This window comes from Papaver somniferum, chromosome 3 (genome assembly GCF_003573695.1).
Source record: "Papaver somniferum cultivar HN1 chromosome 3, ASM357369v1, whole genome shotgun sequence".
In the NCBI taxonomy this organism is placed as follows: Eukaryota; Viridiplantae; Streptophyta; class Magnoliopsida; order Ranunculales; family Papaveraceae; genus Papaver; species Papaver somniferum.
The window spans coordinates 48,658,894-48,730,982 of record NC_039360.1 but is presented as its reverse complement, the minus strand read 5'-3'; the positions used below and the strand labels follow the sequence as shown (position 1 = coordinate 48,730,982).

Sequence of the window (72,089 nt, the reverse complement as noted above, 5' to 3'; positions counted from 1 at the left end):
GAATCGACTCTAGGGAGCGCACTAGTATCACACAGACGTGTGGGGATTAGTTTTACCCAATGCTAGATGTCTCCTATACATAGTCTTCAAATCAAGGTTTTGCCTTAGTTACAAAGCAATCCATATTCACCGTTAGATGAAACCCTGATTTAGATTCAAGCTAATATTTCTCAACCGTTAGATCGAAAACTTAGCTTGTCACACACACTTGAGATATACGTTTACTGGGTTTGTGAAAACCGTGCCCAAACGTGTACGTGTATGTTGGTTCAACATAGTAACCCAAAAGGTTAACCATATGAGCATTTCATATTAACCTTGTTCTTCTTCACCATAACTAGTTCAATTGACTCAAATGAACTAGTTAGAGAGTTGTTCAATTGCTATGAGATATTATGTAACTACACAAGACACAATTGAAACAAAGATGATTCGATTCGATTTGAATCGTCTCATGAACTTTATAGCCACGGTTTGCATACTGCATTCCTTAGTAATTTAAGTTTCATGTTCAGAGCACATCTTTAGATCATAACCCACTCAAGTACGCAAGCAAGTTCGCGGACTTAAGGAAACCGGCAGAGTTTTCCAAACTCAGCAGAAAATCTCGGCAAGGAGACTTCCGCCAGTTCGCGGACTGAACACGCAAACGAGTTTTTGGAAAATCCCAGCAGAAATTCTTGGGAAGAGAACTTCCGTCATTTCACGGACTGAGTTCACAAACTGAGTTCGCGGACTTGGCAAAGCCAATTCCTCCGGTTTCTCTCAATCAACAAAGTTCGCAAACTTCGTATTAAGGAATAGGACTTATGCACATATGTGTTACCACACAATGCTTATATACATCATTGGTTATATTGACCTAAACTCTTATTCCAACCATTGAAACATTCTTAGAGGACGTTATATAGTTGTTACACTATTTCTCGTCAAAGCGATTTTCAAAGTGATTGAAACAATATGACTTTCGTCATTGGGTGAAGATAAACCCGATCAAAGCGAAACACTTTACCAACACATGATTTCGAGATATAGATAGGCGAGATATACTCGGCTCGAAATATCAAATGTGTATGATCCAGTCTATATAGCATACGACTTTTGTCTCATAAGAAGTAGGAGATAAAAAAGATAGACTTTTGAGTGATAGAGAAGTTCAAGTCTCCACATACCTTTTTTTTGATGAAGTTTCACGGTTCCTTGAGTAGATCTTCGTCGTTATATGATGAATCGCCATGAAGTCCTTGAGCTCAACTACACTTTTCTATCCTAGTCCGAGACTTAGCTATGTAGACTATAAATCAAGACTCATAGTTTTGATTACTAACATTGAAAAACATGCTTGAGATAGCAACGCATGCGAGGTCGACCGAGCTATGGTCTAACAGAATTGTATGGATAATAGATGTCCACATGTCCTCTTATCTCTATGGTCTTATATTGACCATTTGTAGAGAGAGAAATGATGATGGAGAGAGATTAATCAGAAAGAAAAACAGAGTGAGTAGAAACTATTAGTTTCCCACTTCTTCATGATCAAAATTATCTTAATCTTCAAACTAAACCAACCAAAAATCCAACAATTGGTATCATGAGCTTACATCTATTAGATTTGGTCTTGGTGAGTGAAACAATCAATACCCCTTATATCAAAAAATCAGCAACAAATAAACTTTTTAAAATCTAGATCTAGAAAAGAAAAAACCCAATTTTTCAATCAATCTTCAATTAATCTTCAATCAAATCAATGGAAAGTAGTAGCTACTCAAACCAATACATTCAACAACCTTCAATACCACTTTTTCATAGAGAAAATTATGACTTTGGGCAATTAAAATGAAAACCTTGTTCATGTCTCAAGAAGTGTGGGATATTGTTCAAGATGGGTGTGATGAAATTGAAGATTCATCAAATTTAAAGCAACCCCAAAGGGATTTACTTTAGGAGAGTAGGAGGAAGAATGCAAAAGCATCCATGTACATCCAACAAGGAGTTGGAGACACTATTATACCAACGATAATCCATTCACCTAAAGCTAAAGAAGATTGGGATCTTCTGCAACAAGAGTTTGGAGGCAATAAGAAGGTAAGAGAATTAAAATTACATTCATATAGTAGAGATTTTAAGAATCTTAGAATGAATGTTTAAATGATTTTTCATCTAGAGTTGTTGAAGTTGTTAATAATATGATGATGTATGGTGAGAATATGGAAGAAAAAAGAATTTGTGAAAAGATTTTGATATGCTTGCCAGAAAATTTTGAACCCATTGTGGCGGTTTTGGAAGAGACTAAAGATTTCTCTACATTAAAGTCACAAGAATTATGGGCTTCCTTGAAGGTGTATGAGCAAAGATTGTTAAGACACTACGAAAAGATAATTGAGAGTGCATTTAAATTAAAACTCAATTTGGACTCAAAAAAACCAGCAATGAAGAAGATTGAGTACAAGAGTGAATCAACATCAAATTTCAAGGGAAAGGGAAAATGGAATAAAGGAGGAGCTAACTCCAATAAATACACAAAAAGTGATTCTCAACAAGTACCAAGATGCAATTTTTGCAAGAAGAATGGTTACTTGGAGAAGAATTGTTGGAATAAAGGAAAACCCCAATACTATCATTGTAAAAACTATGGACATTTGTAGAAAGATAGTAGATACAAAGGAGATGGAGAACAATCCGGTAGAGCGGAAGGAAAAGAAGAAAAACAAAAAATGTTTTGTGCTTGTCAAAGTGCAATGGAGACTTCCAAAAGTAAAGTGTGGTTTGTGGATAGTGATTGTATAAATCATATGTCCGATGAGAAAATCTTGTTTCTTGGTATGGATATTTCCATAAATTCTCTAGTGAAGATGGGGGATGGAAACATGGTTCAAGCTAACGGAAGAGGTACAATTCGCATGAAAACTATCAATGGAGCAAAATACGTTAGAGATGTGTGTTATATGTTCCAAACTTGGCACAAAATTTGCTTAGTGTTGGGTAACTTGTGTAGCTTGAGTATACGGTCCATTTTGAAGATGGATATTGCACCATTTATAACAAGAAAGACAAGGACAAGAGACAAGTAATGGAGAGTATCAAGATAGAGAAGAATAAAAGTTTTCCAATTGTGTTTGAAAAAGAGAAGAATGTTGCAATGAGGATGGAAACCATTGATGAAACATGGTTATGGCATAAAAGACTTGGGCATTTGAATTTCAATAGTCTCAAGGTGCTTTCCAAAAATAACATGGTGCAAGAACTTCCACAACATATCAACCACAAGGATAGAGTGTGTGAAGGTTGTGCACTTGGGAGCAACATTTCCAACCATTCCCAAAAGGTGTAGCATGGGGAGAAAAAAAACTTCTTGATTTGGTACATACCGAAGTGTGTGGACCAATGAAGACACCTGATCGAATTTTTATAGTGGTAAATAGAGTTGTAGTTCACTCGGACTTAATGAGATTGTTTTTAAGAATTAATAAACTAAAATAAAAGAAAAATATATATACAAAATATTGTCACAAGATGAAGAGAGTTGCTGGGACTCGAGATTCCACCAATTCTCACATACATGCGGTTCAACTATTAATTCCGAACAATTAAAGCTCATAAAATAACAAACATTGACTCTAAATCTTTGCCAACTTAGATTTTATAAAGAATTATGTGTAAATCACAAGCATGACGCATCAAAAGTACCTAAGACTAAGCATGAGACATCAAACGAAATCACAAATAATCAAGAAAAATCATAAATCAATTATAATAGTGCAAACAGTCATAAAAGAATTAAATAGAATTACCACATGGGTCAAAAACAGCTTCCTCCGTCGTCCCAGTGATGGGTTCTAGCTCTACATGGTGAAAACACGCTCAAAATAGTTTTTCATTGCTCAAGGGGTGTTTACAATGGCAAATATGGAAAAAATAATAAAAGAACCGAGTTTGCAACTGTATAAGGGCGTTACAACTCGCTGTTACAAATCTGTGTTACAAGTAAACTATAGCTCAGAACTGTTGCAGTGCAACAGTCGCAAGTAGTGAGAATAGATCACACTTTATAAACGACAGACTACTAGTGTAGCTTGTTCTTCTTCTTCACTTCTCTGCTAAAAATGAACACGACTCTGCAACATGATTTTTACGCTCAGTTTCTCACCCTAACTCTCTATTTCTTCTCATGTGACACCAACAACCTATTTATAGATCACCAACACCCTCAACCACTCGATTAAATGCAATATATCTCATCTTTACTCCCTCTGCCAAATCACAGAGATTTCTTTCTCTCTTTAACTTTTCCACGCATCTCTGGGTTGTCAAAATCTCTCTCAATTATTAGAATAAAATCCAGAGAATATTACTTCCTTAAACTGCACAAAATAACTTCAACAGAGTGAAGTCGATAATATTTCTTCCCTGTTTTAGCTCATCACGTCTCTGTAGTATTCAACCATCCTCCAAATACGTGAAAACCCATTGCTAAAAGATTCACTCACACTGACTACACAAGCCAGCCCGAGAAAATCCCATGAAATCCTGTGAATGTCTCAACCAACTATCTGTTCCCTGTTCTCTTTCATTCCACGTAAACTGGACCAAGTTTTTCAATTCTAACAACATTACCATTCCTGTTTAGTCAAAATAGGATATTCTGTGCCAATTCCAGCTACTTAATCTCCTTCAAACTCGTCAAAATCTTCTCTGCAAAACTTCGGGTTTTCAAATAAATTTTCCCGCCAAAATTGTTCTTCACGGGGAAGAAAATGGTTGCCCCTTAACCAGCGATGGGGTGCGGTTAGCATGTGGGTACCCCTTAGTAATTTGGATACCCCTTATCCAGATTTAGGAGTCCGAATAACACGTGTCCTCCGGGTGCCAAAATCAACTTTTCGAGACGAATTTTCCAAAAATGTTTATTTCCCCAAAATGCCTACAAACACATAAAACACCAAAATTAGTACAAAATCGAGTGCCAACAATATATAATATTGAGATCAAATTAGACAAAAAAATGTGTCTATCAAATACCCCCAAACTTATTATTTGCTAGTCCTCGAGCAAAACTAATCTTGAAAATAAAATCCTAACTCACTAGGTGGCCCTAGTGACCGAGTTAATCTCGGGAGAGTTTACCAGAGGTGTACCCACAAAACCTTTACTCCAGATCCTAACTGTCTACGCTAAACCTTGGAAGGCACTAAAGAATCTCCTTGGTTGGCATACTTATTGACTACAGGAGGAAGTACCCTGATGCGAAATTTCAATTGTTGTACACGAGTTTGCACTCAAGCATACTAAAATTCATATAAAGTGACAGAGCTCTACTCAGATAGTTTCTGGACATCATAAACCGGAGTCAATCAATCACATGGATAGATTAAGAAGATGGATGTAGAGAAAAACGTAGATGATGTTAACTAAGGTGAACCTATCCTAATGGACTGAGATACTGGTCTGGACTAATATCAACACACCGGCATATACAAGGGAACCAGTGGTCGATAATCCTAACTCTAGGTCAACTCAGCTGGCATATACAAGGGTACCAGTGGTCGACTTTATTGTATTTATTCCGGTTGGTCTGGTCTCATTTTTTTTTTTTTTGATCTCAGTCACTCTGTTTCACTCTAGCAATCGTAAAAAGAAAAAAAAAGAACTGATCAGGATTCTTTCGATGTTTCCATCACGAGGATATGGCGAAACTACCATGTTTTCTTTTTTTTTTCTAACACCTGAGTTCTGTGATTTTATGAATAGACTCTTTAGATGTTTCCATCTAATCAGATTGGTTACTCAACTCCTATAACCAAGATGCTTCCATCCACTTAGATTGGTTAGTGCCATCCTTAATAAGCATAAATTTCTAGGCTCTGGAGTTTATTTAATGCAACTAAAAAGTTTCTCCCATACCCCCAAACTTAAATCTAACATTGTCCTCAATGTTCTAAAGATAAAATTAAAAGCATGAACAAGGAGAAACTGTAACCACTTGAAGCAAAAGATATAAGGAAAGATATTACCGTATCGCATGAATATTGGGTTACCTCCCAAGAAGTGCTAATTTTAAAGTCTTCAGCCAGACTAAGAAAGGATTAGTCACCACGAAGAATCATATAGCAGCAGTCGGAATAATTGCGGGTCATCTGAATCAAAAAGTGTTACCCAAAAGAAGAGAAAATCGTAACAGACCATGAAGATACCGAACATACCCTTATTTAACTTAAAGACGACAATATCTAGTTTTGGTTTAGGTTCAGGCTCTATAAAAGGGTCTAGATAAAAGGTTTTCATTGGCTGGACTTCCTCAAAGGAAGGATCCTGAAGGTCAGGTTGTAGAGTCTGGAAATACTCAACTAAGAATTTAGAAGCACAAAAAAGTAACCTGAATAACTGGGGATCCTCTAAGTCAATCAAATTTGACTTACACAGCTGACCATAATGAACGTGGTGGTCTTCCTTAAACAAATGTGTCGACCCTAATCTCTTAAAGTAATTAGGTTTAGTCTCAAAACTCAATAACCGATACATCTAAAATTCAAACGTTCCCACAATTGGAATAAAAGTTTTTGGTGGGAAAACAAAATCAATCTGGGTATCATAGCCTGGGTAAACCACATCAACCAGAGGATGTGTTTCTAACAACTGAACTTCATCCTGGACATTATTAGGTTCGGGAGAGCTAGTATGAAGGTAATCTGGCACAATGGTTGAGGCACATAAATCAAGTCCCAAGTGAGGGATCTCTGTAAGAGCTAAAGTTAAGGCACAAATAGAATGATAATCACCCCCAAAATTAGAGTTTTGGGTGTCTCTAGATAGACTAGCTACAATTTTCCTAATTTCTAGATCATCGGAATCCTGAAAATTGTCAATTGCTTCATGTAGATTATACTAAGGTGATGCATCCTCACTCATATTTAAAAGCTCTACGAGTTCATCTTCTTCGTCTAAGGCTAATGTTTCTAAATCGCTAGACTCTAAAACAATATTCTCAGAATAAACTCGTTCATCTAAACTATCGATGGCTTCGTAATCATAAGGAAATATTACATCTTCTAAAATGGGAGTATCTCTAGTCAAATCCTCGTCCTTTTGAATAGGTGAAAAATTATTATTAAAATTATTTGGATTTGAACAAGAAAAATTATCATTATTAAATTCAATTGGAGTAACAAATTCCTGATCACTATGCCTACTTATTTCAAATTCTTCATCTACACTATCCTCATCATAATCATCATTATAATAACATGAAAATGGTTGGACCTTATCTAAACAAGTAGTATTACCAATTTTATCCTCTTCATCTTGATTATGTGAATAACTATGTTCATTCTCAAAGGTATTATTGGATACACTATATTGGAAATTCAAGTTATTTCGAGAAATACTTTCATTCGTCTCTAACTCAAGTCTACGTGTCGACTCAGCTATCCTCTCAAGGGTATCCTCCAAAGAAAGTTCCCTTAGTGTTGGATCTAAGTTTTGAGTTAATCTTTTGAGGATATCTTCTAAAGATTCAGTCGTTGTTGCAGTCCTTTCGTCCATAACTACGTTATTCACCTCAACTAACTTACATGTCGATTCAGCTAACTTTCGTGTCGACTCAGCTAAACCCCTGAGGGACTCTTCTAGAGAAGGAATAGGAACAGAAGGATCATAAAAAGGACTACTTTTCAAAAGTTTTATTGTATCCTCTAGAGACGAAGAACTATTACTATAATCTTCTTGCTCGTATAACTGATGCACGTGTGGATAGTAATTGGGCTCACCATGGTATGACCCATAACCTTCAAAAGGTTGGCGTTCCCAACCACTATTCACACTATGGTCATAAAAAGAATAATGTTCATATTGTTTAGTTGGATAATCATATTCATTATGATGGCTATTATAATACCAATTTGACATCTTAACTGCAAGGGAATCCTAAACAAGCACAAAGAAGGCTGACTCCACCACAGCAAACCTACTGATTTCTAGCAAACAAAAAGCATGATGGCTCCACTTAGATTGTTTCTAGACCATCTTCTAATCCTTAGAAAGGGAATTCGTTACAATTTGAAAAAACCCCTCTGGAATCAATCCGAGTTAAAGTAAGTTGAATTGAGGCGAGGGAAGCTCAGTGGAGCTTTGATACCCAAGGCCTCACCGGAATTACAAGGCGGCGCAGTCACGCATTCAACTCACATAAACCATCATGAACTTCGAAGTATGCTTAAAAGAGTAACCAATATTTTTCGAATGACTTTCCTATTAAACTCGTTACCCTATCGGTCTCGTTCAAGTCAGTATTTTAAGGCTTAGGTTCGCGTAGGTTACGTATTCCTAAGGCGGGAAAGAAGGAAACGGTGATGAAATCCGAGTCCTTATCTTGATTTGTCCAGGCCTTGCCCTTTACTAGAAAATTAAATCCGATTTCAGGTCCTCAACATATATGCATACAAAATCATCCAGTAAACCCGCTGACAGGGGATTCGCGGGTGTTTAGAATTCTTACCTCCCGTTCCATACGGGGGATGAACCGTTGAGTTCGACTCGGGCCACCGACTCCAATGTCTGTGTACGAACCCGAGGGGCCGAGACAGTATTGTAACTGTCGTCCTTCCCTGTGCAGTTTATATTTAAACCAACCCTTCCTTAGGGTTTTAAAAATAAAGTCCAATGTTCAATGTCCGGAAAAAAATGTCCAAAAATAAAAGATTACAAAAATAAAAACCTTAATTACAATTTCTAAAAAAATAAAAATAAAATAATATACAAAATCTTCTTCTTCACTCCTTTTGGATTCCTCTTTTCTTTCCTTCTTTGGCTTCGCTTTTGTTTTCAGCACTTTCTCCCTTTTTCTTTAGCTCAGCTCCAAATCTGAAAACAAATAAGAAATACCAAAAGGCGTAAAAAAGAACAAAAATAATAAAAATAAAAATAAAACCTAAAAACAAATCTATACACAAGTCCGCGTCGGCGGCGCCAAAAATTGATCGAATTTTTATAGTGGTAAATAGAGTTGTCGTTCACTCGGACTTAATGAGATTGTTTTTAATAATTAATAAACTAAAATAAAATAAAAATATATATACAAAATATTGTCACAAGATGAAGAGAGTTATCGGGACTCGGGATTCCACCAATTCTCACATTCATGCGGTTCAACTATTAATTCCGGACAATTAAAGCTCATAAAATAACAAACATCGAATCTAAATCTTTGCCAAGTTAGATTCTATAAAGAATTATGTGTAAATCACAAGCATGACGCATCAAAAGTACCTAAGACTAAGCATGCGACATCAAACGAAATCACAAATAATCAAGAAAAATCATAAATCAATTATAATAGTGCAAACAGTCATAAAAGAATTAAATAGAATTACCACATTGGTCAAAAACAGCTTCTTCCGTCATCCCAGTGATGGGTTCTATCTCCACATGGTGAAAACAGGCTCAGAATAGTTTTTCATTGCTCAAGGGGTGTTTACAATGGCAAATATGGAGAAAATAATAAAAGAACCGGGTTTGCAACTGTATAAGGGGGTTACAACTCGCTGTTACAAATCTGTGTTACAAGTAAACTATAGCTCATAACTATTGCAGTGCAACAGTCGCAAGTAGTGAGAATAGATCACACTTTATAAACGACAGACTACTAGTGTAGCTTGTTCTTCTTCTTCACTTCTATGCTAAAAATGAACACGACTCTGCAACATGATTTTTACGTTCAGTTTTTCACCCTAACTCTCCAATTCTTCTCATGTGACACCAACAACCTATTTATACATCACCAACACCCTAAACCACTCGATTAAATGCAATATATCTCGTCTTTACTCCCTCTGCCAAATCACAAAGATTTCTTTCTCTCTTTAACTTTTCCACGCATCTCTGGGTTGTCAAAATCTCTCTCAATTATTAGAATAAAATCCAGAGAATATTACTTCCTTAAACTGCACAAAATAACTTCAACAGAGTGAAGTCGAGAATATTTCTTCCCTGTTTTAGCTCATCACGTCTCTGTAGTATTCAACCATCCTCCAAATACGTGAAAACCCATTGCTAAAATATTCACTCACACTGACTACACAAGCCAGCCCGAGAAAATCCCATGAAATCCCGTGAATGTCTCAACCAACTATTCGTTCCCTGTTCTCTTTCATTCCACGTAAATTGGCCCAAGTTTTTCAATTCTAACAGCATTACCATTCCTGTTTAGTCAAAATAGGATATTATGTGCCAATTCCAGCTATTTAATCTCCTTCAAACTCGTCAAAATCTTCTCTGCAAAACTTCGGGTTTTCAAATAAATTTTCCCGCCAAAATTGTTCTTCACGAGGAAGAAAATGGTTGCCCCTTAACCAGCGATGGGGTGCGGTTAGCAGGTGGGTACCCCTTAGTAATTTGGATACCCCTTATCCAGAATTGGGAGTCCGAATAACATGTGTCCTCCGGGTGCTAAAATCAACTTTTCGAGACGAATTTTCCAAAAATGTTTATTTCCCGAAAATGCCTACAAACACATAAAACACCAAAATTAGTACAAAATTGAGTGCCAACAATATAATATTGAGATCAAATTAGACACAAAAATGTGTCTATCAACACCTACTCATGGAGTTAGTAAATACTTCATTTTATTCATTGATGATTTTACTCGTATCACTTAGGTGTACTTCATGAAACAAAAGTCCGAAGTTTTTAGCATCTTCAAGAAGTTTAAAAGCCTTTTTGAAAGGCAAAGTGGTCACTACATTAAAGTTTTGAGAAATAATAGAGGCAAAGAGTATAACAAAAAGAGTTTGATAAATTCTGTGAAGATGAAGGCTTGGAAAGGCAACTAACCGTGGGTTATATTCCTCAACAAAATGGTTTTTCCGAGAGAAGGAACCAAACCGTGATGGATATGGTGAAGTCCATGCTTCGTGAGAAGGGTATGCCTAAAGATTTTTGGGCCGAAGCCGTTAAAACCGCCGTCTACTTGATGAATAAGTGTCCAACAAAAGTCGTATGGGACAAAACTCCTTTTGAAGCATGGAGTGGGAGAAGACCATCGGTAAGGCATCTCAAAGTTTTTGGTAGTGTGTGTTATTCTCAAATTCCAAAGGAGAATAAAGCTTGATGAATCAAGTGAGAAATGAGTATTTCTTGGCTATAGCCTCCAAGCAAAAGGTTATAGGTTGTTTAGCTTGAAAAACAACACAATGATCACAAGTCGTGATGTCTTGTTCGATGAAGGTGCTTCATGGAATTGGGAAGAAGGTAAAATTGAGAAGAGAACCGTTATTGTTGATGATGAACAAGAAAATTCAGCAATAAATGAAGTTGGAGAAGGTTAAGAACTACCTCAAACACCCCCAAATGCAAGGTTTAGAGCATCTCCAAGTATGTCTCCAAGTACTAGTGCATCAACATCACCATCATCGGCACCAAAGAAGATGTATAGGTTGAGTGAAGTGTATGAAATATGTAACTATTGTAGGGTTGAACCGGAAAATTTTGAAGGAGCATCAAAAGAACCGGTATGGATAAAATCCATGGAAAAATAAGTTGTTGTCATTAATGATAACGACACATGTGAGAAAGTAACAAAGCCAAGTGATAAAGAAGTTATTGGTGTGAAGTGGATCTACAAGGTGAAGTACAATGCGGATGGATCGGTTCAAAGTCACAAAGCAAGGTTGGTGGCAAAAGGATACTCTCAACAACCCGACATCGACTACAATGAGACTTTTGCACCGGTTGCTCGTCTTGACACTATTGGAGCCGTAACTGCTATGATTTCTCAAAAAGGTTGGTTACTTTATCAACTTGATGTCAAATCGTTATTTTTGAATGGAGAACTTCATGAAGAGGTCTATGTAGAACAACCACAAGGTTTTGTGATTGAAAGAGAAGAGGACAAAGTATACAAGTTGAAGAAACCTTTGTATGGCCTCAAGAAAGCACCAAAAGCTTAGTATAGTGAGATAGATGGATACTTGAAAAGGCAAAACTTCAACAAAAGCAAGAGTGAGCCTACATTATATGTGAAAACACAAGGTACATCTGTTCTCATCGTTGTTTTATATGTTGATGATCTCATTTTTACGGGTAATGATGCTCATATGGTTGAGAATTTTCAAGAGAGAAATGATGATGAAATATGAGATGGGTGACATGGGTTTCATCAAGTAGTTCCTTGGTATTGAAGTTCATCAAAGTGAAGATGGAGTGTTCATTTCTCAAAGAAAGTATACCGAAAAGATGTTGAAGAAATTTGGTATGCTTGGTTGTAACCCTACATCAACACCACTTGTAGTGAGTGAGAAACTCAAGAAAGGTGATAGAGGAAGAAAAGTTGATGAGACTTACTATAGAGGTCTTATTGGAAATTTGTCGTACCTTACACATACAAGACCCGATATCATGTTTGCTTCAACTATGCTTTCTAGGTTCATGAGTTCACCTATTCATCTACATCTTGGCGCGGCAAAGAGGTTGCTAAGGTATATTCAAGGAACAATGAATTTTGTGAAATCTACCTAGAAAGCAACCTATAGTGTAAAAGCACAATTAAGTTTAACTCCCTAAGAGCAATAAGTTCTATGAAATAAGACTAATCAATGCAAACAAACGTGTAAAAGCACTAATTCGTTTTAACAAAGGTGATGATTCATATGCTATTATAAAGATGTATCACTACAAGTAATAGTGACACTATGCTACTTAGAATCAGGGATAAACAACTATTTTGTATTGAAAACCCTAATCTAGCAATACAAATGAATGTAAATCGGATTGATTTCGGACTCAACCAAAATAGCAATCAAATCATATGACAATATTAACAATGAAACATAAACAATAAAGTTTTGAGACAAAACTAATTCATTGATTTAAATATCATGCTTGAAAATCAACTTTATCCCGTAACCAATAATTAAGTTTATTTACTCATAATAATAAAGTTAATCATAATCATAATCAATAATAAATTAAGAAGATGAAAATATGCGAAAGAAAATCCTAGTTGCGGCTATCTCCAAAGCTCCAAGAAAAAAAAAAATACGTCATCCAAAGGAAGTAGAAAACTTTCCTTTTTGTAGCTCTTCTTAGGTCAAGTCTTCAAAAGCCCATCACCAAGAAATCCACCAAGCCCATGTGTGAAAATAACCATGTAGAAAATATGTCCAAAAATTGTCGCCAAAAATTGGCCGGAAGTCGGGCGGAAACTCGCCGACAAACATCTCAGGTGACCGGGAAAGTCAAACCGGTCTCCGGTCAAACATAACAGTCTACTGTTAAAGTTAACGGCTGACTAACGGTCAAACTCAGTGAGTCAGACCTGAGTCAGGGTCTGAGTAGCCTGACTGAGCTGAATCAACTGAGAAAGCTTTGGCCCGAGTCATTGCACTGGCTTGAGTTTGTGCTGCACCATCATTGTGCTTCACCAGTGCAAATCCATCCACTATGACTGTTCATCCTGCAACTGCAACTGCATCACAACTCTAACATATAGCTGCATCTGCACTAGCTCACCAACAGACATCCTGCAATATCTTGCTCAATCTCAGCTTTCTTTCAGCACTAACACTGCTGTTGCAGCCATCAGAACCCATTAAGCTCATTATTCCTAGCCAACACCTGCCACAACTCCTATTCCTTGTATCTGCTCAACATCTCATGCTCTAAAACAGCTATAAGCTCAACAAGTCTCAATGCCACTGCCATTGTAGTAACGTCAGTTCATCCACACCTACCCAGCACACTGACATCTTAACCTGCAACTGCATCTTCTCAGTCTAGTCTTGATTCAGCTTCAACTCTGTTGCAGCACAACAACTCCAATACCTCGACACAAAGCCAACCACCATTATATTACCTTTGCACCTGCAATTACTTGCAACAACAGCAACTTCATTCTGCCAATGCAATAATCCTACACATTCATCAACACATTATACAGTTCAACTTGCAGCTCAACTCAAAACCAACAATCCCATTTCAGCTCATTTCCTGTGATTCTCCTACAATTGTTTCAACTCCAGTTGCACTTCTTTATCATTATCACAGTCAACAGTTCCAACTCCCAACTGCAGCACACCCATGGCAGCAACAACTCCTCCTAAAACCAACACATACACTCCATTACCACCTTCAATTGCAAACAACCAACACCAGTTCATAGTTCAAACACCATTCTGCTCTAATGCAAGTCCTCCATGACCACAGTTATGCCATCATAACCCACATCATCAGTTGCAATCATCCATCAAAATGAAACCAGACTAGAGCGTAATTGTATTTCCTTCTCAGCTCCCAACAGCACCTGTAGCTTTATAATTCCACCAGAACCCATGACCTGACTTCAACTCAGCTGCAGTCATCCTCCAGAGCTCATGTCCCAGCTGCACAACAATTCCATGTCTTCACTGCAGCATCAATCAACTCATTACAGATTCATGATCAAATTCCTTTCACAGATCCATCAGAGCCTAATACACAGCCATCATCATCTCAATTAACTAAAACCCATTTCGGGTTCAGCCTCAATCACCATCTCCGTAGTTTCATCATCTTCTCTCCTTGTGAGATCAACAGTAAACACATAAATCCACAACTTCAGGCATTCAATTAAAACACCTGCAATTGTTCTTGACAAGCATAAAACATCAATTTTTCTTTGTTTCTCAAGACCCCATCTCTCAGTTCACTAACATCCATTTTTCATTCACCTGAGCAACATTACAATCTTGTACAACAGTATTTTATTAACTCAACAAACCCTAGCTTCAGAAACTCATGTTCTTCTCTACTCAGGCTCAAATGCAATTCCAAAACCCAAATATAAAATCAACCCAGATTCATCATCTACTAACCTTAAATCATTATCAGTTGCTCCATCATCGTTCTGAACCAAACCCATGTCAGATTTCTTCCTCTTGTACTCAACAGCAGCACTAGCAAACCCAATCTCTGAAATCCATCACACTCATCACCAAATTCCTCAACCGATCTTCAACACCCTGAATTTTTCCTTGTAAATATCAACAACGACCCATTCTTCATAATCCCATGAATTTCTTCTTGTTCTTTCTTTGAGGATCGAATTCAGAAACCCTTATATTTCAGATCCCCAAATCAACAGCAACAATGGCTTCAAACCCCAATTTCCTTCTTAATTTCTGCTTCATACCCTAACTCTGCTGTTGTTCAACTACGAATCTGAAAAACAGATCCATCTCTTCTTCGTTCGCTGACCTATATTGAACAACATCATCTTCTCAATTTCTCCCTGAATTCTTCACAAATTCTTCCTCTGATAAACAGTGGAGCCGCCATCGGGTTTACTCTCATCTGACTTTGAGAAGTAAAGTAAATGATTGAGAGATATCTCAATTTTAGGGTCACGTAGGAAATAGAACTGCTAGCGGCACCCAGAAATAGGATAAGGGCTGCCCAGTTAGTTTGTGGCTTGCCGGTTTCAGAGAACCGACTGCTTAACCTCCTTCTTGCTCATCCTAGCCTGCTCCAAATATCGCCGGTGAACTCCCTTTTTGTCTTTTACGCTCTAAATGAATGGTTTCATTTTTGTTTTTTCTTCCAAGTGACTCCATGCACCTAATAACTCAAAACTAAACATAAGAGATGCAATTCACAAGGATAATAGCAAAGAAAGCATAAATACTGGATATAAAATTAGGTGTTCTACAACACCTATCAGATTCCCCCACACTTAGACTTTGCTAGTCCTCGAGCAAATCAAACGAAACTTATTCTAAAGGATACATACAACTCCCGTGAGGGTTTACTAGAGATATACCCACAAAACCTACTTTTCCAACTTACTAGTTCTCCGTAATGATAGCATCCAACGCGCTAAGAAAACATAGAAATTCTTCGCACTAGTCATAAGAAGTTAGACACATATATGAACACAATCTCATCCTTAAAAGTTGAGAGAGAAATAACCATCCCTTATCGAAAGAAATTCGGGTCCAGAGTGATCAAGAGTCTCGACTCTGCCTCACAAGAAAGGGTTTTATGATATTTCTCTCAATAATAAACAACTTTTTATGGGTCACACATGTGTCGAGGTAGGAATGAAGAGATAATCCTACGACACGTTGAATGGTAGGAAGGAAAAAACCCTTCGAATCGTTTTGAAAACCCACATCTTTTATTCATTTTGAAAACCCTTTTTTCTGACGATATCTAAGAAAGGAAATCAACCACTTAATGAAGGTGGGAATATGCTTACTTACCTCGTTATCCGTTCGACGTGCAGTTAGCACCACTCTCACAGCATCCATAGAAACGTATTCGGTCTTCAATCCTTGTCTTCATCTTCGTCTTCGGTCTTCAACTCTTGATGATGAAATCTTGAACTTCGTAGAATCTTGACAATGTAACTCTTTCCTCTAATTCCTTGTTGCTTGAAACCTCATTATGGATATTTCTTCTTCCATTGGCTTTATTGAATGAATACAAAACCAAAAACGAACTAAACAAACCAAATATGATACAATGATTTTTTTTCTTTTTCTTTTTCTTTTTTTTTTCTTTTTTTTTTTTTTGATAATGCAAGATAGTAAATACAAAATAAAAATAAACAAAAAAAACTAATGATGAACCTAATAAAAATTTCTCTTGTTTTCTTTTTTTTTTTTTTTCAAGGGACCTAGCATAATGATGACCATGTCCCAATTTTTTTTTTTTTTTTTGAGACAAGAGAAAATCAAATACAAAAAAGATAAAAATAAAAATGCAAGTACAAAGGCCATGGTGTAAGTACTTTACCGCTCGATTCTTCACAACTTGTATGTCTCGATATCACAAACTTCTTGAATTCTCATCTTAATAATTTCATCTTGTACAATAGTCTTCAACTTGTAAAAATTCTGCTCCTTGTCTTGTTGCTATACTTGAATCTGAAATCTGCTCATTTCTGTACTGTTGCTTGTAAACCTTAACGTCTTCAACTTTCCTTCGAATTTGTGATGCTCCTCTTGTTGATGATGATGGTTTTCTATGGACCTGTTGGTGTAGAGAGAGATAAAGTGGATGGTGCTAACTGCGAACAAGATTACAAGTGGTATGTAAGTTAGCAATTCGATGTCACCATTCATGATTGATAAAATAACTCAAGAGATCAAAATAGTGCTTCTATTGGTGGGAGGTTGGGTAGCTCACCATTCTACCCGGAGTTTACGTACGGTGACACACACTCTAAAAGCACATATTTAGACAGGTACAAAAATGAAGGTCGGTGCCTCTCATGATGTAACATGGGTAGTCTCCACTATAGGGGATCACAAATCTAATACCGAATTCAGTCTGCACCTCATTTTCCACTGGGATGGTTAAATCCAACTTTAACTCTCATACAAGTAAGAAACCCGATCATGTTCTCTGTCATCTCTAAGTTCAGTCACTCTTATGAGAATCTCGATGTAATCTTAGCGACATGTATACTATGTGACTCTAAACTAACCAAGTTGGAGTTTTCTTATTCACTATTTTACACAAAAGTTGAAAATTTTGAAAATTTTACAATGCAAATGCTTAACCACTCCCCCACACTTAAACTTTACATTGTCCTCAATGTAAATTGAGTCATCCAAAGTAAGTCAAGGTGGGAAATTCTAACATGATAATGACAAGAAATCAGAACAAATAAATGCAAAACAAGACGAGAAAAACTAAAAACAAGACAAGAAAATAAAAATAAGACAAGAAATACTCATCCTATGGGTTGCCTCCCATTTAGCACTTGGTTTAAAGTCGCCAGGCCGACTATCTCCTTGCTTTCTATGCCTCCTCCAGAGGGAGTACATCCACAAAGTTAGCTCCTTCCACCACTTCGGAAGTGAAATTCTCATAATATGGTTTCAACCGATGCCCATTAACTTTTAGTTCTTTGCCTGTAGCTATGCTACGAATTTCCACTGCACCATGAGAAAACACATTAGTAACAATGAAAGGTCCAATCCAAAATGCAAGCGATAATTAAACAAAAGCACTTTCTGCCCAATGCAAAATTGTTTCCTAGAAATCATGTTATCATGAAATGCTTTCGTCTTTTCCTTATAAATGCGCGAGCTTTCAAATGCATGATTGCGGAGCTCCTCTAGATCTTGGAGTTGTAACATCCTTTGCTTTCCAGCCCCATCCATCTCCATATTGCATTGCTTAATATCCCAAAACGCCTTATGCTCAATTTTAACGGGTAAATGACAAGGTTTACCATACACAAGCCTAAAGGGAGACATCCTGATAGGTGTCTTGTATGCGGTTCTATAAGCCCACAAAGCATCATTAAGTCGCATGCTCCAATCTTTCCTTGTTGGGTTCACCGTCTTCTCTAGAATGGATTTCACCTCCCGGTTAGAAACCTCGGCTTGTCCATTTGTTTGGGGATGATAAGGTGTTGCAATCTTGTGCGACACATTGTACTTCTTCAACAAGGTTTGTAAGATCCTGTTTTTGAAGTGAGAACCCCCATCGCTAATTATGGCTCTTGGAATTCCAAACCTTGCAAAGATATTAGCTTGCACAAAATCTGAAACCACTTTAGAATCATTAGTCGGGGTGGCCTTAGCTTCCACCCATTTGGAGACATAATCAACGCAAGTAAGATATAAAAATTCCCATGAGAGTTGACAAAAGGACCCATAAAATCAATACCCCATACATCGAAAACTTCAATAAATTGAATAAAAGTTTGTGGCATTTGATTTCGGGCACCTAGATTGCCTGTTCTTTGGCACCTATCACAAGTTGTACAAAATATATGCATCTTTAAACAGGTTGGCCAATAGAAACCGCTTTCAAGTACCTTGTGAGCGGTTCTCTTACTCCCAAAATGTCCTCCGCAAGCATAGGAGTGACAAAAAGACAAGATAGAATTAAACTCGGATTCGGGAACGCACCTTCGTAATACTTGGTCACTACCTTGTTTCCATAAGTATGGATCATCCCATATGTATTGGTTCCCTAACCTCTTAAGTTTGTCCCTCTCAGCACGAGACAAGTTCTTTGGGATTTGTTTAGACACCAAGTAGTTCACAATGTCACATACCATGGTTCTCCAAAGGCAATTGAGAATAGTTGCTCATCCGGGAAACTTTCACGCAATGGGATAGCTTCCTTGTCCACAGCAAGACGGCTCAAATGATCCGCAACGGTGTTCTCAATTCCTTTCTTGTCCTTGATTTCAATATCAAACTCTTGCAAGAGAAATCCATCGTATGAGCCTCGGTTTCGCTTCTTCTTCATTAGCAAGTACCTAAGTGTGCATGATCAGAAAAGACAACAACTTTTGTACCAATTAGATAAGAGCGAAACTTTTCCAAAGCAAAAACAATAGCTAATAACTCTTTTTCAGTGGTTGTGTAGTTTTGTTGGGCCTCATTTAACGTTCTAGAAGCATAATAAATAGCATGAGGTATCTTCCCCACACGTTTCCCAAGCACCGCACCAACCGCATAGTCACTTGCATCACACATGAGCTCAAAAGGCTTGCTCCAATCCGGTGGTTTAATGATAGGGGCTGAAATCAAAAGTTCTTTCAAACGATTGAATGCCGCCATAACTTTTCATCAAAGTTAAAAACCACATCTTTTTGCAATAAGTTGCAAAGTGGTGATGCTATCTTGGAAAAATCCTTGATAAATCTACGATAAAAACCTGCATGACCAAGAAAAGAGCGTATCTCCCTCACCGTAGTGGGAGGGGTTAAAGCACGAATAAGGTCTATTTTAGATTTATCGACTTCCAAGCCTTTAGAAGATATTATATGGCCTAAAACTATGCCATGAGTTACCATGAAATGGCACTTCTCCCAATTTAGCACAAGATTTGTTTCAACACATCGTTCAAGGATTAATGACAAGTTGTGCAAGCAAAGGTCAAATGAATCACCAAAGACACTAAAGTCATCCATAAACACTTCGATTATGTTTTCAACATATTCTGAGAAGATACTTACCATACACCTTTGAAAGGTAGCTGGAGCATTGCACAAGCCAAAAGGCATCCTTCTATAAGCAAAAGTACCGAAAGGACAAGTGAAAGTGGTTTTCTCTTGATCCTCCGGTGCTATCATAATCTGATTGTAACCTGAATAGCCATCAAGGAAGCAATAATAAGAATGTCCAGCTAAACGTTCAAGCATTTGATCAATAAAAGGCAATGGAAAATGATCCTTCTTATTGGTATCATTCAATTTTCTATAATCTATACAAACCCTCCAACCGGTTTGCACACGAGTTGGGACAAGTTCGTTCTTATCATTCTCCACCGCCGTCACACCTGATTTCTTTGGTACTACTTGTACCGGGCTTACACACTTTCTATCGGATATGGGGTAGATAACACCCATGTCCAAAAGCTTTAATATCTCCTTTTTCACAACTTCCATCATGGGAGGGTTCAAACGACGTTGCGCTTCCCTTGTAGGCTTTGCATCGTCCTCCAAACGGATTTTGTGCATACATACGGCAGGGCTTATACCCTTGATATCGGCAATTGTCCATCCTATGGCCGTCTTGTACTTCCTTAGCACCCTTAGAAGTTTTTGCTCCTGTAATTCACTAAGCTTGTTAGAAACAATCACAAGTAAATATTCCTTGTCACCCAAGTACAAGTACTTTAGGTGATCGGGAAGAGGTTTCAATTCTAGCTTTGGAGATTTACCAATTGAAGGTACAATATTTTCATCACTGCATGGTAAAGAAATAAAAGAGATATTATGAGTTTCCGGGAATCCTTGTAGTGAATTAAGATCACCAAGGGCTTCATTGACTTCATTACCACACTCTACACCATTATCCATGGATGTAGTCAAAACAGTTTCCAAAGCATCATCACCATTCAATTCAAACATTTGTTGTGCCAATGTATCCATAACATCAATGGAGAAACAAGAGTGGACATCGCTAGGATATCTCATCATCTCGAAAATGTTGAAACGTATTGTTTCTCCATCAAACTCCATAGTTAGCGTTCCCTTTTCCACATCAATAATGGTTTTCACCGTTTTCATGAAGGGACGCCCAAGTAGCAATGGAAGAGACGAGTCCGGTGAACCTTCATTCATCTCTAACACGCAAAAGTCAGCTAGAAATACTAATTGATTAACCTGCACAAGAACATCCTCAACAATACCCAGTGGGTAGACATTAGAACGATCGGCTAATTGCAATACTATTCCAGCCTTTTTAAGAGGACCTAACTCAAGTGAATTGTACATAGATGCAGGCATAACATTAACAGATGCACCTAAATGCAACATAGATTTGTTAAATTTGGTGTTACCAATTGTGACTGGAATGTCAAAGCTGTCGGGATCCTTACACTTCAATGGGAGTTTGTGTTGTAAGATTGCCGAAGCATTCTCCCCCACACTTAGCACTTCATTACCTTTTAGCCTTTGCTTATTGGTACACAAGTCCTTCAACACTTTCGCATACTTGGGAACTTGCTTGATAACATCAATGAGTGGTATGTTCACATGAATCTTCTTTAAAACGTCTAAAATCTCCTTTTCTAGTTCTGCCTTCTTAGAACTTGCAAATCTGCGAGGAAAAGGTAAAGGAGGAACATAAGTAGAAACCGGAGTTTTAGAGTTAGGAATAGGTACCTCGGGTTTTTGGGGAATTTCATCCATTTTTTCCTCCAAAACCGGCTCCTTTGTTGTTTCCACCTTCGCCGAATCAGTAACCTCGGGTTGCACAAGTTGTGTACCACTTCTCAACGTAATAGCATTGACACCCTCTTTTGGGTTAATGGGTTGAGAAGGGAGTCTGCCACTATTTTGTGCCTTCAATTTGTTTATGTCCATCGCCATGGAGCCCATTTGTGTATGCAACTCCTTGATAGCACTCTTAGTTTCTTGATGACTTTCCTTAAACATGGTAGAAATGCCTTGCATAAAAGTTTGAAGCTTTGCATCGATATCGAAACCTTGATTTTTCATTGATTGTTGTGGTTGCTGAAATTGTTGTTGTTGCGGCTGGAATTGTTGTTGTTGTGGTTGAAATCCACCCGAACGGTTGAATGTAGGTTGTTGAACCGCGCCTTGCTTGTTTGCATAGCTAAAGTTGGGGTGATCTCTCCATCCCGGATTGTAAGTGTTGGAGTAGGGATCATACCGTCTTTGTTGATTTGGAAAGAACGCACTAGCTTTCTCCAACTCTTCACCATATGAAGGTAAAATAACCGCAGCCATCTTTTCCATCATTTGCTCCATATTATCAATCCTTTGATCACGGTGTGATGATGAATCCGTAACTTCATGCACTCGCCTAACCATTGGTTCACCTCTTGTGTATAATTTTTGCGAGTTTGCAGCCATTCTTTCAATCAACTCGGTAGCTTGGGCCACCGTCTTGTTCACTAGAGCTCCACCACCATTGCATCAAGAAGATATCTATCACTTGGTTGGAGACCTTCGTAGAAGTATTCTATTATCATACCGTCACTGAATTGGTGGTGTGGACAGCTTGCCACCAATATCTTGTATCGCTCCCAACATTCATACAAAGATTCTCCTACGTGTTGCTTTATCCCACAAATGTCTTTGCGAATTTGAGTAGCCTTTGACGCAGGAAAATACCTCTCTAGAAAGAGTATCTTCAACCCGTTCCATGTAGTGACATTTCCGGATGGTAAATAATACAACCACTCCTTAGCATTGTCCGCCAAAGAAAACGGAAAAGCTTTCAACATTGCTCCATCCGCATTAGTCTCCGGTGGAAGCATATCCATGATAACGTTGTGGAAATCCATGAGATGCTTGTTTGGATCTTCATTCTCCATGCCATGAAACTTCGGTAACTCTCTAATCAACCCCGGATTGATCTCGAAGGTTGAGTTTGTCTCAATACACCACCGTTGTGCATCAAGCCTATGAGAAGCCAATTCCTTGAGTGTACGATTTGCATCACCCATTGCTTCTTCTTCTTCAACTAGTGGTTCTTCAACAAATGGAACCTCTTGTTCTTCTTCTAGTTGTAATTATTCTTCCACTTCTAACTCTTGTTCTTCCGTCGTGTCTTGACTTGGTTGGAGTATTGTGCCTCTTCGAGTAGCTATCCCGCACCTTGGATAGTTCCAATCCTTAGAAGCCAGGGATTAGGTACCTGAAAAAAATTCTCGCAAACAAGTGAGAAACAAGACAAGAAAACAAAAGGCAAATATGAAAGCAGAAATGATGATAAGAAACTAAAAACTTAATAACAAGCCGTATGTCTCCTCGTCAATGGCGTCAAAATTTGACCGCTTGTCAGCCGAGCAAATATAATTTCACTTTCTCACTCAACTAAATATAAATATAGTATGTGATAAGAAAGAGTCTGTTCCCACAGAGAGGCTTTTGTTGTTATCAAATTTTCAGATTCTTAAGTAACCAAGGGGGTTGTTTTATCTAAATAAACAAAGCAATAAAATTAATTGAAAGCAATAAAGTAATTGTAATAATCAATAAGGAGAAGATATTGATCACGGGATCGTATCATTCACAAACATGTATTTTCATCAATGACTAGAATTGAAATTTTAATCTCTCATTTACTAAAAGTCCTAGGATATCTTGATCGCAAGAGTATCCCGTTTATTTCCCGATTTTATCACAAACAACATTAAAAGATACTATTGTGAAATCTACCTAGAAAGCAACCTAAAGTGTAAAAGCACAATTAAGTTTAACTCCCTAAGAGCAATAAGTTCTATGAAATAAGACTAATCAATGCAAACAAACATATAAAAGCACTAATTCGTTTTAACAAAGGTTATGATTCATATGCTATTATAAAGATGTATCACTACAAGTAATAATGGCAGTATGCTACTTAGAATCAGGGATAAACAACTATTTCGTATTGAAAACCCTAATCTAGCAATAGAGATGAATGTAAATCGGATTGATTTCGGACTCAACCAAACTACCAATCAAATCATATGACAATATTAACAATCAAACATAAACAATAAAGTTTTGAGACAAAACTAATTCATTGATTTAAATATCATGCTTTTAAATCAACTTTATCCCATAACCAATAATTGAGTTTAGTTACTCATAATAATGGAGTTCATCATAATTATAATCAATAATAAATTAAGAAGATGAAAAATATGCGAAAGCAAACCCTAGTTGTGGCTATCTCCAAAGCTCCAAGAAGAAAAAAAATACGTCATCCAAAGGAAGTAGAAAACTTTCCTTTTTGTAGCTCTTCTTAGGTCAAGTCTTCAAAACCCATCACCAAGAAGTCCACCAAGCCCATGTGTGAAAATACCCATGTAGAAAATATGTCCAAAAATTGGCCGGAAATCGGACGGAAACTCGCCGGCAAACATCTCAAGTGACCGGAAAAGTCAAACCGGTCTCCGGTCAAACATAACAGTCAATCGTTAAAGTTAACGGCTGACTAACGGTCAAACTCAGTGAGTCAGACCTGAGTCAGGGTCTGAGTAGCCTGACTGAGCTGAATCAACTGAGGAAGCTTTGGCCTGAGTCATTGTACTGGCTTGAGTTTGTGCTGCACCATCATTGTGCTTCACCAGTGCAAATCCATCCACTATGACAATCCATCCTGCAACTGCAACTGCATCACAACTGTAACATATAGCTGCATCTGCACTAGCTCACCAACAGACATCCTGCAATATCTTGCTCAATCTCAGCTTTCTTTCAGCACCAACATTGTTGTTGCACCCATCAGAACCCATTAAGCTCATTATTCCTAGACAACACCTGCCACAACTCTTGTTCCTTGTATCTGCTCAACATCTCAGGCTCTAAAACATCAACAAGCTCAACAAGTCTGAATGCCACTGCCATTGTAGTAACGTCAGTTCATCCACACATACCCAGCACACTGACATCTTAACCTGCAACAGCATCTTCTCAGTCTAGTCTTGCTTCAGCTTCAACTCTGTTGCAGCACAACAACTCCAATACCTCGACACAAAGCCAACCACCATTATATTACTGCTGCACCTGCAATTACTTGCAACAAGAGCAACTTCATTCTGCCAATGCAATAATCCTACACATTCATCTACGCATTATGCAGTTCAACTTGCAGCTCAAATCAAAACCAACAATCCCATTTCAGCTCATTTCCTGTGATTCTCCTACAATTGTTTCAACTCCAGTTGCACTTCTTTATCATTATCACAGTCAACAGTTCCAACTCCCAACTGCAGCACACCCATGGCAGCAACAACTCCTCCTAAAACCAACACATACACTCCATTACCACATGCAATTGCAAACAACCAACACCAGTTCATAGTTCAAACACCATTCTGCTCTAATGCAAGTCCTTCATGACCACAGTTATGCCACCATAACCCACATCATCTGTTGCAATCATCCATTAAAACGAAACAGCACCTGTAGCTTTCTAATTGTATTTCCTTCTCAGCTCCCAACAGCAACTGTAGCTTTCTAATTCCACCAGAACCCATGACCTGACTTCAACTCAGCTGCAGTCATCCTCCAGAGCTCATGTCCCAGCTGCACAACAATTTCATGTCTTCACTGCAGCATCAATCAACCCATTACAGATTCATGCTCAAATTCCTTTCACAGATCCACCAGAGCCTGATACACAGCCATCATCATCTCAATTAACTAAAACCCATTTCGGGTTCAGCCTCAATCACCATCTCCGTAGTTTCATCATCTTCTCTCCTTGTGAGATCAACAGTAAACACATAAATCCACAACTTCAGACATTCAATTAAAACACCTGCAATTGTTCTTGACAAGCATAAAACATCAAAATTTTTTTGTTTCTCAAGACCCTATCTCTCAGTTCACTAACATTCATTTTTCATTCACCTGAGCAACATTACAATCTTGTACAGCAGTATTTTATTAACTCAACAAACCCTAGCTTCAGAAACTCATGTTCAGGCTCAAATGCAATTCCAAAACCCAAATATAAAATCAACCCAGATTCATCATCTACTAACCTTAAATCATTATCAGTTGCTCCATCATCGTTCTGAACCAAACCCATGTCAGATGTCTTCCTTTTGTACTCAACAACAGCACTAGCAAACCCAATCTATGAAATCCATCACACTCATCACCAGATTCCTCAACCGATCTTCAACACCCTGAATTTTTCCTTGTAAATATCAACAAAGACCCATTATTCATAATCCCGTGAATTTCTTCTTGTTCTTTCTTTGAGGATTGAACCCAGAAACCCTTATATTTCAGATCCCCAAATCAACAGCAACAATGGCTTCAAACCCCAATTTCCTTCATAAGTTCTGCTTCATACCCTAACTCTGCTGTTGTTCAACTACGAATCTGAAAAACAGATCCATCTCTTCTTCGTTCGCTGAACTAGATTGAACAACATCATCTTCTCAATTTCTCCCTGAGTTCTTCACAAATTCTTCCTCTGATAAACAGTGGAGCCGCCATCGGGTTTACTCTCATCTGACTTTGAGAAGTAAAGTAAATGATTGAGAGATATCTCAATTTTAGGGTCATGTAGGAAATAAAACTTCTATCGGCACCCAGAAATAGGATAAGGGCTGCCCAGTTAGTTTGTGGCTTGTCGGTTTCAGAGAACCGACTGCTTAACCTCCTTCTTGCTCATCCTAGCCTGCTCCGAATATCGCCGGTGAACTCCCTTTTGTCTTTTCCGCTCCAAATGAATGGTTTCATCTTCTTTTTTTGCTCCAAGTGACTCCATTACACCTAATAACTTAAAACTAAACATAAGAGATGCAATTCACAAGGATAATAGCAAAGAAAACATAAATACTGGATATAAAATTAGGTGTTTTACAACACCTATTACTCATATATTAACAAATCATCAGAATGTTTATATTGCAGATTAAACAATTAAACACAATCAGAGGTACCTTGTTTGCTTTCTACCGTTTCCTACTTCGACTGCTAAACCTTTCAGTATTCCCGTTATGTGCATTACTTTGAACTGAATTGCATACGACAAACTCATTAAATTTTTCTTCTGTTGTATCAAAATGTTGATGTTACAACAATTGCTGGAAGTGGTCGAAATACTTCACTTGGTGATCAATTGTCTTCATTTAAAGAAGAGAGACGAGCTGGAAATGCATGAACATGAAGTTTGCATTTTAAATTAGAGAAGTCAAGCAACCAGAGAACACATGGTGATCAAATTTCGCTGCTAAAATAGAAACATTAGTTAGAGCAATGTGATAAGCAAAAAAGAAAATTAAGTATGCTTTGTATTGTTACGTGATATTCTGCAAAGTTTTAGGTTTAGGTTAAGTAAATATTTTTGTTTTAAACCCGTGTTGTTTGAATCATTAGCCTTTCTTTCAGTCGATATTATCATATGTTTAACTAATGGCTTTATGTCTTTATCTACACATATAGGTACTTTGGATAGGTTTGCAAATACCCTATATTTCTCCAAAATGGCCACCAAATAACATCTACAAAACTTTGTTCACATAAACCAAATTGAGGAAAGTAAGAGCAGTTCCTATGGAATGAACAAACTCAGAGTTTGTTCAATTTGCTCCCACTATGGAATGAACAAACATGAAAATGGATGTTCAAATCAACAAATCTGTTGCTTTGAACATTTAGTCGGAACATCCAGCGCGCGTTTGTGGTAAAGACGGGCGACATTACTGCCAACGCTGACGTCAGAAGGAAGAATGCCCGCGTTTGTAAACCCTACGCGCGTCTTCAGTTAGAACGCTAGAGTTTTTGGTAATGTCGTCGCGTTCTTTATAAGAGCGCCAACTGCTCTTCCCATCCCGGCACCATCGTTCCTTTCCTTTTCCTATAAATTTACTTCGTCTACAGACTTAGACTCACACCTTCCTCAACATTACACAATTTCCATACCGTCTCTAACTTTTCTTTTTCTTTTCAAAAAAAACTATTCATATCAATTCAATCTTTCAGAAAAATTTCATCTTTAACAAATATGGCATCCTCACAACAACGATCACAACAATAAACACCATAACAAACACCACAAAAAACACAATAACAAACACAAACACAAAAACCACAACAATCACAACAATCACAACAAAGGAACACAAGAATTCGTGGTCCCAAGTATACGACGGATGAAGACGAGTCACTTTGCATAAATTATGTATTATATACATTAGATGATATCAATGGTATTTGTCAAGAAAAAAAAACTTTTTATGGTAAGATTTTACAAAAATTTCGTGAAGAAACCGGTAACATTCATAGTCGTGATGTCGAAGGGTTGTGTCATAGTTTTGCGCAATTTCAGGAGTCGTTAGTGAATATGTAGGTTTGATCACTCAAATGTGGAACAACAAAAGAAGTGGTGAAGGAGAACCGGATGTGGAACGAATATGTCGGGAAGAGTGGCAAAGATCCCACAAAGGTTCAAGCTTCCAACATGAAAGTTGTTTCACCATTTTGAGGGTGCTTAACAAGTTTAATCCATACTTGTTGGAAGGTCATCAAGTGCCTGGAAGATCACCACATGGTCCAATCTCGCAGGATTTTCAGAATGGAGCGCATGCTTCCTCACCTGATGGAATTGCAGGTAGTCAGGATCAACACAATAGTAATCTAGACGTTAACACCAACTGCAAGAGAATAAGAGGAGGTGGTGTGAAAGCTGCAAAACCAGCGAGAGACGCATCCCAACGAGCAGCATAAGGAGGTTCAATCGAGTTCAATTATGCTGATCACAAGGAAATGGATATGCAGATGGAGGCAGATAGAGTCAGGGACCGTGCCATTTTTTTAAATAATCAACAGAAAAGTCGTCTTTCGCGAGAACAATACTACAGAGATTGTAATCTAAACAAGTTACTCTCCTTGGACACCGGCAAAATGAATGAACGATAATATGATATATGGACTAAGTAAATGGATGCGGCCGAACAACAACAAGTCCAGGCCGATCAAGTCCAGACCGAACAAGTCCCCACCAACAAACTGAAGTCACCCCTCAATAAATTGGCCAGTATGTGAATGTGGGAGACGAAGATAATTCCTCAGAAGAAAACGAAGAGGAATTCAGTCATGGTAGTTAAGTTTAATTCTTGTCTAGTTAAGTTTAATTTAATTCAGTGTAGTCGTTTAATTTAATTTAGTTTAGTTTAGTTAATTGTACACGTTTATTTAATATAATTGCCTCAATTTTAACAAACAACTTTAAATTAAAAACATATTAATTAAAATAAACAACAAATTTTAATATAATTGCCTTAATTGTACACGTTTATCTTCCTCTTCCTCTTCCTCTCCCACTGCCTCTGCCTCCCCCCCCCCCCTCGCACCTTCTGCTGCTCCTTTTAAATCCCAAAGGTGCTTTGTTAAATCTTGTCTTAGTTGTGCACAAATTCCCCGATTGTGGAGTCTGTCAGTGGCAAGTCTATGTTCTCTTTACGGACGCCCACGATCTACCACAAGATCATTGGTTAAATATTCATCTGGAAAACCAGTCCAGGTTGGGTCACGCCTGGTTTCTTCAATGACCATGTTATGCAGAATAATACAAGTCAGCATAATTTTGTTCATTTCTTGAATATCAAAAAAGCGTGTCGGCCCAGCTATGATGGCAAACTTCCTTTTCAATATGCTAAAAGCGCGTTCAACATCCTTTCTGCATGCCATTTGTTGGGTGTTAGAGTACTGCATATCCTTCGAAGATGTCGACCAAAGCCTACCTGTTTATAAGCTTGAACCATAGTTTACCATCCTGGATAGATTCTGTCTGCTAGATAATAACCCTGAGTGTAGTGATGATCGTTGATGATGAAATTACAGTGCGGCGCGACCCCATTCTTAAGATCTTCAAACAATGGTGACTTATATAAAACGTTGAGATCGTTATTTGAACCCGGGAGTCCAAAAAAGGCATGCAAAAACCAACAATCATAAATAGCTGAAGTTTCCAAAATTTCAATTGGTTTTGGATAATGACCCTTATATTGGCCTGCCCATTCTACCGGACACGCATGCCACGTCCAGCGCATGTAGTCAAGACTACCTAGCATTCCTGGAAAACCCCTCTCGGTGTTTTCTGCAGTTATTCTTTGAACATCTTCCTAAGTAGGCTTTCTTAAAAAGATTGGACCAAAATGATCGACTATTGTTTCGCAAAACAATTTTAGATACCTAAAGGAGGTTGTTTTCCCAATACGGATGTAATCGTCTGTGGAATCTGTTGGTACCCCGTAACATAGTATACGGAGGTCCTTAGTGACCTTTTGTTCGGGACTAGAGCCTCATATGTGTCGTGCATCATACTGATAATTAAATAAAGGTTGTACCTGATAAAGCTCGGCAATAATCCTTTGCGTCAAGTTGCGTCCCATGCGGAATCGACCCTGAAAATTCTCATCGGAATACACACAGTCATGATTAAAATAATCATGCATCATCTTTTCGTGGTAAAAATGTCGATTCCTCCACGTCCATCTTCTAGTCGCAACTTCATATGGCTCTAAAGGCTTTGGTATGATCCAGGTTTGTAATTGCAACATAAAATTTCGTCTTCTTCTATCTTGATCTGCATCTTCATCCATTTAATGCAAAAACTCCATACACATTTCTTCATCTTCTTACAACATGTCATCCATATCCATATCCTCCTCAGAAGAATCAAAATCAGAATTCATGGTTGAAAATTGAAAGTAAGAAAATATTGATCGGATGAAAGATTGTTGTGTATTTTTGAGATCAAATTCGAGCCGTATTTATAGAGGTGGAAACGGAAACTAGTCGTTCCGGTGAATATTAACAAGTTGTCGTTGGCGGTCGTGTCTCAAACGCTGGCGTCGCTAATTCTGTCATTGGCGTCTTTCTCAACGGCGCCAGCGCTTGTAGTTCGAGCGCCAACGTTTGTACTTCGAGCGCCAGCGCGAGACATTCGTCCGCGCGTTTAACCATCAATTTCTCACTTCTTTTCCATAGTGGATAATCCTGTTTGACCATCCACGTGTCTCAACAAACAAATTCATTTGAACATTGCCATAAGAACTGCTCTAAGGCCTGGATTACTCGGGTCTGCATCTCTCAAAAGTGGAGCGAGCTTGATGTCATGGAGATAAATGATGTGACAAGCTTGGATATGCATACTCAACCAGAATGTAAATAGCATTCCCCATTCTTTAAAGTTTCACTATACCATTTAGTTCTCTCAGAAACTCATTGATATGATGTCACTTATAGCTGCCTCAGGGTGATTAACTAGGTTTGGTTGCTCATAAGAATGTATTGATGAAATTTATTCCCTTAACAAATACATTGTTAGTGTCAAAAAGAATATTCTGCTCCTGTAGGAATCAGGTTATGGAATTGTCTAGTGTTTCATTGGAATATATCCACGGGTTAGAAAATGTTAAAAGTGTTGAGTGAATAATTTTTCATTCACGGAGACATCATTTCATTTGTAAGTCTGTAGATGTATATTATAAACTTGCTTTGTTGTAGATTATTAGCTTGGTAGCTATTGATGGCGTCACTGAATGACTTGATCTGCATATGAGAGGATAATTGCTTAGTAGTTGTTGTAGCAAAATGTTCCTACAACACTACTCGATATTTGTACAGAAATGATATAATCTTAACCATTGGATGGCGTAAGATTAATACTTGATGGATGATTTGTAGACCTTTGAGATGATCCACAACTTTTCCTCGTGTTACGTTCTTGATGATGGAAAAGATCCTACTCATCTCTTCAATGCTCTTGGATTTCTAATACTTTTGATGAATGAAGAAAAGAAGGGGGTACCTGCAAGGACACTCCGACGCCTCAATGAGTAAGGAGCTCTAGACAGGTTTTAGTGGAGAGAAAATGATTAGAATTGTGTACCTTTACTGTTGAAATCCCTCCTCTATTTATAGGTAATAGAGGGTATGCATCCAGTCAATTGCCTGTCTGCATTCATTTTGATGATGTACCTAGACCAAATGTCTTCCAGGTTCATCATTATTAGAATCAGAATTATGTATCTAGACATTTGAAAATGTACTTGGTCCAATAATTAACCTTTATTCATTCCCTTCTTTTAGGATGACCAGATTAATTAATGTATTTGGACTAGATACAATTCCAGATTAGTTCTAACTTCTTGGTTTTAATTAATGCATGGTCTTACCTAGGCCTGTCAATATATGTATGATATTCGGAATCCGTTTCCGAGTATTCGGGATCCTATAGGATTTTATCCATTTTATCGGATATCATATACGGATATTTATCGGATATTTCTTCCTTAACCTATCGGAATCAGATTAGGCTTTATTCGTTTGGTTAATATCCGATATCCGATAGAACATGGACTTATTTGTGATTTACCCTAACCATATTTATTATTTATTTGTGATTTATCCTAATATCCGATATCCGATACAAATATCCGATATGAAATGTTTTGAAAAATTGAACTTAAATTTCAATTATGAACATGTTTTAAAGGATTTTTAACATTTTTTTTTCCAGAACCGGATATTATCGGATAAATATCCGATATCCAATAGCTTAGCCTATCGGAATCGATATCTGATTTTGATATCCTATAGGATATTACCGGATATCGAATATCCGATAATGCTTAACCTGTCGAATATCCGACGGATATCTGAATATCCGACGGATATTCTTCCATTGACAGGCCTAGTCTTACCCTTAACAAATTCATCCACCTTTTTGGGTACAATGAATGTAGTCACCTTTAATAAGGCTAACAGATTAGGTTTTTGAACCTTAATGGACTTAGACTCCAACCCATGACCCAATAGTTCTGCTTAAGTCCAATGGGCTGCAAATCCTATTAAGCCCATTTTATAATTATATGGTCCAAACGTCGCCCCCTTTTAATTCCCAATTTATTGGTGGATTAAGAAAAATGTTCTGGACAGGTTGTTCCGCAGTCGTACTCTGTCGCTCCCATGCTACATGTCGAAACGATGCGCCCGATTATTTTTAGCGGGAGTAAAGCTTGACATTTGATAAATAAGTATTGCATCTGCCGGCCGTTAGTATACATAGAATCTTATTTCATTTCTCTTTAGACAATGAAATGAAAGATGTATAAAGTGTAACGTAATGAAATGAAAGATGTATAAGTGTAACGTGTGGTTCAGGGATGCTTGAATTTTTTCTTCACTTGTTTGGGTCCCAGCTGATATGTGTTGACCACCAGACATTTAGTAAGCAACATGGAGTAAGTTAACTCCAACATATGTCGTACTTTTATATAAGGTATTCATCCCTGTTGAATTCTTTTTTTTTTTTAAAAAAAAAAAGAAGAAGTTCCATTATTAATAAACAGGAACTTCTTTTGGGTAACGAGTCCCCACCGAGTCATTCATAAGAATTACATTAAGGAAATCAGGATGAGTGTGCTCCCATATGTGGGTTGATTGTTCTGTTACTGATTCCAATCCCGTGATGTAATTATTTTTTTGCTGCAAAGTCTGCAAGTCCATCCGCCGCTTGATTCGCTTCCCTATATGTGTGTGTTATCACATAAGCCTGTCGTAAACGGAGATGTTGTTGTATTTCTTGTAACAAAGTTCGTATGATCCAAGATGCCTCAGATGGGTCCTTCGAGACAAGTGTTAACAGCGCTGTTGAGTCCGTTTCGAATTGGATGGTGTTCCATTCTTTGAGGGCCGCCATCCTCACAGCTAATAGTAATGCCCATGTCTCTGCCACGATTGCTCTCGTTTTCCCAAGTGGTGTTGTCATAGCCATAATCACTATACCATGTTCATTTATGCAGATCCAACCCGCTCCATCCATCTCTGGTTCTCCTTGATTGTTCATTTTGGACGCTCCATCAGTGTTGATTTTGAGCCATTGGTTCTGGGGGGCCTTCCATTGAACCCAAATCGTTGTCGACCTTTCCCGCTGTTGTTGTTGTGTAGCGTGTTGGTTGCAAATATTGTGTTGGACTGCCCATTTGTATTCCTGGCTGAGGAGTAAGGCTATATGAAATATTTGTTTCGGTGTTTGCACTATGTTGTTGTAGACCTTAGCATTTCGTGCTAACCAAATATTCCACATTGTATAACAAGCCAATGTGAAATCCTCCTTCCTTGTGTGCATTTCCAGAACAGACTCAAAGTTGACAGGTTGCTGTATCAAAGCTGGTATTGTCGTTCTTCCACCTAACCCTTGGTTCTCAGATTGGCTTCTAGCGCAATGTTGTTGCTGATCAATGATTGTTGGACACGGGTGAGGTGGTAGGGAAATGCTGTTGTAAACATTATATTGGCTGGCCAAGCAGTTTACATGTCACACATCATTTCCCAAGTCTCCCTCGCTCGTGGGCAGTCAAAAAGTCAGTGTTGCACCGTTTCTGGATGTTGGTTGCAGATAGGACATATGTTGGAGGTGGTTATGTGTCTATAATGCAGAGCATCAAACGTTCGTAGACCATTGTGGCTGAATTTCCAGAGGAAAAGTCTGACTTTTTGGGGGCTGTCTGCTTTCCAAAGAGTGTTGTACTTTTTCTCTATGTTGGTTGCACTCATCTGTGGAGGTTGGTTGGTTGTTGAGGTTGTATTTTTGAGAAGCATCGCATAACCGCTTTTAACCGTGTACTGCCCCTTTTTGGCATGAGGCCAAATTGGTTTATCCGGAGAATGTGGATTTGGGATATGAATGGCTCGTATTGCACTACTGATGCTAGTGGGGAAAATATTATCCAACAATTCAATATTCCAATTGAAAGAGTGTGGTACCATCAGAAAACTTACTAGGTTGTCGCCCATATGTCCCAAGTTTGGTATACTTTCATGCAGTGGTATCCACTTCTCTTTAATAGTAGTAGAATTTCCATCCCCAATTTCCTGCACAAAATGGGATATTTTTGTAATATTTTTCCATGTCGGGCTGGCATTTGCCTGTGGAGGTTGCAGTCTTCTCAAGATCGATTCCATGCCCAAGTATTTTCTTCGATATAGAGTGTTGCATATTGTGTTTGGTTTTTCATGAATTTGCCAGACTTGATTTCCCAAAAGTGTAAAATTGTGTTTCCTGGCATTTCTGATTCCCAAACCTCCTTGTTTTATTGGTAGGTGAAGCTTCTCTTTTCCTACCATATGCAACTTCTTTGTCGCCTTATCATGACCCCAAAAAAAAATTCCTCGCAATCTTGTCTATGTTTTGGTGAACATGGACCGGCAGCAACTGCGTTTGCATAATGTGATTGGCTGTAGGAATTAGGCTTGAGTTTATGAGTAACCATCTTCCCGCCTAGTTGAGACATTTTGCCATCCACCCTTTCGCTTTCCTTTCCAATCTTTGAAGCAGTTGAGAAAAAATTGGTGACGAGTTTCGTCAAATCTTAAAATCCACTCCCAAGTATTTAGGAGGATTTTTCGTTGTTGGAATGTTGAACATCTGATTCAGCCAATGTTGAACACTTGGAGGGGTGTTTGGGTGATGTATAATGACCGATTTCTGTAAGTTTATTGCTTGTCCTGTTGAGGCCGAGTAGCTTTGTAACACTTTGTTCAAGTTGTCGCATGTTTCCTAATTCGCTGAACAAGAAATAAGCAAGTCATCTTCATACATCAAATGAAGAATTGGCGGGTTGTTCGACGAAATACATAACCCTTTTAGTTTGCCCGCATTTTCCAGAATGGCCAAATTGGTGGATAGGATATGAGCGCACAAGATGAAGATGTATGGTGACAGTGGGTCACCCTGCCTGAGTCCCCTTGTTGGCTTGATGTGTCCCTGTGGATTACCATTTATGTTGATAGCATACGTCACTGAAGTTATACACAGCATGATGCATTCCACAAACTTGGATGTAAAACCTAGTGAGTTTAGCGTCTTCTTGATAAAACCCCAATCTAGGATGTCATAGGCTTTCTTGATGTCCAGTTTCATGGAAATTGTTTTGGGTTTTTTGTAGGAGGTGAAGATCGGATGTGATGAAAAATCTCACTGGCTATAGCTATGTTATCATGAATTGCTCGATTAGGCATAAAAGCACTCTGGTACGGACTGACAAAGAATTGAAGAATTGGTCTCAACCTATCTACCAGCAGTTTGGAAATGATCTTATAGACCACATTGCACAAGCCAATGGGTCTATAATCATTAACCGAAATTGGGTTATCTGATTTTGGTATGAGGGTAATATTTGTGTGGTTGAAAGGGTTTTCAAGTTCCACATTTTAAAAAAAAAAATTGGTCACAAGGTCACAAATTTTAGGTTGAGTTGTATCCCAAAATGTCTTGAAAAACTTACTTGTAAAACCATCCGGCCCTATAGCTTTCTCAGAACCGATACTTTTCAATGCTTTGTGAATTTCCTCAAAGGTTGGCGGCTTCATTAACTGGTTGCAGTGAAATTGTGAGGTTCTAGGTGTAACTTTGGCAAACAGTTCCAAGTGTATAGTAGCTGGTGCAGCCACGTATTGTTGTTTGTAGTGTTGTATCTAGCCAAAGTTGTGTTGCAAGGCCTCTGTCTAGATTTTCCATGATTAAGTTACCATCCATTTGATTGTTGGTCTAAATGAAAGAGTCTCCCTGAAATCCCAGATCAATAAGGCCATGAGAGTTTATGAAATTATTGAACAATCTAACCTGACCATTGATGACAGGCCTGCCTCTTTTCTTTTCTTGTTGATCAATAATTTCGTTGAAGTCTCCCATAAGGAGCCAAGGAATGGTTGGTGGAGAGATCAATTCATCAAAGCTTTGCCAAAAAACATGTCTTGGTGCAGGTTGTGGAGGTCTATATATTCCAGTAAACATCCAAGGAGGTGTGAGCTGAGGTTGAGTTGGAGTGATGTTGGCATGGATAACATTCTGATTAGCTACTAAAACTGAGACATTAAGGTGGGATGTCCACATCAAGCAGAGGCCACCTTTATGTCCCTCATAAGGGATAGCAAAAGAACCAAAAAACCCTAAAGAAGTACTCAAAAAAGTCATGTGCGACACAGTCGCTAAAGTTTCAGACAAGAACAAAAGAGAAGGTCTAAATTTACGTGTGTAATCACGTAATTGAGAAACCGTCAAGACGTTGTGGACGCCTTGACAGTTCCAAGCTAAGTAACTCATGGCTTCTGCGTGTGTTGGTTCAAGCCAACACCACGCGTAATTTTTTCTGCCGCTTCAGCGATAGTCCTTGCATCAATGGACAGTCTCCAAGCTGGATTGGCCGAGGATGAAGTTGCAGTAGATTTAGTGTTATGTCCTCCATTCCTCTCCACTTCCTTGGTTTCCTCTGCATGAATGTTTTGATTAGTGTCCTTGACAGTTCTTGCTTGTTGAAATATGTTTCTTGCACTCCTTGGCTTTCTTTGTCTCACAGTTGGTATTTCAAAAGATGGGGTTCTAAGTGTATCATTATGTTGTTGTTCCAACTGTGCGATATAGGCAAATTTGCGGACTTTGGCAGGTGGTGGTTGAGCTGTAAACTCTGGAGTGTTAGGGAGCATCAAATGTTCTGGAAGACTTGTAGGAGTTCTAAGTTTTCTTCTCTTGTAAGTTCTCAAAGTTGGTGTAGTGGTGGTTGTAACTGTTACCTCTGGTTTGCCTTTCTCCATGTGAACTATCAAGTTTACATGCATGCCCCTGTTTTGCACCTCATTCAACAGAACTTCAGTATATTCAGGGGTAAAGAAAGTTAACATACGATTGATACCGGGTTTGGATTTTGGTTGTGGATTCGGGTCCGGAACCAGCTGCACTAACTGATCCACTGATGCAGATTCATTGGGCTCCATATCTTCTGAGGCTGATTTTCCTTTACCTTTGTTAATGGGCTCTGAACTTGTTGCGCCATGAGGATGGTTCTGGGTAGTTCCACCTTTAGAGCTGGATCCATTGGACTGTAGGACAGGCAGAGCTAGCATGGCCAGCAAGGTAGGCTTTTCAGGTGTTGCAGTCGTGGTCAGCAAGGTTGGAGCGCCAGGTATTGCCCCCATGGAAGATAGTGATGACTTGGCAGGCATATCTGACTTGGCAGGGTTGGCTGACTTGTCATACTGTGCTGACTGGCCAAACAGTTGTGGAGCATCCAGGGATGACGTGTCATGTAGGCCTGACGTGGCCTGTGTGGATGACATGTCAGGCAGAGTTGACGTGGCATGCAGCTGGTTCTTCTCCTTGGTACTTGTTCCGATATTCTTTATCTTCTCAGACGCTTTAGCAGCAGAAACTGTATTGGCACAATCTTTATTGCTGTTTTGTGGCGGTTGAGTTGTTTTTCTTGTTGCAATAGCTTTGTCGGTATTCTTTTGCTGGTATACCGTGCTCCATGCAAGTCCTCGTCGAATCATTTCCTCCGATAACTGAGCTGGGAATGAGGCCGTGTTGTTAGGATTTGCCGACTCAGTCCTCCCCGGTTCATGAGATACTCCCTTCTGAGTTTCTTGACCTGACTCAGAGAAATCTTTATGTACCTTTGTAGCATCATGGTGGATATGTGATCTGAGATCCTTTGTCATATCTACTCCAGATGCAGAAGATTCTCCTAATAGGGTATGAGAAGTACGATAATCCTGCATGCAGTTGACTCGTGTTCCTCTTGAATTTGTTGCCTTCATTTTTGCATTAAGCTTTGAATATGGAAAGTCTGTGAGTTTTCTATGTTGCAAAACTTGGTTCAAACCATTGGAGTTATGGCACTCTCGGAAAACATGTCCCGGAAAACCACAGACAAAACATAACACCGGAATTCCTTCATAGGAAAACTGAACCCAAGTTCCCTTTCCTAAACTTAGCATCACTCCTGGCATGAAAGGTTTATTTAGGTCCATCATTACTATAATTCTAGGAGGAAAGTTCTCTAGGTCAGTTTGTAAAACAGTTCCTATGCCTGAATGTTTTATGATGTCCCTAATTGCCTCTTCATCCAAAAAAAAGTCTAGGTAAGTTAAGCACTTGCAACCAAAACGGAGCAAACTTAAAAAAGTTAAGTGAGTGTTTAACAAAGAAAGTCCAATCCTCACAGAGAATAACATGCGGACCTGCAATCCAAGGTTGGTTGGCCAGAATGAATTCTTTATCAGATTTGTGCTTGAGAGACAGTTAAATTACCTGGAAAGTTGTGTTAGTTTCCATTAGATGAAACTGTATGGGGAATATCATGTTACCAAAATCTCTTTTGACTTGAGAAAAATCTTTAAACCCTCCAACCAATTTTAGCGCCAAACTATGTTCGTTATGAGTCTGCATCAGGTTCTGCATTCTATCAGTTAACTGCAAGATAGGGTTATGGATATCTTTCAGCTTTTTAGGTAAAGTTTGTTTTTTTTTCCGAATCTGTTTGATGGCTTTGATGCTTTTTTTGATTGGGATCTTTTCTAAAATGATGGTTTGAGGGGATTTTGGATGGAAAGTTGAGGTTTGTTTCTTCGTCTTTGTTGGAGAGCTTTTCAGTATTACTCGAGGTAGAAGATGTTGTAAAGGAGAAGAAGCTTTGATTTGAATCCTCCGAAAGGCTTCTATTCTTCTGCTTTTGGTTATCTTTAAACGAGAATAATTCATTGATGTGAGACACGCATGGGGAGGATTGCGGGAATCTATGGTGCTTTTCAGAGCTAACTGCGTGAAGTAATGTATCGGGTAGTTGAGTTGCAGGTGTGTGCGAGCCCTGATTGGGGACGGGAGGAGGTGGCTGCTGATTCATTGGCGATTATGGGAGGTGAGGAGAGGAATAAAAAACCCAGAAAATCTGCCACTAACTGGTCTTGAAAGAGAAAATCTTCCTTCGAGTTTCCCTATAGATTATTTCAACTGATAAGGGTCCCTCAAATCAACCAATGGTGGAAGATGCATTAGATTCAAGAACTACAAGTAGTGTAGATATGAAGTATTTACAAAATCCTCAACCCCTAGCCAGTATCCATTAATCGACCATTTGAAAATAACTAGGTGAGTTGAAACATTCACACCCAATCCTCAGAGAAGAGAGAAGAAAAGGACTTCACGAGAGATAAGAAATGTCGCTCGTTCCCTTCCTTGTTTAATTGGTTACTCCCACGTGACATACTTTTATGCTCATAATTCCTTTGACCCACGTATATGACTTCATGTTCCATAACAAACGCAGTCTTCGAAGAAGCTTTTTTCTCCTTTTGAATAGAGTCCAGTTCAGTATCTATCCAACTGAGAATTTGGATATAAGTTACTCCCTCCGTTTCTTTTTGATAGGCTGATCTATAAATAAATGTTTCAAAAAAATAGGTTGGTTTCCTAATTGGGAAAGTCAAATGTTACTTTAATTTTTTGGGACCACTTTTCTCTTAACTTCTTTTGATGATAAGTGTCATGTAAACCATTTCACTTTACTTCTTTTGCTGAACAAGTGTAATGAGACCATTTCACTTCACTTCTTTTATTGACAAGTGTCATGAGGACCACTTTTAATGACTAGTTCTCTTAATTTTCTTAAATTTTTCTAAAAACAAAACCAGCCTATTAAAAAAGAACGGAGAGAGTACACTGATAGTGAGCTTGTCGCTTTAGCTTTTATTTATCTCCTCTCATTGAATATCCGATATTCATAAGAGGTGAGTTAAATATATCTATGTCTCTTCATGCTTCAAAAAAAAAAAAAAGCTTCTAAGTCTCTTCTTCTGACACAATGAAAAAGTAATCATAGCTTCTGTTTTGGTGTGTATTAGCATAGTTATGCCGCAAGCAGACGAAATCTCTCAATTTTTTGTTTTTTTGGTACCATACTAACCAGCGTATAGATCTGTGTCTCCATCTTGTAATTAACTTGGCGCAGCTGATCCATGCTTGTTAGCTGATTTTTCTTCTCCTCTGAATATTTTGTAGATGACAAAGGGAAAAGGTGTACTGGTTCATAAAAATGCTCCCAAAGCAAACAAGAAGATGGTTCTAAAGAGAACTCCTAGGATGAAGGTGAAGTGTGTGAGGCAGAGACTTTTTCCATCTCCGGATAAAGTCATTAATATTTCTACTGACTCGATTAAGTCTTCTTCAAGAATGAATCATGCTTCCCCGACATACACTCCGATGTCGCCTTACAAGAAGTCCTTGAATGAATTGTTTGATGAAATAGATCCCGCTGATATTACACCAGATTTTTTTGGAAGTCCCTGTCAAGACGGATGGTGTTCGAATCACCGAAGAGCACTCTGCTATTTTCGACCCCGATGTTGCCAAAGGCTTGGCAAATGGCTGCCTTCTACCCAAGGATCGTCAGGCTTATGCCCAAATTATTGACCAGGAAGAAATGTTTGGGATCTACAATATGAACATGTTTCGCCTCCTGTCCATTGGATCGTGCACATCAAATATTGAAATCTGCTGTAGCTGAGCGGGATAACGTGATCCAAGCCGCCCTTGCTAACAGAGACCTTGAGATCAAACACCTCCGTTCCGAGATAGCTTTTAAGGATATGGAGATTAAAGATCTCGAAGATGACTTGAAGGAATATCACTAGAAAAAGCACAAATGTCTTTATTTCATTTCCGAAGCATTAGCATTTTTTTTAGTTGGTTCCTTAGGAATCTTTATTGAAATAAAATCATTATTTTATTAAAAAAAACGCACCCCGAGGGTATACTATTAAAGAACAAGGTCAAGATTACAGGGAATGGTGGGCAGCCTAGCAACAAGTTGAGCGCCAACATCTTTTTGAATAACAATGCCTAGTCTATATAAAAGAGAGTTGCCTAACTTGAAGTTGGCATCATGCCTATACATACAATTCCTCAATATTTTCAGAAAAGATATAATATCTACTCCGAGCTCACCCAAAATAGAAAAGGCCAAAACACCGAACCCATAACCATGCAAAGTCCATTTGTCCAAATATTTTTTATTCTTACGTGATAGCTGCATCGATGGCATGCCCTGGAGCAATGTTATGTTTCCTAGCACTTGTGAAAGGTGAAACACCCGTCACATCCATGCATACATCCTTACAATCCTCCCAATTATAAACTACGATGTCGGTGGGTCTGAGTTCATTCTCCGTATTTGAAAGGAAACCCAAAGAGACTTCTTTCCCAGCAGCAACCCCAGCTTTGTAGCATATATCTTCCAAGACATCTTTGACCAAATCATGTCGAAATTTGGTTATGCAACCTCTCCAATTTTGAATTCTCATTACCCCAGAACGGGGTTCCATTGCCCATGAAACGAGGTCCTTGCTTATTTTAAGCCTGCGCTAATATTAGTTAGCTTGCTTATAAATTCGCGCAAGATTGACTAAGATTGTGCGAAGGTTATATATATATTCCCTCTAATCAAAGACAATTTGTTTAGTTCTCATTGCCCTGAGATGGGGTTCCATTTCCCATGGAACAATGTCCTTGCTATTCTTGAGCCTGCGCTAAACCAGTTTAGCTTGCTTGAAAATTTGCGCAAGTATTGACTAAGACTGTGCAAGGAATATTTTTTGAAATATTTTCTCTAATCAAAGCCAAGTTGGGATCGGTGCTAGCTATACGAGAGTTATTGTTTAACAATTCTGGCTAGTATTCCCGAAGTTTATTTCTGATCTTAGCTATGCGAGTGTTATTACTAAACGACTCCGGCTAGTACCGAAGTGTGTGCATCATGCATTTGTTTATGAATTGTGCACTTGTATGTGAATTATGAATTTGTTATAGGACTATGAAATACGAATATTGTAAACAAATTAAGCAATCGTTTAGGTTTACCTCATGAGACATGTCTCTCATAATTAGAGAATATGAATACCGTATTGTCATTGTCGTGCTCTGGCCTTCTCGTCATGGATATCCATCCATATTAGTCTGATCTTTAAGCGTAGATAAAAATAATTTATTATAGGGAAATGATTATTACATTAATGATAGAATTTTTTCAAATTGAAAGAATTCCATGGTTTTGGCTCTATGTGGCCATTGAACATTTTTAGTCAGTATGCTCCGCCGCCAGCAGGTCTATCAATGAGGTAAGGACCCTCCCAATTATCATTCAACTTTCCACTGTTGGGATCAAGTGTGCTAGGCCTGGTCCTGCGTAACACCTGTTCTCCTGGCTGAAAAAACCGTTCTCGAACTTTCTTGTTGTATTGAAACTTCATGCACTGTTGATAAATGGCCAACCTTCTAGATGCTTCTTCTCGAATATCTTCTAGGAGTTCTTTATCTCTTGCTAGGATCTCCGAGTTTTGGCCTGAACGTTCGGCTAGTGTTTTTTTTGTTGGGATAATCAATTCCACTGGAGCTACAACTTCCATTCCGTAAGCTAGTGTAAATGGTGCAAATCTTGTAGACCGCCTTGGTGTTGTTCTGTATGCCCACAAGACTCCGGATAAGAACTCCTTCCATCTCCCTTTAGCTTTTTCGAGAGTTCGTTTAAGGTTGCCAGGATCACTCGATTGGTTGCTTCAGCTTGCCCGTTACTCTGTGCATAATAGGGGTGAAAAAATTGTGCTTGATATGTAATCCTTCGCAGAGGGATTTGATCGTTTGTGAGTCAAACTACTTTACGTTGTCAGATATTATAGTATATGGTACGACGAACCTGCATATTATGTTCTACCAAATAAACTTTCGGACATGAACTGCTTCATTTCGTACCAAGGCTACCGCTTCTACCAATTTGTTAAAATATTCAGTTGCTACTAGCAAATATTTGACGCCCCCAGGTGCAGTAGGAAATGGACCTACGATGTCCAATACTCATATAATGAAGGGCCAAGGGCTCATAACGGGGTGCAACTCATTTGCTGGCTTTTTTAGAAGGGGCCGTGCAGTTGACATGGCACGCATTTCTTGGCGTATTCTTTTGTGTCCCTTTGCATGTAAGGCCAAAAGTATCTCAGAGATAAGAGTTTGTGTGCTAAGATCCTTCCACTTGAATGATTTACGCAACATCCCTCATGTGCTTCGGATATCAATTGTTTCCCTACATCTTGAGTCACACAACGCAAATATGGCTCCATTGCAATTGTTTTTTTGTAGAGTTCACCTTCAATCAATACGTACCTCCATGTATTTTTTGATATTTTTCCAGCTTGATATTTATTTTCTGTAAGTTCTTGAGCTTGTAGGTAACAAATATATGACAATCTCCAGTCTTCGATATCCATGAGATCACTCTCTTCTTCTTCCGGTGAATTATCTTGCATAGATTCGCCAACTTCATTGTTGCATATAAGATTTGTTGCACAAAAACCCTCCTGAATGCTTGGAAATTCCTGGAATTCGACAACGATATACCTTGTGGTATCAGACTCCACAACTGATGATAGGTATGCAAGTGCATCTGCATGTCTATTCTCCACCCTCGGTTTTTGCTCGACGTTGAAAACGTCGAACTTCTTTGCCAATTCAGTTATACATTGCGAGATAAGATGCTAATTTTTCATTCTTCGCCTTATATGACCCAGTAAATTGATGTTCCACTATCATTGAGTCGGTTGTCAGTTTCACTCTTCGCGCCCCAGGTGTAATGCAGTTTTTAAGACGGATATTGCTGCTTCGTACTCGGCTTGATTGTTGGAGGCTGAGAATCCTAGACGGATAGCCTTTTCCATATACAACCCGTCTGTAGAGACCAATAAACATCAAACGCCAGCTCCGTTGGTGTATGCGGACCCGTCAGTGTATAACTTTCATAGTCTTTCTCCGTCTTTTGGTAGCTCTGATGGATCCACGAAATTAGTCGGTACATTTCTCTCGCTCGAGAATGTTTTGACTGTCTTAGAATATTCCCATGGTAGAGGAATTAGATCTCTTTCTATTTCTTGCAGGATTTCGTCGTCGATGGTTGACCCTGATAATGGAATATCATCTACGGGAAAATATGACATCAATGACGCTAGTGTATGTCCTTTCTCGGCTTTTCTTGGCTCGTAGGTTATCCCATAAGCGCCGAGGTAGGTTTCCCATGTGGCAAGCCCGCTTGAATCATTTGCTTCGGCAAGCACTTTTCTTAATGGGTATTCTGTGTATACGACAATCTGTCGTCCTCCTCTGAAGTAAAGTTTCAGACGTCTTGTCGCGTGTACCAGTGCCAGTGCTACTTTCTCAATCTTTGAGTACCTTGTCTCCGCCTCCGTTAGGGATTTACTAACTAACTAGACAGGTTTCTCATGAGGTTCTCCTATGAATAAAACCGCACTTACAACGTAATCGCTTGTAGCGAGGTATATATAAATGGTTTGACCCATCCTTGGACTTGAAAGGACTGGAGGTGAAGTTAAATACCTTTTGATTTCATTAAAAGCGTGCTCACAATCTTTGTTCTATCCAAAACTTTCCGCCTTCTTTAAGATTTGGAAAAACGGCTTGAACTTATCCGAAGCTCGAGATATGAATCGATTGAGAGCAGCCAACTTCCCACTAAGCTTTTGCACTTCTTTCTTGTTTCTTGGTGATGGAATATCGAGTATTTCCCTGATCTGCTCTGGGTTTGCTTCAATTCCTCTCTGTGTCATCCTGTAGCCAAGAAACTTCCCGCATGTTAGCCCAAATGAGCACTTAGATGGGTTCAACTCCATTCCATATTTCCTCAGTCGTTCGAATGTTTTCTTGAGTTCTAAGAGATGAGACAACTTTCGTTCGTATTTCACCACCATATCGTCGATGTACACTTCTACAGTTTTGCCTATCGTATCTTTAAACATCTCATTCACCAGACGCTGATAAGTTGCTCCGGCATTCTTTAGACCAAATGGCATGACGACATAACAATAAACACCTTTATCGGTAATGAATGCATTGTGTTCTTGATCATCTTTATACAATGGTATCTGATTATAACCATAATACCCATCCATAAAAGACAACTGTTCATATCCATATGTGGCATCGACCAAGTTTGGGATTCTGGGAGACATATATGGATCACTTGGACATGCTTTATTCAAGTTCATGAAATCAATACACACTCTGATTTTACCGTTCTTTTTTGGGACCGCAACAATACTTGTCAGCCATTTCAGGTATCGTACTGGTCTGATGATGCCTTCTTATAGCATCCTTTCTATCTCTTCTGCAACCTTCGTTTTACGTTCCGGAGCCATCTTGCGTGGTTTTTGCCTCACTGGTTTAAATTCTCTCGGATATCTAGCCGCTGACAGGCAACGGTGTGGTCGATTCCTGGCATGATTTTCACGTTCATCTTCTGGCAGTTCTGCTCCGATGTAGGTAGTGTGCTCTTCTTGATCTCTTATATGTACCTCTATTAGCCTTTCGACCGTCGGTGGCCCTTCTTTACCTTTCTCCTGATAGGTGAGAGGGAAATGTTGTGGTTGCTATAACTTCTTCTCAACTTGGAGTATCTCACAACCCTTTACTTATGACTTCCGGTATTCCTCCATTGCGCTTTCATGATATCTGTGTGATGTCACTTGATCGCTTCTGACTCTTACCACTCCTGATGGTGTGATAAATTTTAAACATTGATGAATCGTGGAAGTTACTTACCTCCATGGAATTGATCCAATCATGACCGAGTATAGCATTATAAGGTGCACGAAAATCAAGCAGTGAGAAATGTTGCATGATCGTTTTTCCTCCTATAGTGGTTGGTAAGTTGACTCTCCCAACTGCAGTTGTAGTTGCAGGAAATCCTACACTACACCCCTCACAAGATTTCATTAACATTCAACTCATTTTAGATTAACAATCTTAATTTGTATTGATCAATCTTTGAACAATATTACAAGAAAAGATAAAGGAATCAAGAATCACCACTGATCTAGATTTTCTCTCTCCTATTTACTTGCATCTCACTCAGAAAAAGATCTCTCCCTTTCCTTTACAACTGAACGACTATTTATAGGGAAGTACATAGTTGTTGTAGTATTTCGATTGCGGTAAATAAGGATTCGTTGCTCGGACTTGAAAAGATTTTTAAAACAAAAATATATACAAAATTTGTCACAGGATCAAGAGATACTAGGACTCAGGATCCCACCAATTCTTATACTCATGCGAAACAACTATTAATTCTAGACAATTATAGCTTATAATGATAACAAATATCGACTCTTTTCTTTGCGAAAAATAGATTTTATAAAGTATTAGATGTAAATCATAAGCATGATGCATCAAGAGTTCCTAGACTAAGCATACATCATCAGATAAAATCACAAATTATCAAGAAAAATCATAAATCAACTTATAATAGTGCAAATAGTCATAAAAGAATTAAATAGAATTACTCATGCATAAAGAATGGTTTCCTCCATCATCCCAGTATTGGAGTTTAGCTACTCATAATAATCATGTACTCAAAATACATACTTGATGCTCAAAATATGATTAAAAGAGTGAAAAATATAATACAGTGAAACTACGACCCTCTTTAAGCGTCCAGAGAAGAACGATACTTTAGCGCTGCTGTTGGATAACGACGCAAGTCTGCTGCTGCTAGCACTGTTGAAGAACGACGGCCCTGAAGGGTCCGTTCTTCGTCGTCTTCTTCCTCCTCGAGCAGCAACAACAACAGCAGGAAACTTTTCCTGTAACTCCTGTTCTTCGCTCCTCCGGTCTCTCTCTGGTCCCTGCTCGACCCCAAACACTTTATAAACCTTATCTCAATTCTAAACACCTCTTATATACTTCACAACCCCAAGAAATCCCGCAAAATCTTCTCTTTTTTTTCTTTGCTGCCAAGTTACGTAACTTCCCTGCAGTTTGAGAGAAAATCTCTCCTGTTGATTTTTGTACGCGTCTTCTAGCTATTTTCTTGTCACCAAGCTCTCCCAGGACTTGAAACATACTAGATAGACGTCTATCCAGCATGAGACTCTCCCAAAAAATGACAAAATATTTGAACATGAACAGAAGAGGACGTACTCTGTTTGGACTTTGATTGCTTCCTCCGACTTGTCCAGCCCAATTGGTTGGATCTAAACAATCCCATAGACCCTGTTAAGCTCTAAGAAGACAAGCCCAACCAAATTTAGCTATTGAATCTCCATGAAACTCGTTCAAATCTTCAATCCAAAATCAACAGTGTCTGCATGCATTTTTCCCGCCAAAAACCATTATTTGAAATTTGAAGAAGACCTCCCCCTATCCAGTTCAGGGGTACGAATAGTAAGTTGGGCTGAAATATAATTCCTGGGGTGGAAATAACCAAATCTTGGGTGCCTTTAGTAATTTTTCTGGGATGTTTTCCGGACTTTTTCGGGCTTCCTCCGGGGTATTTCTGGGGTACTTCCGGTATACTGTCAACGGAGCTCCAAACGCCATATTTCAGCCAATTTCGCCGCAAAAGCTTATTTCTCCAAAAACACCTACAAAGACATAAAATAACCAAATAAGTACAAAATTGAGCACTAACAATATATACAATTGGGATAAATTAGACACATAAATGCGTCTATCAAATACCCCCAAACTTATTATTTGCTAGTCCCGAGCAAATCAAAACTACAAAATAAAATCCTAACTCACTGTCGCAGGCATCGTCGATTGCATTTAGCGTATGCAATAAGCCTTTAAACCCCTAGGTGTCCCTAGTGGCCGAGTTATAGTCTCGGGAGGGCTTACTAGAGATGTACCCACAAAACCTTAATACTCCAGACCCTAGCTATCTACAACGAACCTTGGAAGGCACTAAAGAATCTCCTTGGTTGGCATACTTATTGACTACAAGAGGAAGTACCCTGATGCGAAATTCCAATTGATGTACACGAGTTTGCACTCAAGCATACTAAAATTCATATAAAGTGACAGAGCTCTACTCAGATAGTCGCACTATGGACATCAATATCCGGAGTCAAAACTAATCACATGGATAGATTAAGAGATGGATATAGAAAAACATAGATGGTTTTGATGTTTACTAAGTGAACGGCGTTTCCCATATCTGTCTGAAGGCCTCCGCCAAAATGAACCTATCCTAATGGATTGAGATACTAGTCTGACTAATATCAACACACTGGCATATACAAGGGTACCAGTGGTCGACTTTATTGAATTTATTCCTTTTGGTCGAATGGTCTGGTCTCAATTTTTTTTTTTTTATTTTCAACTTTTTTTTTTTGGTAACTTAATCACTCTAATTCACCCTAGCATTGGTAACAACTTGAATCGTGGGCCCCACCTATCACTTAGAGAAACATGGTTTAAAAACAAAATAAAATAAAATAAAAAAAGAAGTGAAAAGGACTCAACGAGATATGGTGAAACTATCATGTTATTTCTAACACCTGAGCTCTGTGCTTTTATGAATAGACTCTTTAGATGTTTCCATCTATTCAGATTGGTTCCTCAACTCCTACAACCAAAATGCTTCCATCCACTTAGATTGCTTAGTGTCATCCTAAATACGCATAAATTTCTAGGCTCTGGAGTTTATTTATTCATACTGCAACTAAAAAGTTTCTCCCATACCCCCAAACTTAAATCTAACATTGTCCTCAATGTTCTAAAGATGAAATTAAAAGCATGAACAAGGAGAAACTGTTACCAATGAAGCAAAAGAGATAAGGAAAGATATTACCGTGTTTCATGAGCATGGGATACCTCCCAAGAAGTGCTAAGTTTAAAGTCTTCAACCAGACTTAGGAAAGGATTAGTCAACTCGAACCATAAAATAACAGTCGAAATAACTGTGGATATTCAAAACTAAATAGAGCTGACCAAAGGAAACTGCAATGAACCAAGAAAGTGAACAAGACTAGCATGCCCTTACTTAGTTTCCTGATTAAGAAATTTATATCTAATTGTGGTTCAGGTTTAGGTTCTATGAAAGGGTCTAAATAGAAAATTTTTATTGGCTGCGTTTCTTCATAGGTGGGATCTGAATCATTAGGTCCTAAAGTCTGGAAAAACTCAAATATGATCTTAGAAGCGCACAATAACAACCTAAATAACTGAGGATCCTCTAAGTCAATAATATTTGACTTACATAATTGACCAAAATGAGAGTAGTGGTCATTCTTAAGCAAATGTGTCGATTCTAACTTCCTAAAGCATTTAGGTTTAGTCTCAGAACTTAATATTCGACTCATTTGAAACGTTCCCACAGTTGGTAGAAAACTATTTGGTGGGAAAACAAAGTCAATCTGGGTATCATAGCCTGGGTTAACCACATCAACCAGAGGATGGGTTTCTAACAACTGAGCTTCTCTCTGGACATCATTAGGTTCAGGTAAAAGTGTACGAAGATAATCTTGTAAGATGGTTGAGGCACAAATGTCAAGTCCTACACGGGGGAACTTTCTAAGAGTTAAAGAACCCGGAGACTGATAATCACCCCCAAACTTAGAGTTTTCTGTGTCTCTAGAAAGACTAGTCACAACTTCCCTAATTTCTAGGTCATCGGATTCCTGAAAATGGTCAATTGATTCTTCTAAGTCGGGTTCATCCTCACTCATTTCTACGAGTTCATTTTCTTTTTCTAAGTCTAATGTTTCTAAATTTCTAGACTCTAAAACAATATTCTCCGAATAAACTCGTTCCTCAAAACTATCATCGGCTTCGTAGACAGGAAATACTACATCGTCTAAAACGAGGGTATCTCTAGTCAAATCCTCGTCCTTTTGAATAGGTGAATAATTATTAAAATTATTTGGATTTGAAATAGAAATAATATTATCATTGTAAAGCTCAATTGGAGTATCCATTTCCTGATCACTATTCCTACATAAGTATGATTCTCCATCAACACTATCCTCATCATAATAACATGAAAAAGATCGAACCTCATCAAAACAAGTAGTGCTACCAATTATAACCTTTTTATCTTGATTATGTAAATAACTATCTTCATTCTCAAGGGTATTATTGGATACACTATATTGGCAATTCAAGTAATTTCGAGAAATTCTTTCGTTCGTCTCAGCTATCCGCTTGAGGTGGTCTTCTAAAGAAGGTTCACTCATTATTGTAGTTCTTTCGTCTATAATTATATTATTCGTCTCAACTAACTTGCGTGTCGACTCAGCTAACTTACGTGTTGACTCTAATAAAGAGGAATTATCAGAAGGATCATAAAAAGGACTACTTTTCAATAGTTTGATTGTATCCTCTAGAGACGAAGAACTAGTACTATAATCTTCTTGCTCGTAAGACTGATGCATGTGTGGATAGTAATTGGGCTCACTGGGGTATGACCCATATCCTTCCAAAGGATGGCGTTCCCAACCACTATTCCCAACATGGTCATAAAAATGATGATGTCCATATTCAAATTCAGATCGATACTCATTGTATTGGCTTCTGTCATACCAGTTCGACATTCTTAATTGCAAGGGAATTCTACACAATCACCAACAAGGATGACTCGACCAAATCAAACCTACAGAATCTAGCAAACAAAAAGCATGATGGCTCCACTTAGATTGTTTTCTAGACCAGCTTATATTCCTTCAAAAAGAAATTCGTTACAATTTGAGCACACCCCTCTGGAATCAATCCGAGCTAATGTAAGTTGAATCGAGGCGAGCGAAGCTCAGTGGAGCTTTGATACCCAAGGCCTCACCGCTATCACAAGGCGGCGCAGTCACGCATTCAACTCACAGAAACCATCATGAACTTCGAAGTATGCTAAAAGAGTAACCAATATTTTTCGAAAGATTTTACTACCAAGCTCGTTACCCTATCGGTCTCGTTCTAATCAAATTTTAAGCTTGGGTTCGCGTTAGGTTTCGTTTACCTAAGGCGGGCAAGAAGGGAACGGTGATGAAATCCGAACCCTTATCTTGTATTGTTCAGGCTTTGCCCTTTACTAGGAATTTAAAAATAGTCAAAATTCGTCCTCAATCAATGAATCACCTTAAGGAATACAGTAACCCTGCTGACAGGGGATTCGCGAGTGTTTCGATGGACTTACCTCCCGTATCATACGGGGGATGAACCGTTGAAGTCGACTCGGGCCACGACTCCTATGTCATGTACGAACCCGATGGGCCGAGACGATATTGTAATCGTCGTCCTTCCCTGCAAACAGTTTATATTTAATTTTTTTTTATATAACGCTTCCGTAGGGTTTAAAATTAAAATAAATTGTCCAAAGTCCAGAATAAAGTCCAAATAAAAAGTCCAAAAATTACAAAAATTATGACAAATAAAGCCTATTTACAAATTCTAAAAAAATAAATAAATAAAAGCTATATAGAAAAAAAAATAATAAATTTTATTAGTGGTAAAACTGGGTCTTTTATAATAATAATAATAAAAAAAATAATTCTTCCCCACCCCCAAACTTAAATCTAACATTGTCCTCAATGTTTTAAAGATGAAATTAAAAGCATGAACAAGGAGAAATTGTTACCATTTGAAGCAAAAGAGATAAGGAAAGATATTACCGTGTCGCATGAATGTTGGGACTTTGATCAATTATTCCGACTTATACATCCCAATTGGATGGGTCTAGACGATTGCATTAGGCCTCTTATGTCTTCTAGAGTCCGTAGGTACCAAATACACCCGTTTAATCTCCTCAGATTTCGCTAAGAATTCAACTCCAAAATTGTTGTCGCTGCAGCAAATTCTTCCCGCCAATTTCTGTTTTGAATTTTGAAGATGACCTCCCCCTATCCAGTTCCGGTGTCCCTTTAGTACATGCTCTGAAATGGGGTGCCCCTTATCCAAATTAGGGGTGCCTTTAGCAATTCTTCTGGGATGTTTTCTGCACTTTTTCAGGGTTCCTCCGGGGTATTTTCGGTACACTATCAACGGCAATCCAAGGGCCACATTTTTAGCCAATTTTGCCGTAAAGCCTTATTTATCCAAAAACACCTACAAAAGCATAAAAGACCATAATAAGTACAAAATCGAGCACTAATAATATATACAAATGAGATATATTAGACACATAGATGTGTCTATCAATAGTAGATGACAGCTAATCTGTCCTTTATTTTCGGATATGGCTTGCGACATTCTCGCAACCTTACAAATGTTAATCTCGCAAACTCTCTTATTTTCGCAGAACCATCACATTTTTCTCATGATTTTAGCTGACGTTGTTTATTATGTTATTTCTGAAATTGTTCTGCGACGCTGTTGTGTTGTGTTGTGGATAATTTCGCTGAGGCATTATTGTTGCGAGATTCTGATCCTACATCTTGCCTCTTCTCATATCTTCTCTGCGAAGTAGAGAATGATGTGAGAAATTCCACAATTGTCCATCTCTTCATATTCTGCATTTATCACACGTATCCTTTCTTCCATTTATTTCTTGACACGTCTTCTGTAACCGCTGCTTTTCAACCGCTCACGTCTTTTCGCATTAATGGTGTTTATTTCTTCGAGTAAAAAAAATCTTCTTTATATATTATTCTTACTCTTCTTTCCATTTTCTTTTTACTTTCTCTTCTCTTTTTACTTTCTCATCTCTGCAACTCTTTTGTTCTTCCGTAAGTTCTGCTACTGTAATTCTTCCTTCTTTAATTTTCTTACTTTTTATTCATTCCCATACTCTATATTCAGATATGCCTCAAAGTGGCCACAAACATGAGAAAAACTTAAAATACGTCCAAGAAGATCTTGTTGAGAAAGGTTTCACACTTTCTACCATTCTTGGTGAAAGTGCCAAGTCAATTCTTTCTATCAAACTTTTCTCTGATCAATATTGTGATGATCAATCAATCATAATTTTGCTAGGTCAAATTCTCGCAGGTCTCCCCATTCCTCTTTATGGCCCAGATATTCCTCTGTTCTATGAAATTCTCGCTCACTCGGGATTTTCGCGAGCTATCTTTCAATTGAGTGGGGATTGCATCCGTCTGATGCTAGAGTTCACTAACCGTGGTGCTGGTAAAGGATCTCTTTACTCCAAAGAACTTAGGGATCCTAAATTCGCAGACTTGGAGATAATTGCTGAAAAATACACAGTAGCGAGTTTCTTTGAAAATTATGAATTGATCTCCATGAAGAAAGAGAATACTCGCTGGGGTATTCGCTTGAAAAGGAAATATAATATTGATTAAGCTAAAATACTCATGCAAGATATTGATTGGCATTCTGGTAAGAACACAACTCCTCGCCAATCCAAAGATGATAAATGGTGTGTTTTTCCCTTGATGCTAAAAGGACCTTACATTGCTGGGCCAAGTGTTCTTCCTGAGAATCTCGCTACTTATCAACCTTGGGTATTCTCTTGGACCGAGAAGGAGAAATAGGTGTGTTTCTTCCAGTTTCGCTCACTTTATATTTCTTTATTTGTCTTTATTCTTTTGCTCGCTGATTCTTGCGAAATTCTACGGATCCAGAAACTGAAAGATAGCTATCACGGGACTGGGAAGGCTAGTACCTTGTTAGTTCTTCGCTTATACACAGATGAGGTAAGAAATATTCTCTTATGATTTTAATACTTTATTCTTTACAGTATACTGTTGCCTCTATTTCTTATTTCTATCTGTGTGTGAAGATTATTGCTGAAATAGAAGAGTCTGCCAATGTTGCGAAGACTGGAGATAAAGGAAAAGGTGCTCTTCGCAGGGAAAAACCAACTGCTCCTCCTTCAAAGAAGAGAAAATCCGTTCTTCCTCTCCTTCAAATATTCCTTCTCATGAAAATTCCGAGAGCGATGAGGATAATGATGACCTTGCTGCAAATGAAGATTCTCCATCTGAATCTTCTATGGCTAAGCTCCCTGGCCTCTTTTCTGATTCTTTGCAAGGAATGGGAGAGTAAATTCGCTAATACCTGCAAAGATCTCGCTACAATTTGCGATGTTCCTTTATTGAATTGTGATAATTCTCTTCGTGGAGTTTCTAGATCAGTGACTCCCAATTTCCTGCATTCTCTTAATAGTCTGGTATGCTTTCATCCTTTTACTTCTTCATTATTGTAATTCAAAGTCTCTTTCTATTTTAATACTGTTTAGATTTTCTCGCAGGCTGGAAAAGCTTCTTTTGCTGTTTCCTCAGATATGGAGAGGAGACGCGAAATTCTTGAAAAGAAAAATCTTCAATTTCGTACAAAGAATGAGGAACTGGAAGCTGACATCAAATGTCTTCGCGAGAAGAACAAACAACTAGAAATTGATTCTTCTTCATATAAGAACAAAATCTCTAGTCTTCAGCAAGCTAATAATCAACTTTATGGTTTGTTACTTTTCTCCTTTCCCTTCATTCATTCATCCTGTTGTTTTATCTTATTTAATTGATCCTTTTTGCAGACATTTATGGTCTTCCTGATGAAGCTACCATTCTTCGTTCATTTCCTAATTCCTTGGATAATGATACCCTTCTTGAGCGTCTTAATAAATCTTTAAATAGTTTCCCAAATGACAAAATTTCATCTCTTTCTATGAATGAACTAAGATCCAAATTTCGCCTCTTAGAAATTGACCATAGATCTAGTTTAGGCTTAGCCAACCGATTTAAGCGTCTCCTTCTTAATTCTAAAGAGAAAATCAATGAGTTGAGAACCAAAATTAGCGGTCTCATAGATGATAAGGATCGCATCTCTGATCAAGGTGCTAAGGCTTTGGCGAAATTCCAAGAGACCCTTCTTGAAGTTCAACTTGAATGAGATGAAGCTAACCGCAAGAACATCGAACTCTGCGAAAGAGAAAACCAAATTCGTTCTCGTCTTCTTATAAGTAATGAGGATGAATTCGCTTGGGATGCGAAAATGTTAGACGATGCCAGAAAAGATTTAGGTGTAAATGTTAGTCTCCAAGTTGAGCATACAGCCTTGATTAGAGATATGATTTCTGACAGAGAAGGTTATTAACTGTTCTTCTTCACTAATCTTTTGTTTCTTATGAATTTTCATCAAGTTATTAATCGATTGACTTTTGCTCGCAGATTCTGAAAGTAGATATCGCGAAAGGATTGAGGAACTTGAAGATGAAAAAGAGGAACTCGCAAAGAATCTTTCTTCTCGCAACGAAAAGTATTCTAGATTAAAGAATCAAATCAAGATCACTGTTGCGAACTTTAAGAATGATGCTATGCATTTTCGCAATCAAACTATTCAAATGGTTTGTGATGACCATAGTATTCCTCATTCTGATTATCCTTGTCTCTTAGAGGAGATCCCAAAGAACATTCCCAGTCTGATTATTTCTGATAGCGAAGCTGATGATGAAGAATCTGATGGTGATGAAGGTTCTGATGGAGATGAAAGCTCTGATGCAGACGAAGAAGGGAACAAGTCTGATGAAGATGATGAAGGATCAACTAAGAAGTAGTCTTTGTTTCTTTCTTTAATCTTCTGTAACACTTGTACATTTATTCTTTCTTTCTGTATATTTGCGAATTCTTTTGATTCCCCATATTCCTTAATATATGAGTTTCTTTCATTTTGACCTGCATTCGTTAAAACAATTCTTCCTTGCAATATGGTTAATCGATATAATCATTAATTTTTTAATTTTTTCGTAAATCTATCATGTGGAGACAAATAACATTTTCTCATTTCATTCATTACCATACTTGCCTCTGTTATTTGTATCCAAATGAGAGATTTTGTAGATTTTTCTTATTTTGTGCCTCAACTTCGCAGTTATTTATGTATAATTTCGCAATCTTATGCGAAGTGAATTTTGATTATTTTCAAAATTTCATTCCTGTGTGGTCTTATTTTTCCTTCCTAATTAAAGGTCTTATTATGCCACCTCTTGTCATTGCGACAAAATCGCAGGACGTTCTTTCACCTTTATGCAAAAGCCCATTGATCTTGCCTTAACTTTTTCTTTTTATTATGGACTCTTAAGGAATGTTGCGACAATATGACAGGCCTAAATATTCTTGCGAAAATAAAGCCCCATGACATTGTCATCTTGCGAAGAAATCGCAGGACGTCTTTGCACTTTCATGCGAAAACCCATTGATCTCGTCTTATGTTTTTCTTTTGTATTATTGCCTCTTCAGGATTGTCGCACAAATATGACAACCCTTAATACCCTTGCGAGTAAAAAGCCTCATGACATTTGCGTCTTAAGACACTTATCAACTCCCTAATGGAGAGTGCCGCCCTTATCTTCCCCCCTGGTTGCCCCTTTAAGGAGGCGTACCTCTACCATACAAGGTTGGCTCCTCCCATCCGGTCTTAACAACAACCAGTTGTTTTCGCAACCTCTTATACCTTTTACCTATAGGGTTTATGGTTACGAGACTGCACCCTAAGTGGGGTTTTCTTCGGGCCGAGTGCATTATAATCCAAGACTTGTCAAGAATGGCAAGGTACGCTTTAAACGCCCATGGCACTCTTAACTCAACCGTGTACCTCGGCGCCTTGATCAGATTCTTCACTCCTTGGGAGAGTCCTTATTACCTTAGTCGCCCAACCTAAGTCATATGCTTAAGCTGAGAATCCAAGGTGTCTCTCCCGGATGGGCTTTATTGACCCCAAATCTCCATGACTCAGGTTCCGGTGGCAGTGTAGACTTTCCCTGATCCATGCAACAGGTACCCCCTTATATGACGTACTTTAGGTCTTACACTTACCTCTTGCGAAATTTTATTCGCGAACTAGGGTTTACGCCATAAAGGTTCGCCCCTTTCTCTTTTGTCATTGTTTTCTGATTATCTTCTGTAAAATTCATTATCTCTACGAGATTCTCGCACATCATCATATCGTATTTGCATTTCGCAATCTCAATTTTGTCATTCAATAAAATGTATTTTTGACAATTTTACTTATTGCGAGAGTGTCGCAACAAATTAATCATTCATACATTTCTTATTTTTATTACCTTTACCATCCTCTGCTTCTTTGTTATTTTCTGTTACTGCTTCCTTGGTAGTGGTATGTTCATCATTTTTTATTCTGAGCTAGCATTAGTTTTGCAACATCTCTTCTTCTTTTCGTTTGATTGCATCCACCATCAATTTCTCACTTCTTTGTGTTTATTTGATTTTTTATCGCCAATTTGCCTTCGCAGGATTCCACCTCAGTTTCGTAACACCTCTTTCCTTCAACCCAATCTCCCTTTATGATTCCTACAGCGCTGGGGTGAGGAAATTTGATGCACTGGTGGAAATTTGAAGCTACACCTAGAATCCCATGTATCCAAGGTCGACCAATTAATGCATTGCAGGGTGACTCTACATCAACGACACAAAATAGGATTTCAGAAGATATTCCCTTCAATGGAATTCGCATAGTAACCTCCCCTTTAGGCTTGTTGGCAGTACCATTAAAACCATATATCTTATATGTTGATGGTATAAGATCATCATCTCTTCCTCCCATAGTTTTATAAGTATGATAAAATAAGATGTTCACAGAGCTTCCAGTATCGATTAGAATCCTATTAATTGCCCATGACTCTTCAGCTTCATCATTCTCATCTTCTTTCGGTTTTGGATTAATTTCTAATTTTACTACCAATGGATTATCATGTACCTCTTCACCTTCGGGGATTTCTTCTGCGGTAAAAGAAATAATTTGTTTCTGCCATTCCTCTAGTGGCGAGATTTTCGCAATATTCATAATTTCTCTTCCATCATTATCTCTTGCGAACACTCTACTCAAAAAATTGTCATGAAAATCTGCAATTGTCTTGTATGAATGTACGATAGAGTGACAAAATAGATTCTTTGCTTTTGCACCAACTTCTATGAAGAATGTTTCCTTCTTTTTCATCGTGTTTACTTTGTGATGCTCTGGTGGTGGTGGAAATGGTTGAGATTGTGGGTACCCTACCAAAAAGTTGTTTAGTTTTCCTTGATCTATCATTCTCAGAATAATTCTTTTTACATTTCTGCAATCATTTGTAGTATGTCCATGAAAATGATGATAAGAAACTCATGACTTCTGTGGTTTGGAGGTGGTTCCGTTCCCATGTTCCATGGTGTTGGTATATTCTCCATCAAAATTATATCTTCCCATATTTTCTCCACACTTGCATTTAGAGGTGGCATCTTGATTTCTTCTCATACTACCTTGTGACCTCCTTGTTCTTTATTATAGTTTTGTCTTTGACCTCCATAAGTTTCTTGTGGATGATCGAGTCTTTGAATCTTGTTATTTCCACCACGATTGTAGAAATTTCTTTCTCTTTCATACTCCTCTTGATCTCGGCTTCCCATAGCCACCAGTTTCTGTTGATTGTTACCCGTCACCTTCTCTTGTTGTACTTGCGAAGTGTTCGCCACTGTGTTTATTAGTTTGGGTAATAAGCTTGCATCCGCTGTTTGTGAACTGGTGTTCGCAACTAGATATGATTCCATTTCATTTTGCCTTTCCTCTAGAGAAATATATTCTTCTTGAAGTTCTCGCAATTCAGTCATTGTGATCGTATTCTTGACTCTGAAAATTTGGATGTACAATAGGTTGGTTGCAAACATAGCATTGATAAATGATAAGATAAGATATCTCTCATCCACACGGCCAGCCATTTCGCTACACATAGTCCTCCATCTTTTAGTTAGATGCTTCAAACTTTCGCCAATCCTTTGTTTTAATCCAAACACGTCTTCAATACCAGGTCGCGAAGAATTATTACTTATATATGCCCCAGGAATGTAGTCTGCAAATGATTAAAGGATGTTATTGTATTCTTTGGCAGACCTTCGAACCATTTTAACGCCTCCCGTGTTAAGATGGATGCAAAATATTTGCATAATACGGCATCATGATTTTCCCATTGCAACATACACCTCACGTAGGCTTTAATGTGTTGAATTGCACAAGTTGTTCCATCAAAAATGCTGGTTAATGCGGGCAAATTGCATTTCGGAGGTATTCCTCCTAGTTGTACTTCCCTTGTAAATGGAGTTTTCACAGCTTCTTCTATAGCTTCATCCAATTGTCTTCTGCCTACTTCTCCTCTATTATTTAGCATTCCTCTCATTTCTTCTAATTCTTTCAAGATTTGTTTATTTACACCTGAATTTTGATCCATTGATCTTTTTAATTTCTCCTCCCTTCTTCTGCGTTCATGTCTTTCTTCTCTCGCGAAATTTTGCATTTTTTCTTCATTATCCTCATCTCGTCTTCTTCTGCGAGTCTCTTCTTCATCTCTATCTTGAATTCGCATATGATGATGTCTCTCATTTTCCCCTTCATGATTTTGTTCATTTCTTATTAATTTCATTCTCTGTCTTTCATCCATCCTCTGTACTCTATCATATTCTTCATTGATATTACCGTTATTCCGGTTTTGTGTACGCCTTCTTTCTCGATTGTCGTGATTGTTCTGGCAAATTGTCTCCTGAAGCTCTTGTTCTTCCATTTCCGCTCTAAATCTTTCGCGTTCGCAAATTAAACGTGCTTGTTCAGAATTATGTCTTTCAATTTCTTCTTCAATCGTTTGTTGATTTCTTTGAGTTTCTCTCTCATGTAAAATTCTCCTTCCTTCCTCTCGATTCCCTTCGCCATCTTGATCATTTCATCCCTGACGTTGTCCATTCTCTTGATTTCTACCATTTTTCCTATCATCAAAAGTTTCATTTTGTGGAACGTAACGATCATCAGTTCTTTCTCTATTTTCGCGATATTCTTCATTAGGATTTGATATTTCTTCTTGAATATTGTTTCCAGAATTAGTTGTGGGTGAGTTTAGCCTCATCTCTCTTCTAGTCGATCTTGAATATGATTTTGTAATACTTCTCGATCTTCTACTTTGCAGTCTCATATTTTGCATCCTCAATTCGTGATTTTGCCTTGTTAGATTTGCACGTTCTTCTGCCTCGGATCTTCTTTCTTCATGTATTCTTCGTCTCAACGTTTCTAACGCTCCAATTTCCTCATCTCCATGAATTATTCCTTCATCTGCCTCTTGATTTCTCTCTACATGTCTATGGTTTCTGGTTTGCTGCTCTTCTTCTACTTCTTCTGCGGAATTTGATTGCCAAGTGTGTATACTCACCCTATCATAATCTATATTCCTTCCTTGTACTAGTATTTTTTGAACTGGTGGTTGAATTTGATTTTCTCCATTATTTCTCATTCTAGTAGATTCTCCCATTTCACTTCTTTCTCTTCCAGCAATTCTCTTGCTTCTTCTAACAGTAGTTGGTTGTTCTGATGTATTTCTTCTTCTAGCTATTTCTTCAATGTTAACGAATTGCAAGAAATTATGTAAAATTCTTAATCAATCATTCCAAATCTTCACAAATCTCAATATTAATCTTCAATTTTTTCTAGAATAATCTTCAATTCTTCCCTGTTTCTAGCGCCATTATGTAGTTGCAGGAAATCCTACACTACACCCCTCACAAGATTTCATTAACATTCAACTCATTTTAGATTAACAATCTTAATTTTTATTGATCAATATTTGAACAATATTACAAGAAAAGATAAAGGAATCAAGAATCACCACTGCTCTAGATTTTCTTTCTCCTATTTACTTGCTTCTCACTCAGAAAAAGATCTCTCCCTTTCCTTTACAACTGAACGACTATTTATAGGGAAGTACATAGTGGATGACAGCTAATCTGTCCTTTATTTTCGGATATGGCTTGCGACATTCTCGGAATCTTACAAATGTTAATCTCGCAAACTCTCTTATTTTGGCAGAACCATCACATTTTTCTCATGATTTTAGCTGACGTTGTTTATTATGTTATTTCTGAAATTGTTTTGCAACGCTGTTGTGTTGTGTTGTTGATAATTTCACTGAGGCATTATTGTTGCGAGATTCTGATCCTACAGCAGTCACAGTTTCGCCACTCAACCCGACAATTGGATTTTCGTCTGCTTCAACTTGTCATTCGTTGAGATTCATTGAGGAGTATGATCCAAAAAGATAACGCTTATCGAGCTCCCAGTATCAATCAAGACGCGTCGTACCTTGTACATTCCAATGAGGGGTAGAATAACAATCGCATTATTATGTGGACGATAAACTCCGTCAAAATCGGCATTTGTAAATGATATCTCTGTCTTCCCTTCTTCCATAGTTTCAATGCCTATCAGATTGACATAATCTACCTTGTTCGAAATTCTCCAATCCTGTATTTGTCGTATCTTTAGGCGCGTCTCATTTTCATGAGCTTTTCTTGAAGCAGCATCGATTTTTGCATGGCTCACTGATATTTCTTGCAGATTTAGTGCATTGATACGTGATGGGTCTTTCTTCACGTACTTTTGGAGTTTTCCTTCGTCGTCCATTTTCTGGACTTAGGATGCTAGCGTTCGGCAGGTGTATGTAGTATTCCCATGGTCGTTATGATAAGCAAAATTTGGTTTTATCTCTTTTTCCTTTAGTATCTTCGAATAACGGACTCGGGATAGGGAGTGAATCTCTGATCTTCTTGTGGAGTTCTCCTAGTCCAATGTTAAGGCTTGGAAACTTCACTCTATATCTCCTTTGCCCCCTTTTAGACTCGCTTGCTTCTTCGCTTCGGCTTTTCGAGCTTTTACGATTTTTGTTCTTGGAGTCTTCATCTGGGTGGCGTCTCATTTTGGATGGTATTTCTGCTGGCCCTTTCGTCTGTGACAGCTTTGCTCTTTTTTCCTGTTCTGCCCTTGCATAGCTATTTGACCTTGCATATAATTCTTTGAGGTTTCCTACCGGTTGCACGGTTAAGGAATTGAATATCCCGAATTCGTCATAAGGAAAGGCATTCTTGTATGCTTCAATGATGAGCCCAGCATCAACCGCGCCGACTTCTACAACTTCTTGGCGAAACCGTTGGTTGAAATTTGCCAGACTTTCATTTGTTTCTTGATGCAACCCAAATAAGTGACTTTTACCTTTTTTGCTTCCCAGATTGATCTTATATTGCTTGAAAAATGCGTCTGACAGCATCCCAAAGTTCGCAATTGAATTTGATTCCAATTGTGAGAACCAATTCAAAGTTTTACCTATCAGTGTCACAAGAAAGGTTCTGCACAACAAATCATCGCTATATCCCCACAGACTCATTGAAGCTTGGAAATATTGGACATGCTCCACCGGATCGCCGCTCTTTCCGTCGAATAACTCCTTGAACTGGGGCTGCACAAAGTTTGTTGGTGGGCGGAACCGCCTTATTTCTTCGACAAAAGGTGAGTCGATCGATCTTTTCATCACTAAGACTTGTAGCCTTTCTTCCCTGGATTGTTTCTGAGCCAGTACATGCTCGATCATTTCTCCTAGCTTTCTTTTATTGAGTTCCTCTATTTGTGGCGAATCTCCTTCAGTTTCTCGACGGATTCGTTCATTTCTGACTAACTCCTTGTTCTGCCTCGATTTTGCTTTCTCATGTTTATGTTTCTTCGAGCGTCGGTTTTCGTCATAATACTCCTTTCTTTTTTTCCCGTCGAGGTAGTCCTCTCTTCTACGATCGTTGAGGTACTCCTCCCTTTCACGCCTATTGTTCTGCCAATTCCTTGGTCCAGATTGTCGCTCCGCTTCTTCGATGAAGCGATAGCTTTCGTAGCGGTGATTCGGCCCACGATCCTTAGTAGGTTGACTTTCGGGTGATCTATGTCTCCCATCGCGATCATTCCGCCCCTGTCGTGCTCGCCAACCCTCATGTGAAGGTCGTGCATGTCGGTGCGGAGTGACACTTTCTGAATGTTGGGTGCTACCAGTTTGTGGTCTCTTTTCTAGGGACGCTTTCAGTAGTCTGTTTTCTTTTTCTAACTCTTGCAATATTTCTCGCAGAGTCAAATCTACGGGTGTTTCCACTGCCATATCCGCTTGCACAATATGCGAGGGCAAACGAAGGTCCCTATTGGCGAGGGAGTTCGGACGCGAGTTTAGCATATTTGTTTGGGGTTGGTTACCAACCCTTGGAGATACATTAAGATTGGCAGTATCACTTAAAGGTGGATTTGAGATACGTACCCATCGATTTCCTCTACTTATCCCCTGAGGATAAGTTCTTGCAGAAGGACACCTTGATGTTGTTGTTGCTGGTGACGTTTCAACTCATTCCTGAAATGGGTGATCGACGTCGCTATGATTCCCTCGGACTCTGGTGTCGGTGTTGTCATTCACATCATGACATAATCTTAATCGTTGGATGACGTAAGATTAATACCTGATGGATGATTTGTAGACCATTGAGATGATCCACAACTTTTCCTCGTAATACGTTCTTGATGATGGAAAAGATCTTACTCAACTCTTCAATGCTCTTGGTTTTCTAATACTTTTGATGAATGAAGAAAAGGAGGGGGGTACCTGCAAGGACACTTCAATGCCTCAATGAGTAAGGAGCTCTAAACAGGTTTTAGTGGAGAGAAAAGGATTAGAATTGTGTACCTTTACTGTTGAAATCCCTCCTCTATTTATAGGTAATAGAGAGTATGCATCTAGTCAATTACCTGTTTGCATTCATTTTGATGATGTACCTAGACCAAATGTCTTCCAGGTTCATCATTATTAGAATCAAAATTATGTATCTAGACATTTAAAAATATGTACTTGGTCCAACAATTAACCTTTATTCATTCCATTCTTTTAGGATGACCAGATTAATTAATGTACTTGGACTAGATACAAATTCAGATTAATTCTAACTTTTTGGTTTGAATTAATGCATGGTCTTACCCTTAACAAATTCATCCACCTTTTTGGGTACAATGAAAGTAGTCGCCTTTAATAAGGCTAATAGATTAGGTTTTTGAACCTTAATTGATTTAGGCTCCAACCCATGGTCCAATATTTCTGTTTAAGTCCAATGGGCTGCAGATCCTATGAAGACCATTTTATAATTATATGGTCCAAACGTCGCCCCCTCTTAATTCCCAATAGTGGGTCATTGAAGCTGATAGAAATCTTGGGTACTAGCCTGATTTCGATAAATCACTCATACTCGAATTTGGCAGTGGATTATTTGTTTGCTGCCATTGAACTCGACTATGACGAGATGGGTCGTGGTGAAGATGCAGAGAAGAAGGAAGAGGAGTTATCTGTGATGGAGAGGAGCAGTTGAGGAAACAGAGTCAGAGAAGTTGGCTTGCTGCCATTGATGGTGGTCGAGCCAGTGATGAAGCTGCTACCTTTTTCGGCGAGGGAACTCTGGGTCGTTGTTGCTGCAAACTATACACGCTAGTATAATGGAAGTCGAGCTGATAACAACAATGGCAGAAGATGGAGAATGAAGCTCGATCTTTGGGCTGATGGAAATAGGTAATGGAGTTGTGGACGACGGCGTTGTTTGATCGGTGATAATGGAAGCTCGGAGCTGTGAACAGTGGCCGGTAATGGAAGAGAAGATTACTTCTTCTGTTGTTTGGCTCGTGACGCATTCGTGGTCCCTACATATCTTATCTTCTGCGTTTGTAGGGAACAGTCCGACAAAATCTGATGGGAAGAGAAAATGGTGACGCGTTTTGGGAAAAGGAAATGATCTGGTGTAATGCGGTCCATTGAAGATGGACAAATCAACGTATCATATGAAGACACGTGGGGTTCTCGAAAGATCGTACGGATTGGGAATTCTGTATACATTTCTTAGATGTTCTCCACTACACCGAATCAGGACCAATTAATTTCAACTGCAACAGAACTCTTTTGGCAGGCGCCCTTTACTTTTTATCGATTACAGATTTGACCGAGGAATTAGGGGAATAATTTCGGGATCCTCTTGTATAAATAGGGGTCGAATGGAAGAGACGAAAACGCTTCTTCCTTCCACCTCTTCTTTTGGATTAATTTCCAAGGTGGAGAAACATTTCTTCTTTTACTTCTTCTTTTACCATTCTCTTGCAGTGAGAAATCGAGTAAGAGTTCCTGGCTTTTACTCTGAATTTCAGTTTCATTTTAATTCCTTCTTCTCTGTTTATTTGCTAATACTGATTAGGGATGATTTCAAAGTACATTTTAATTATGAGTAGCTAATCTTTTAATTGATTAGGGATGATTTCAAAGTCCTGAACCATGAAGCATTATTTTCTTTAACGACGTTTATTTCAAGTTTTAATTTATTGTTGATAATCTTTGTTATTTTTATTGTCTAAGAATACTGAGGGGTTATTTAAAATGATCAATTAAATTAACCAATCAGTATTTCTTCTACTCGTTTAAGGTTGTGTGATACATGTAATTGTCACATCAACTACTTTACACAAGTAGTAAACCGCAAGAGCTGACAGAGAGATTTGTTAAGCAATTGTGTGTAAAGATAATACTAGTAAGCAGGCCGAGCCTATGCGTCTGATGCTAGGATCAACCTGATTCACAGAGTGTAAAGCATTCGACTAATTTACACCTTGAGAGCTTATTCTTGGTGGGTTGGTTGGATATAGAGCTGGCAAACAGGCGGGTCGGGGCTGGCTTGTTACGGGTTACACGGGTTCGGGTTAACACGGGCCAAAACCTGCGGGTTGATATTCTTCACGGATGGTCATTTCCTCAACCCGCACCCGTAATGGGTTAAGCTTGCGGGCTTACGGGTTACCCGGCTTGTTTAATTAAAAATAAAATTTAAATTTAATTAACTTGATTTGTGACAAATTACAAGATGTAAAATAATTACAAAGATTAATCTAAAACAGATATGGAGAATAAAACCCATTTCTCCACTTGAGTTCTTCAACGTCTCCAGACTCACCACCATGGTCCATGATAAACCAAATGCTATGTCTGCTACCACTCGAAAAACTCAACTGCTTCCATCTTCTTCCATCAAACAATAACCAAGCTCAACCATTTCCTCCTATTTACTGCCATCAACCATCTCTAACCATCAGTGTCATTGATCTCAAAAGCTTCACTTCTCGCCTAGCCATAGGGGGCTATACTTTTCTGATGTGAACTCTTGAAACAACATGTAGAACATGGTAATTCAGGCAATTTGTCAAACACCTGTAGTGTATATTATTGTTATTGCAGACTGGTAATGGATGGAGCTTCCTTGCACCTTGGGTATTTGATTTCTTCCATATTTGTTCTCCTCCCCTGCAGACAATTCACACATAACAAATCATTCAATCTTTCATAACCACCATCATCTCTACATTAGATTTTTCATTTTCTAGCTCAATTTACATCCAAAGCGAACAAAAACATCAAATTTCCCTTAGAAACACAACACAACAGATATGAAACCAGCAAAAGTAGAACAAACAAGAGCCCTAGAATTTCATAATTCTGACAACAAACAAATAATAAAAATCCAAACCTGGAAATGAAACCAGCAAAAATTAAATTGGGGGAAAGTGAAAATTACCAGTTACGATCTGAAGAGTCATGAGAACCAAGATCAAAACAGACTTGCAAACATATAATAATTTGTATAAGAGCTGCATGCATATTAACCAATTGAGAAACATCTAACATATGTTAGTGTTACCAAAACCCCAAATCCAATTCTACCACAGACTCATTATCCCAGATTCAGTATCAACATCTTCTCTTGTTTGAGATCCACGGCAGCATCATCTCTTCCCTAAATCTTAGAAAACCCATCTCAGATTCAGCCATAGTGTCTTCTCCGACAAATCAAAAACACAAATTGATTCGAGTAAACCCTAAAAAAATCAAAAATATAAATCGATTTTAATGAAAATAAGAAAAAAGAAAAGAAGAACACGAAGAAGAAGAAGTTAATGGTGTGGTGAAGGAAAAAAAAAAAAAGGAAAGTTTGCTGTGCTGTCGCAACCGAGAGGTGGAGATACTGAAGAAAAAATAAAAACTAGGGTTAAGAAATCATAAATCTGTATATATATATATATATATATATGATATTTAGACGGGTAACGGGTTGCACCCGCGGTTTTACGGGCCGGGACGGGTTAACCCGTTTACTCACAAGCCGGCATTTCTCCAACCCTAACCCGGCTTGTTTAGACACCAGTCGAGCCGGGTGCGGGTTTTCTACGGGCCGATCCGGGAAAACCCACGGGTTTTGGCTTGTTTGCCAGCTCTAGTTGGATAGAAGCTGGTAGTCGAGCGTTTCCGTATCCAGTGACAGTAGGAATCCGAGGTATAGCAAAGCTTATTGCTATTCTACGGTTGGAAACAATATAAGTTCAACAAGAAATAAATTTATATTTAATTAAGTTTCGGTTCAGTGGCGGCGAAGGATTCCCTAATCATCTTTCTTATTATTATTTATAACAAAATATTATTATTTTCTTTTATTAGTTACTTTTATTTGAAATATAAAAACCTCCTTTTCGGTTACTTTTAACAACTAGAAACTCCCTGCTCTTCGTGGGAACGAACTCCTTGCCATTATATTACCAGTTAATTGTGTGGAAAGAAGTAATTAATTTGTTGAGTGAACGTCGCGCACCAGGTGGTTGGGCAGCTTGGGCTGCTGGTATGACGTGGGGGCTCATGTGACTTAGGCTTGAAATGATTGCTGATGGGGTTAAAATCGTAGATGCTGCTATTTCAGATGTCGTTATTGAAGATGGTGGTTGTTGGTGTTGTTGCAGGACTGGATTATGAAGTTGCAGATGAATAATTGCAGCTAATGGGTTTCTAGCTAAGACTGACTACAACAAAAGCCAGGGTTCGAAATGGAATTGATAATGCGGTTGTGGAATTAATATTTATGCTGTGAGTAATGTTGAGGTGGATTTGAAGTCAAAAATCGTATTGAATTGCAGGAACAAAACTAGATGTATGTTATGAGATGAATGTATGACAAATTGTGTAGGGAAATGAAGTGAAAATAGGCCGGAATATGGCCTGGAATCGCCCTGAAACGAGACTCTGTCAGAATCTCCCTTATGATGAGTCAACTCAGTGACTCACCACCCTAACTCAGTGATCCAAGCTGAGTAAGACCCAACCAGCTCGAGTAAGACAGCCGATTGAGCTGTTTGAACCCCTCTTCATTGATCCTGTTGACCGTTAAAGAAGGTAGTTTAACCATTAGTTACAATAGATCCATGACGCAATATCCATCAACGATGACATAATCTTAGGTGACCGGCGATGACATTTCCCGGGCGTATTTTGGAGATCCCAAAGATTATTTCGGCGGCCCAAAAATATATAATTTTATGTGAGTTTTCTGTGAATTCTTATTTTTCTTAGATTTGGAAATTGGATGAAATATTCACCATAACCCATTCACATAATCATAACTATATATACAAGATTATGGCGGTAATGATATATACGCTCATCCAATTTCCAAAACATTATTTCGTAGGAGGAAATCTTCACCATAACCCATTTACATAATCATAACAATATATACAACATTATGTCGATGTCATATCTGCGAAGTCCAAAAGATAACCGTTATACTTCGTAGTCTGATTTCCTAATACTATATATGATCATACTATTATGATCATGTCACATCACTAGAGTATTATACAATATGTATAGTGTATACAGCTTCGCAGTTATGTTTTCAATATGCACGACTTGAAAGATACGTTAGGAATGTGAAAATGCGGGGGTCTAAAAAACACGCCCAATAATTCGTTTGGCAATTTGAAAGGACTAATTTCAATATACTTTCAAGAGAATCAACTAGACAATCATATTCGATCTATAGGAAAGTATATCAAAGATATATATATATATATATATATATATATATATATATATATATATATATATATATATATATATATATCTATTTCAACACAATCAGAGTTAAACAGAAACAAGTCCGTAAACCTGATTTTAGTGTGAATCTCTTGAAACAAAATCTTTTGTGTTAATCACAACCTATCAATATCCACCGTGTATAAACATCTTTAAGCAACAATCACTAAAGGAATATTTCAACACAGTGTCCACTTGAAACATGGTTAGTCCAGACTGGTCTAACAACGTGAAAATAACAAAATCAATTGTTCAATATCAATCAAGTCTTATCCAACAAACAAGGTCGGATTTAACAACTATGATTGATTAACGTACAACCTGTATTATTTCAATTATATAAATAAAATATAATGCGGAAAAGAAATAACAGAGACACCAGAAATTTTGTTAACGAGGAAACTGCAAATGCAGAAAACCCCCGGTACCTAGTCCAGAATAAACACACGCTGATTATAAACTGTTACACCAATTTCCTACTACCTATTCGGACTAGATGTAATACCTGCTTCAACACTAATAGAACTCCTAGCAGAACACCGATTCTCTTTAGGAATTCTTCTCGTATAACTTCTAGCAGAACACAAATTCTCTTTAGAAGTTATTCCCGAAAATCTTCTGGCAGAACAAAGTTCTCTTCAAAAGATACAACAACACCGTTGATACTTTTTGATCTTTTGTTTTCACAAAACACCGAATCGATTTCCCTTTAGATGTAAATCAAGGTTTTGAAAATCTTGTGTTTGTTTTGAGAAAAACAATTACCAGGTAAAATTAATATCAAAACAAACTTGTAGAGATAAATCTAGAGATATCTTGTTCAAAACTTCTTAAGGATTTTTATGAGATTCCTTAATCGAAGTTTTCTTTCTAGCTTCCGATTTCGACTAACAAAACTTGGTATACGATCAGAAACTGAAATCTATCAAAACCTAGGGTTTATGATCAACAACTCTTGAATGGTTTTATATCAGAAGATAAAACCTTAGAATAGACAAGAGGTGAAAAACCTAGATTACAAGTTGTATAATCAATCACGAAGATTACATCCAACTCGGTTTTGTGATCCCCGATACAAAGACTTTTATCTCACTCTTGTTCATGAATAACAGAAGACATGGAAAACAACCTTATGAAGCTTACATCAATTTTCCAAAGGGGGTGAAAACGTGTAGCACACACGAACCCTTTATTTATAGTGAAAGGTAGCTTGAAAGCTAAGCAAAGCTAATTTCCTTTTTCAAGACTCTCCTAATTTTGGGAGTCATTCCTAAGTTACAACTCTTGCCAAAATAATTAAATAAATAATTAATTACCAAATATTGTATTTATGTGAATAAATCACATTTTAATTTAGGAAGGAATCACAAACACTTTAATATGGTAATCAAATATGTTTGGAGTAATAGCTATCTTTACGTGACCAAACATGGCTTCTAGTCACGTAAAGGGATCAATTCCGTGAACCGTTACAAACAGTCCGTGGATTGTTTCCTACTAACGAACTGTAACAATTACAACAACACTTATAGTTGTTACTTTAATAAATCACTCATAACTTCATCGTTATAACTCGGAATTGAGTGATTCTTGGCTTGTTGAATTCGTAAGCTCATTCACTATAATATGAAAACCTTTATAGGGATAAAAGTTATTCTCATAAAAGTCGTGGCTCAAATAACCTCGAGTATATATACATAAATGTACATTTACCGTCATAGTAATTGTTTCATAGAGTGAGCATTTGTTTGGATAAATTAGAAAGGTAGAGTTGAACAAGAATCCAAATGAAATCAATTAACTCATACCTTTGTTGATGAAGTCCTTGTCGATGTCTTCTTGTAGTCTTCAAACTTCATCCTTCAAGGATAGCTTCGATTCTACTTCTTAGACTTAATCTAGTCCGAAACTATCTTTAGTATACTAAATCAAGAATGCATTTTGACAACTAAAATTGACAACTAACTTGACATACCAACGCTAGTGGGTTCAACTGAACAATGCTCTAACAATCTCCCTCTTTGTCAATTTTAGTGACAAAACCATTTTACATGTGGATTGTACTTGTTAAAAGTATTACAACTCCAAAATTTGACATGCTTGATTTCCTTAGTTCTTAAACTATGCGTGTGTTCATCCTGTACTTGTTGAAGATCCATCATAGTATTATTACACATCATCAAAGTTCAATTGTATTCACAACTTTGACAATAATACTACGGTGATATGTATCACTCCCCTTTAGTCAATACTTCATCTCACAATGACAACCACTCCCACTTACATGATCCGTAAACCATACGTATATGTAGTGTGAACTACAAAATAATTCTCCCCCTTTTTTTCAATACAAATTGGCAAAGTTACGAAAACTAGTGGGATCCTTATCTTATTAAATTATTATCCCAAAACTCAAACACATTGTAAATAATCATGTTGATTGGTTGTCACTGGTCAACCATGCAACCTCACTCACTACACTAAACAAAATAGTATTTGTGTGGCCTCCTTATATTTGTGGCCCCAAGCAAGGCTTTAATTGCTTGTGTGGCAGGGCCGGCCCTGAAACTTACCGACAGAAGGTAAAAATTATGTTAATTTTGGTTAGGATTTTAAAGGCATTTCCTTCTCATCGTCACCGACTTCTCCAGACTGCATTGTTTTTGCCATCGAAGATTGGAACAATCACAGTGTCGTAATCCACTACATATATACTAAAAGAGGAAGATGACAACTGGAGTCATGGTGTCTTTAACGACAGTGGATTACTATAACAAGCATGGTTTTTTATGGTATTTTTTTCTAATAAGAAAGGAATTTCATTAGTCAATTTAAGA

General features: G+C 38.1%; 2 protein-coding genes across 2 annotated transcripts; both read left to right on the top strand.

Annotated features, from left to right (window-relative positions):
* The first annotated feature begins 2,186 nt into the window (after nt 1-2,186).
* LOC113359415 lies at nt 2,187-3,331 on the top strand. The gene is made up of 3 exons (XM_026603054.1): nt 2,187-2,540; nt 2,646-2,936; nt 2,996-3,331. Exons 1-3 carry the CDS (start codon nt 2,187-2,189, stop codon nt 3,329-3,331), a joined length of 981 nt encoding a protein of 326 aa, XP_026458839.1.
* Nucleotides 3,332-40,501: 37,170 nt separating this feature from the next.
* On the top strand, nt 40,502-41,397 carry LOC113361236. The gene is made up of 2 exons (XM_026604546.1): nt 40,502-40,655; nt 40,764-41,397. Exons 1-2 carry the CDS (start codon nt 40,614-40,616, stop codon nt 41,172-41,174), a joined length of 453 nt encoding a protein of 150 aa, XP_026460331.1. The 5' UTR covers nt 40,502-40,613; the 3' UTR covers nt 41,175-41,397.
* Nucleotides 41,398-72,089: the final 30,692 nt, after the last annotated feature.

What these genes read in the sequence shown, in the direction of transcription:
- LOC113361236 (XM_026604546.1), top strand. Translation starts at nt 40,614, where the DNA reads ATGCCGCAAGCAGACGAAATCTCTCAATTTTTTGTTTTTTTG. An exon ending in CTCAATTTTTTGTTTTTTTG is followed by an intron (nt 40,656 to 40,763) that starts GTACCATACTAA and finishes AATATTTTGTAG; the next exon opens with ATGACAAAGGGAAAAGGTGT.
- LOC113359415 (XM_026603054.1), top strand. Translation starts at nt 2,187, where the DNA reads ATGATGATGTATGGTGAGAATATGGAAGAAAAAAGAATTTGTGAAAAG. An exon ending in CAAAAAGTGATTCTCAACAA is followed by an intron (nt 2,541 to 2,645) that starts GTACCAAGATGC and finishes GGACATTTGTAG; the next exon opens with AAAGATAGTAGATACAAAGG. An exon ending in GAGCAAAATACGTTAGAGAT is followed by an intron (nt 2,937 to 2,995) that starts GTGTGTTATATG and finishes TAACTTGTGTAG; the next exon opens with CTTGAGTATACGGTCCATTT.